Below are 72089 nucleotides of genomic sequence, written 5' to 3'. Positions count from 1 at the left end.
ACACCAGGCACAGAGGCATCTGATACAACTCTGGATACTTAAGGAGCAGGGATGGCAAGGAAGCTGGATTCATAGGGATCACTTGGGAAGCCAGAATTTGAATTCTGTGCCTGATAAGCCCCCAGAGTCAGATTTAGGAGAGTAAATAGGAATTCCTGGGGAAATCCAAGTAGCACAAATTTAACTGGGATAAACTGATACTCTTGACAGGTTAAAGGAGACAATCAAAGTTGGTCAACAGCTGGACTAAAATAGGTCTTGCATTTATCTGCTGATTAATTACTGCACCTTGATTGATGTCATGGGACCCCACTGCATTTAAGCTTCTGGAATATTTTAAGAGCTGGATATTCCCAACTATTTAAAAAAATCTATTGGGTATTGTTACGGACTGAATATCTGTCTCTCCTCCAAATTCATAAGTTGAAGCTCTAACCCCCAATGTGACTATATTTGGAGATAGGACCTTTACAGAAGTAATTAAGGTTAAATGAGGCCATGAAAGTAGGGCCTTGACCTGGTAGAATTAGTGTCCTTAGAAAAAGAGGTAGAGAGACCAGAGTACTCTCTCTCTGCATGCCCACAACGAGCAAAGGTCACATGAGGACACAGTGAGAAGGTAGCTGTCTACAAGCCAGGAAAACAGCCTTCACCAGGAACCAACCATACCGGTACCCTGATCTTGAACTTCCGGTCTCCAAAACAATGAGAAAATAAGTTTCTATTGTTAAGTCACCCAGTCTGTGATATTTTATTATGGCAACCCAAGCAAACTAAGACAAGTGGGGACAGAAAAATGTTCATTGGGAGGGTTGCAGTCCCCACAGCAAAGGTTAAAAAAAAAAAAAGTACTTGTGCCTAATAAAGAAAAGGTAAGGACATCACATTCAAGGTCATCCTTCTCACACACAGGTCAGATTATAATGCCCCTCTGCTTTAAAAACCTCCCCAGATTCCCTGGGTCCTACAGGACAAAATTGGAATTCTTTGCCTGGCTAACCTAGCCCTTCTCAGACGGACAGAGTCCACATTTGAGCCTCTTCTCTAGCCACAGGCACTGTTTCCTGGTTGGGGCATGTCACGGAGGAGGAGCTGGCCTCAGAGGACCCAAGAAATGAGTCTAAGTAAAAAGCAACCAGGCAGCATTTCAAAGGAAGGTTTACTCTAGGATGAGCTCTCCCCTGCCCCAGAATTTGGTCACAGCCAATCATAGAAGTCTACTCAGGTGCTCTGGATTTTCAGTGTCTTCTTACTTTGCTCATGTTATTCTCTCTGAATTTCAAGAGATAATGGCTGGTTACAGGTGGAATAAGATAAAAGCTGAGATATGGTTGCAAGAGAATGTTAAAATGAGACTCCCATTTTTCACAGTAAGGTACTATATACCTATCCTGGACTTGCAAAGGAGGTGTCTGGAAATTTTTCTAGACCATTAGCTGATCACTTTATACAGGATGTTTAAAGAAGCTGAGAGAGGGAGTAGATTTTTGAAGAGTCATCTGTGTCCTGCAAGTCTTAGGGAGGTGGAGAGAGAAAAGAAAGTACTTTCCCCTTGTATTACGCAAATCAAGTGGGAAGAACTTCCATGGAACCAATTGGAAAGCTCGGTATGTGTTTTCTGCAACTTTTAGGGCACAGAGGACTCTGTCACATGCCTGAGGCATCTAAATGTGGAAAGCTGTGGTTGGGAGAATCCTGGTCTGTGGACAGAGCCAGGAGAAGTGGCTGTGTTTGACAGTTTACACTCCTAGGATTTGTCAGGGCCAAGGATTAAAGAGTGCTTCCTGGAACCACATGTGGGCCATAGGAGAGAGCCTGCTGTGTTTCTTAAACCCCACCTGGGACAGCCTCTTGGAGGGGAGAGGAAGTGGGAATCCTAAGTGACCAGCTAAAGGATGCATTTGTCCATTCAAGGGAATAACAGGAGAGAGATTCCTCCAAAGAATCTACAAAGTGCCCTGATAGAAAGTCAGATTGAAATACATACCTGCTGCATCCAGAGAACAATTGCAATCCATCATTGCCAGCCAAGTGAGATCTTTCCTGAGCCCTATCTCTTCTCTCTCCTCACTCCAATCTTTGAGGGATCAGAGCCTATAGATTTCAAGTCTGGGAGTGGGGAATAGGGAGAATGGAACTGTCAGCAGAGTCAAGAGAAAGGCAGCCAACCACAGTCTACTTTCTCAAACCTGGAGCTGCCCTGAGCTCAGGAAGGAGAGAAGATGTATCCTTAAATAAAAGTTGGCCAGACATTTTAATATTGGAAATGAAGTTGTTTGTGAAACTCAGAGTGACCAGAGGGTCTCTTACCATTTAAGAGCAGTCAGAAAAGTCATGGACCTATTCTAGATTCATCCAAGGGTATTAAAAAAAAAACAGAAAAACCAACAACTAGCCCCAGAGAGTAGGATTGAAGGACAGCCGGGTGTCAGCGGAAGGGGAGATTAGTTGCATCCCTGCGTGATTAACACAGACCATCCCCAAAACACTTTCACTGGAGTACTGGGAACAGAAGCCAAACTACAACAGGTTAGACTGTGCTAGCCGGAGCTGAGGGTGTAAATGCATGAACAGGAGGAGAGAGAGAAGGCAGCTGCTGGAGGATTATGTTGGATACGCAGAGTTTTTTGTTGTTGTTGTTTTGTTTTTTTTAATGGGAGAAATTAGAGTATGTGTAAAAACTAGTGGAAAGAAGCCAGCAGAGAGGATGCTGACCAAGGTGTGGTCCCTGAGCAGACCAGAGAGGGTGGGACGGGGGCACAGCTTCAGTCTCAGACAGAAGGCATGGGCACCTCTTCCATCAGAATAGGAAGGAAAGGGAAAGGGTAGGCACAAGACAGGCAGGAAGCTGAAGGAAGTTTCATCTGACTACTTCTCCGTGTCTTCTCTTAAGTAGGAAGTGAAGGGAAAGCTGAGGGTTCAACCCCGTGAGGAAGATGGAGAAGGTTTGAAAGTGTGATCTCCAGAGAAAGGAGAGACACTCCGCTTGTGGAACAAGTTGGATGACCTGGCTCCACTGAGGGTACGGTTGAAGCTGGCAGACATGTTTAACTGAATATTCATCTGGACTCTCTGCTATAACCTTGGGAAAGACCCAACTGTGGCAACTATGGCCGCAAAGTCCCTGGAGTTTGGGAGTGTCTGAGTGAAAATGGAACAATGTGATTCTCTGATTCAGAGAAACTGCTGGTCTGAGATGATTTGAGAGCTTCTGTCCCACGTGAATCCACATCACTATCTCTATTGTTTGGGGATTTTTTTTTTTCAAAATTTTAAAATAAATGGATGGTGTCTTCCAAAGAAACTTACAACCTGAGCCTATAAAAAAGACATGAGAGACTTATCATCTGGTTACATGCGATAAGACATCATGACTGATGTTTCTGCAGTTTTCGCATTGGGGATATGGCTCCCCTCAGTCTTGTCTTTCCAAAAGTCAATGACAAATAATTTTAAGGAAATAGACAATGACGCACAGGCCACTGCTCTCTAATCTACTGACAGACTAATCTACTGAAGCCAGATAAGGACTGAAATAGGGTGGAGATGAGGGCATGTGAAATGTGAAAAATAGAGAGGAATAAATATGCCATGCTATTTTCCAAACTCACACTTTCAGATAAAGGTCTCATAGACACAAATTAACTTTCACAGAGAATATGAGTGTTTTTAAACGGCATTGTCCAGAGAAGATATAAGTCACCTATTTTATTTTACATGGTTTCCACATCACATAGCACAGTGCCTGGTACACAGGTAGGTGCTTGATAAATAATTATGTAATGAATGTAATGAGCTCCGGGGTGGGGGCTGACCTGCCCATCTCAGGGCACCTGCCTCTCTTCTGCCCTATGTGTGCGCACGCATGTGCACATACATGTTCATGGAAAGCTGCTTTACTCCTCTAAATATCCATGGGAATTTGCATGTTAGGCAAAATTAACATTGTTGCTGGAGAGAATTTCTTAGCCTGATGACAATGAAACCAATAAGAGATAGATGTTGAGCTGAGGCAGGAAAGAATGGATTCTGTGCAAGGAGTGTGGATACAGTGAGCCAGGCAGGAAAGCCCTGAACTTTGGGGTTCCTGGTCCTTCTGGATGTCTGTAAATCAGCTGAAAATAATTTTGCCCTGTGGTTAGTCTCATTTGTCCATACTGATTTTGATGGTGAGCAGCTAATATGAACCTACTGGTGTGGTGACTGCTACCAGTAAGCTGCAAACAGGAATTCTCCCTGCACGAAAGTACAGCCCTTACTAGCTGGATAAGCCTTGGCAAACAAATTTGATGACTCATCCTGAGCTTTCAGGATGTTTTGTCTTTGCCGGAATCCTTGGCATACAACAACTGAAGGATTTTTTTTTTTTTTAACTTTACTTCCTTTTGTTTTAAATGTAATCCAGGCCCAGCACTAACTGTCCTCTATGCTCCAATGCTTGAAAAATTTATCACCTTGCCTGTCTGTAAAGAGTTTTTTTTTTAAATTAACTTGTTTGTTCATTTTTATACTTTAAACCAATGGTCAAAACTGAAATGATAAGCCCTCCTCTAATCTTCTGACAGAAGAAGAAGAAAGTAAGTGAACATTTGTCATATACTAAGTCTCTGAATTACGCCTGAAGGTAATGCAAGATTGCATTGCACAAGCAATTTTAGTGCCCGAAGACTCCTGGGTAATGTCTGGACTCTCCCATGGATGGTGCACCCTGTTGCCTTTGAGGGCAATACATGGGAAGAGGTTTGCAGGGTTTGCCACACAGGGTGGTTTGTACAAATCAACTTGGTTAACCTGGAATTATGTTTCCCAAAACTCCCTTCTCAGCTCCTTTTGTCACCCTCTCCCCAGTTCCCCAATGTCATCCAGCAAACCCCACAATTATCCCTCTGTTGAGAGGGGTCCTGATAGTGTCTTGCACTGAGAAGGCTGAGCAGCAGAGTGAATGTACATATAAACTAGGCAAATCTGGTTTAAAGGCTCAGCTCAACCACTGATGAGTAGGACAAACCATGTGTTTAAGACAAAGCAATCAAAGATATTAGCTCTCCCTCCGAAACTGCCTGTTCATGCTTCTACCTGTCTTCCATCTTTTAAAGATTCTTATGATTACATTGGCCCACCTAGACAGTCCAGGATAAGCTTCCCAGCTCAAGATCCTTAACTTACTCAGAGCTACAGAGTCCCTTTTGCCATGGAAGGTGACATATTCACAGGTTTGGGGGATTAGGACATGGCCATCTTTTGGAGGCTATTATTATTCTACCTCTCGCAAGTCCCAGTGTTGGTGAGGATGTGGAGCAGCTGGAACTCTCATACACCTGCCGGTGAGAATGTAACATGATGCAGCCATTTTGGAAAACATACGCACAAAGACTTGTACACAAATGCAACTTTATCATGATCACACCTGGGAACGACCCAAATGTTCATCTACATGTGAATAGATAGGTGAAAGAAGCTGTGCTATATCCGTATAATAGAATATTACTGTTAAAAAAAAATGAAGAAACGACAGGCATATACAACAACATGGATGAACAAAAGTCACCACACACAGAAGAGTACATGCCGTGTGACTCCATTCATATAAAATTCCAGAATAGGCAAAATAATGATAGAAAGCACATCAGTGATTGCCTGGGACCCAAGATGCAGGGAGGTTGGCCCTAAAAACGGAATGAGGGAACTTTCTGAGTCAATGGAAATGCGTTAAACCCTGATTGTGGTAGTAATTACATGAATGTATTCATTTGTTAAAACTCATTGAACTCCACCCAATAAATGAATGCATTTGCTGTATATAAATTGTACCTCAATAAAGTTCATGAATTTTTTTCCTGGAAGGATATTACCTGCCCTCCTGAGGAGACTAAATTGCTACACAGGAATTTCTTCCTGTGTAGCAGGAAGTGTGCCATCTGCCATTGGGTTCCATTTCCTCTTACCTGCCCTCAATGGAGATGAATAATAGCTCTTCAACACCCTTCAAGTTCTTTAAAGCACTTAGCCAAGAATGAGCCAAGTCCTGAAAACTATCCCTTCAGAGAGCTTCCCTAAACTGTAAATTATCCCTGCAAATATACCCATTTCCCTCATTGCAAAGAGCCCGGAAGTGCTCACATTTGGAGAAATGACCAAGGCAAGAGAAAAGCTTGAACTACAGATCTAGAAGGAATCCTGATGAACTATCTGACTCTAATTTGTTCTGCTTCCTCCAAGCTAGATCCCATTTCAGTCAGGCAATCAAAAAATGTCTGCGATGTTCAGTGTGCTATGTTTTGAGCTAATTACAATAATAGCTCTCATTTATTCAGAGCGTACTATGTCCCTGGGTTGCGCTGAGTACTTTATGTGAATAATACACAAATTAATCTTCATAGCAATCTTATGAAATAGGTACCATTATCATCCCCATATTATGGATGAGCAATTGAAGGCAGGGTGCTTAAGTGACTTCCTTGTTGTCAGTGGAGAACCAGGATTAGAAACCAGAGCAGAGCATTTAACCGTTGTCATATACTGCTGATCTTGGTTCTCATAGAGCTTTCAACATGTTGGAAGGATGGCTTAGAAGCCTGAAACTAACCATACAGGGAAGTGGGGCTCTAGCCTATTTGAAAAGTCTCTAGAAAGCTTCTATCCTACTCTCTCTCCCTAACCTGTGCTTTTTTCCTTGCCCAAGCCCCTGGGGCCTTTGTCATTAAGCAAAATGATTCCAAAGCAATCAACTGTATGCCTCACCAAATTCCTGATTTATAGAGGAGACATGAATGAGATGCCATAATTTTATAAAGAGTGTTTGGAGAAGGAAGCAAGAATATGGCATTCATGCATTCAATCATTCATTGGACATCATTTAAACATTATGGGGCAGTTACTCAGCCAAGTTGTTGTGTTGGTACCGAGGATACATAAGACAAACATAGATCCTATTCTCAATGTCTAAATGTTCTAATGATTATTGTCTCCTATCACACTTTCCCTGTTGTTGGCCAAATTCCACCTCCCATTCATCACAGCCCGACACAGCCAGCCCTGCCCCTGGGATGACCCTCTGAACGCTACTTCCCTGAAGGGTGTAGGAAGGTAGGGATCCCTGTGGATCTGGCCAAACAATCAGTCAGGAAAGAACAGTTTCCCCTTCCCTGTTCTCCCCCACCCCTCTCAGTGAGTTGTAAAGAAATGGAGAAATAATGGACTGGGATTAGCTCCAGGGCCCCTTAATAAACTGCTCCTACACAGCCCTCTTGCATTTTAAATGGAAAGAAAATGGGCGGGGTAGATCTCTTGCACAATTTCAAAATGGAACTGAGTTTAATTCTGTACAATAGATTCTTAGTTACATTATAAATAATGGTATGGGAACACAGAAATTTGAGCCAGAGAGACAAACTGTTCCTGAAAGTGAAAAATCCTGATATGCAAACAAACATTAACAAATGAGCAGTTCAATCCCCAGATGCTACGAGGCTAGATTTCCCTGAAGAGGAAGAAGTCCTGGAAAGAGAAGGATTGGCCAGAGGCTCAGGCTGACGTGAGTCATCTGCACAAAGTCTGGCACATAGTAGGTACACTCTATATGTGGTTTGCAGCTGTCCTAGTTGATGACATATGATAGTTACACAGGGTACACAGTACTCCAGCATTCAGCACAGTGCCTGGCTTAGAGTAAGCATTCAGATTTTTATTTTTTTGGTAGATAAACAAGGTACATTGTGGGGACCCTCGCTCCATATAAATGGAGCAGTCCTATGCGATCATTTAAAAGGCACCACATGACCCTGCCTGGTAAACAAACAAACAAACAAAGCAAAACTCTCCCACCAGACACAGATGGTTTTGCTAAAATTTACAAATGCATTGAACATTTACTGCATTTAGAGCACTATGTTATGGTGAGGACAACAGTGAGTATGGGATGGTACCTGCCTTCTAGAAGCTACATTTTAGTATGTGTATGTGTGTGTACTGGGGGAGAGAGGACAGATACAAATGCAATAACTATGATGAAAGAATACAGGGAATCATAGAGGAAGAAAATTCATATTCCTTGGAGAGTCTAGAAAGGCTTCTTGAAAGAAAAGGGATTGAGCTGAGCTTGAAGGAGGGGGTGGGGTACATATTCCAAGAAAAAGGACTCTCTGAACAAAAGTAGAAATTTAGGGGAGTAGAGAGCATATTTAGGAAAGGGCCAGAAAATCCTGTAAGAGACCAGTGAGCTGTCTGAACTGTGAGGCTGTGGGTACCTCCGTGGCCTGGAAAGCAGAACAGGTTTTAAGAACTTCACAAGCCCTAAGTATGGAAATTTTATTACAATGCTCTCCAGGTGCTATGTGAAATTTTAAAAATACCAAATTACAAAATAAGGCTAAGGAAGCCCAACAAAGTTCTGACTGCCCATTTAGAATAGTTTAATCTTTAAAAAAAAAAAAAACTCGTGTCAAATTCTTAAAATAAAATTCCATTATTGTAATAAATGCATAGCATCAGTCACTTGTAAATAAACAGCAATGTTCTTGAATAGTTAAAAAAAAAAAATTCCAGACTCTCTGATTTGGAGATTCTGGTGTTAGACTAGGAGAAGCTCTGCTGCAGGAAACATGAACTCTGGAGACTCAGGGGATTAGCCCTCCTGCGTTTGGTTGAGGCAGCCCCCTTAGGTAACACTTCCAAATGGTGACTTCAGATTGAAGGCTCCTTGCAAACAGTGGCTCTGCCATCCACTAGTACTCCTTGGAATACTCTATTGACCTTCTGCATTTGGCTGCCCAACCGGGCAGAGAGAGAGATTATGGCGCATTGCTTAGTTAGGGTGCAAATCACATCCACCTCCGTTCCAAGAGCCAGAGCTAGTCTCACAGCCCCACCTATGCTCTCTCTGTAGAGAGACTGGAAAATGTAGAGAAGCACATGTGCATTCATTTCCTATGGCTGCTGTAAAAAATTACCACAAACCTAGTGGCTTAAAACAACACAAATTTATTATCTTACAGTTCCACAGGTTAGAAATCTGATATGGGTCTCACTGGGCTAAGATCAAGTTGTCATCAGGCCTGCGTTCCTTCCAGAGGCTCTAAGGGAGAATCTGTCTCCTTGTCTTTTCTAGCTTCTAAATGCTGCCCACATTCCTTGGCTTGTGGCTGCCTTCTTCCATCTTGAAAGCCAACAATAGTGCATCTCTTATAAATGTTGACACCTAACTTAATGAATATTATTTTAATTGTCAAAGGTTATGTTTTTGTAGTTGTATTATATCTTCATATTTTTACTTTTTTCTTTTTTTTCGCAATTCCAAAGTTAGACTACATGTGGTGCTTGGTTGAATTTTACTTAATGTAATTCTCTAAGTTTACTTAAAATTTCACCAAAATATTACCCCACCTTTCAGCCTTGAAATGAAAAACTTCCTAGTGTATAAGTCCAGGCAGACACACCTAGGAAAAGTGAATCAAAGTTTGTCAAAAGAGGAGTGAACACCCTTCACATTTTTTGGTAAAGCAACAACCAGGTGTCCTTTAGACCCGAGCAGGGTTTTATTTTGTTGTTGAGACACACACAATGAAATTAGAGGCAGCAAACATCCAGGTGGAATAACTTGGTGTAACTGACTAATCCATCACAAAGGACTCAGACTCAAAACATGGATCTGGCAAAATCTCCTGGCTGATTTTCAAGAGGAACTAACTGTTTAACAATCCTCAATGCATAATTTAAGAAGAAAACAAAATATCTGCTTAAGCCAATAAGAAATGTAGACCAAACCCAGGTATTCTTTAATATGTCTCAATTTCAAGGTCAATATTAAGTCTGCAAAAGCAGTAAAGCTCCCCAGAATAGCAGCTTCTCACTACAATGCTCTGCATAGCTGCCCATGGCCAAAAGTAAATAAGAAGAACCTTTAAGTACTGAATGTGCTCTAGTCGGTAAATAAAATAAATTCTGTGTAGGTTTAATGTTTCTTTTTTTCCCCAAAAGCTTTTTTTTATCAATAAACTGATTTAAGGAAATACAGTATTTGTAGCAATTCACTTGTGACACCTCTGTCAGAAATGATTGCAATACACCATGAACAAGAAACTTTTGTCCATGGACTTTGAGGTCCCTTCCACGTGGGATGTTTCATTATCCTATGAGCCCTCAATCAGTGGTGTGCTGGAGCCAGGTTGCACTGGCTCTTAAGAGTCATTGTATATCTTTTTTCTCCAACTCTGTGTTCAGTAATATCTCAGTGTTAATTTTAAATGGCCACAGTGAGAGTACTTATACCACAAAAAGTGGCAGATACTACAAATGAGGGCTTTATTTTTTGTTATGCATTTCTGAGAGACAATTGTTAAGCATTTACCAGCACACAGCTGGCTCACATTAATTCTAAAACTGTCTTCAGGATCTATCTGGGGCAATCATCATTCTAACATACTGCTGGATTCTCTCATTTTAGTGAGACTTCAGGATCAAGAGCTAGGATGTCCTATGGATTTTAGTAGTTGATGGCAACAAAAAACCAATTAGATTTCGTGTTACTTAAGAGGAAGTGCTTTTGCACTATTCACAATAGCCAAGACATGGAAACAGCCTAAATATCCATCGACAGATGAATGGATAAAGAAGATGTGGTACATATATAAAATGGAATACTACTCAGAAATAAAAAGGAATGAAATAATGCCATTTGCAGCAACATGATGCAACTAGAGATTATCATACTAAGTGAAGTAAGTCAGAAAGAGAAAGACAAATATCGTATGATATCACTTATATGTGGAATCTAAAATATGATACAAATGAACCTATCTATGAAACAGAAACAGACTCAGGGACATAGATAACAGACTTGTGGTTGCCAAGGGGGAGGTGGTTGGGGGAGGGACGGAGTGGGAGGTTGGGATTAGCAGATGCAAACTATTATATATAGGACGGATAAACAACAAGATCCTACTGTATAGCACAGGGAACTATATTCAATATCCTGTGATACACCATAATGGAAAAGAATATGAAAAAGAATGTATATATGTATAACTGAATCACTTTGCTGTACAGCAGAAATTAACACAACATTGTAAATCAACTGTACTTCAATTAAAAAATTAGAAATAGGGCTTCCCTGGTGGCGCAGTGGTTGAGAGTCCGCCTGCCGATGCAGGGGACGCGGGTCCCGGTCCGGGAAGATCCCGCATGCCGCGGAGCTGCTGGGTCCGTGAGCCATGGCCGCTGAGCCTGCGCGTCCGGAGCCTGTGCTCTGCAGTGGCAGAGGTCACAACAGTGAGAGGCCAGCGTACCACACACACACACACACACACACACAAAATAGAAATAAAACAATTAAAAATTAAAAAGAGGGCTTCCTTGGTGGCGCAGTGGTTGAGAGTCCGCCTGCCGATGCAGGGTAGACGAGTTCGTGCCCCGGTCTGGGAGGATCCCACGTGCCGCGGAGTGGCTGGGCCCGTGAGCCATGGCCGCTGAGCCTGCGCGTCTGGAGCCTGTGCTCCGCAACGGGAGAGGCCGCAGCGGTGGGAGGCCCGCGTACCGCAAAAAAAAAAAAAAAAAAAAAAAAAAAAATTAAAAAGAGGAAGTGCTTTTATTGGTCATTGCCTGTTTTCTTTGCTAGAATATAAGGACAGGAATCTTCTTTCCTTTTGTTAATTGATGTATCCCAAGAACCTAACAACACATGATAAGTGCTCCATAAATATTTGCTGAGTGAATGAATAAGATTTGTCTGAATCAAGGCCACTGCCTTCCTGGTAGGTGATTCCACCAGGCTTTCTCTGTCATTAGTATTGCAAATTCTCAGTGGGAAGAGAGTTAAACTGCTATCAATAACTCCTTCTGCATTCTCATAGCAATTTAGAAAATACTTATATGGGTGGCAATTCTGTACATTATAATCATCTCTTTTATTATATACATGTGTGACTCTTCCATTATAATAGCAGCTCCAAAAATCCAAGTCAATGTTTCTGTTTTGCTTTAATGTTTATTTCCTTTTTAAAAGTAGTATTTCATTTATTTTTTATTATTTATTCTCATGAATGTGTCACATGGAAAGGATTTGTCTTTGGCTATGTCCCTTAGCCCAGTGCAAGCCCATCTGCAACAGGTGTGATGGCCAAATCTACATTCCAGGTCTCATTTTCCCTCGTGTCCTAGGCCCTGGCAAGAGTTCAGACTCAATACATGTTTATGAAAGGAACAGTGCTGACTTTGCCTTTGAAAACTCTGGAGAGATTTCAGCAAAGCTCAAAGGAAGAAAAGCTGAATTTCTTCCTAAAACTTTGCATGGTCTCTGCTCCCCACACACATATAGTAGCTTATAATCTTGGTCTTTGCACTAGTCACCTGTCAAAGTAAATCTTTCTTAAAGGGGCTTAAGCAGGAGGCCAGCCCAAGACTTGACTTTGACAGAAGCTGCGTGTCTGAGTGAGGCTGACCATGTTCTTGGCCTTGGCTCTACCGTCTTGTGACTCAGAAATAACCTGAAACCCTCTGATGTCACAAGCTTTGAGAAGTTCTGCTAAACTGATTGACAAATCTTTTCCAGGACAGCCTGAGACACCCCGACACCGTTTAACTGGCACATTGACAATGATGATCGAATTAAATAGCTTTCCTTAAGTTTCACTGTCACCAAGGCAGAAGTAATCCTGAAACACGGACCTTGAGAAAAATATGCTTGGAACATACTTTGGCTTCTTAAGAGGGCATTATATTTCTAGTTTGCTAAAAGGCTTCAGGCTGCTGGCGTAAGCACAAGTGCCACTATATTGCAACCACTAAGAAATAAAGCTACAACAAACGAGGCCAGCACATCCTGAACTGATTTTCTGTGGAAACTTCCTAGGGGTCCAAGGTTGCATAAAACTCAACAGGAGAGGACCGCCAACCCCATCTCAACCCTCTTTACCCAATATAGGATTCTGTAATGTTTGAGTTTGCCAGCTGTTGCTTGCAGAATAAATGTACCATTCAGATGCTTCATAGAAAGTAGTTTTCATTGGGGCAGCTCCTTCAGGGATAGTTGGAGGTCAGAGTGTTGCTCCAGAACCCTCTGTCTTGAGCGTTGGGGCCAACTGGCCAAAACACCAGGCAACATTTTTCCAGTCAATCAAGGTCAAAGCTTCAGGTGGAACATAAATTTTTGTGTGCATTATGTATGTATGTATGTTTGTACTATGTATTATGGGATAGAGAATCCTTGTCCCAAAGGGCAAAGGGAAATTATGCTGCCTCCTAGTGGCGGAGAGGGTGGAAAATTGAGAGAAACAGCCATTTAGAATAGGCTGGAGTAATTGGAGAGGATCTCAGACTCTAAATAAACATACAAACTCTACCCCTCCCTGCCTTTGCAAATCTGACTCTATGCAATGCAAGTATCCCTTTCTAAGAATCTATGCAGCCTCACTTGGTAGCCCATTCGAATCCACTGACCAACATATTTTGTACTCCTTCCTATGTGCTTGAACATGTATGTAGAATCATAGAGGAAATATTAGGCAGGACTTCTGCCCTCAGGAAATGTATGTATAATTCAGTAAGAGGGACCAGCTTGTACCTTAGAGCAATTAGAACAAGCAAGTTTTCATCTGTGTGGCTCAGTTTATAGGTCAACAGTCTAATTTTCCTTTGGCCCCTCTGTCTACTTTCAGAGATTTTCATAATCTGGTTTCCCACTCATATTCCCCCTAACCACATTTCTTGCCACTTCTCTCTTATATTTTATGTTCCAGCTACTCTTGGAGCTGTCTTAAGGGTGGCTAGTCCCCTCAGGGAGCCAATCTGTAAGGCTTTCTAACACATCACTAGAAATCTAGCAAGGTGTAGAGGATAGAATTGTCAGAAGGACTCAAGGAGCAGACATTTTGTGAGGTCCTGTGATAAACTGCTAAGGAGAGGGAGTGATATCCCCCAGGGACCTGTGTAAGTAACAGTAGAAGATTTCTATATTTCTGCACAATCTTGTTGAACTGAGTCAGGGGCCAAGGAATAGACTTGCTTGGGACAATTGAGATGAGGAATTGCATGTTGCCATCAAAGAGCCCTCCTAGTTTCCTTTGAAAAAATTTAAAGGAAACCGGTTAAAAGTGAGCTGAAACCTAAATGTCCATTGACAGATGAATGGATAAAGAAGATACGGTACATATTGTACAATGGAATGTTACTCAGCCATTAAAAAGAATGAAATAATGCCACTTGCAGCAACACGGATGGACCTGGAGGTTATCAGGCTAAGTGAAGTAAGTCAGAAAGAGAAAGACAAATATCATATGATATCACTTATATGCAGAATCTAAAAAAAAATGATACAAATGAGCTTATTTACAAAACAGAAACAGACTCACAAACTTAGAGAATGAACTTATGGTTACCAGTGGGGAAGGGTTGAGGGGAGGGATAAATTGGGAGCTTGGGATTGACATGTACACACTGTTATATTTAAAATAGAGGGCTTCCCTGGTGGCGCAGTGGTTGAGAATCTGCCTGCTAATGCAGGGGACACGGGTTCGAGCCCTGGGCTGGGAAGATCCCACATGCCGCGGAGCAACTGGGCCCGTGAGCCACAATTACTGAGCCTGCGCGTCTGGAGCCTGTGCTCTGCAACAAGAGAGGCCGTGATAGTGAGAGGCCCGCGCACCACGATGAAGAGTGGCCCCCGCTTGCCACAACTAGAGAAAGCCCTCGCACAGAAACGAAGACCCAACACAGCCAAAAAAAGTAAAATAAATAAATTAAAAAAAAAAAGATAACCAAAAAGGACCTACTGTAAAAAATAAAAAATAAAAATAAAATAAAAGTGAGCTAAGAGGGTCTGGTTATGGGTTACTGAACTGCCTGTAGTTCTCTGGATTTCCCATGCCATCTCATGCCTCTGTGCTTTTGACAGATTTGCCTGGAACCACCCCATTGATAGTCTATACCAACTTAATCTCAAAACTCAACAAAACCTATTGCCTCCTCCAGAAAATCATCCCTGACTCCATACTGTACTCTGTATTAGATGCCCAAACTTTGTCTTCCATAGCTGTCTATGCACATCTCTTATCACAGCACTGTGTTATAATAAGCTATTGCTGCATCTGACCCCTTCACTAGGCTGCAAGTTTCCTTATAGGTATGTATTGTGTCTCATTTTTCTATATACACCCAGCATCTCTCCTAGCTCCTGGCTATTTCTGGTATTGGTGCCCTTTTATAAGACTAGGAAATAGAGCAATCACTAAGAATGCCTGAGTAGTTGGATTCATAGAAAAACACTTGGGTTAGATTTTGCTCAATAGGTAAGTAGGATTTGAAAGCTCAGGGGATGTCCTTCCTGCCAGTAGGGTGATCCAGAGCATGAGTATGTGAAACAAACAGTAAAGGACACAAGCTCAACTGTGAGAAGCAAACGTTTTTTCCATATATCTAATGAAGATCTAACAAAGTCCATTTCCTTTTTCTCAGTCTTTCCCAGAAGGTCAGAGAAATAAAAATATGGTATAAATGTGCAATTAGAATTGTAAGCAGACAGAACCTTGGTTGCCATTCCAGCTATGAAATCAAGTCTTCTCAGGAGCTGTATGAATTCAGAGGACAAGATCCTTCTTAAGACATCCCCTTCCCCTGATTCCCCATGAAAGTCCCTAAACAGAGAGGTCTTGTTCATGTGGTATCATAGCTCAAAGTTGAAATAGCTAGAGGTTGACCAGAATAGCAGGTCCTTGACCTCTCACCCTTTCCCACCCATAGGCCTCAGCTTACTATTGGTGGTCTGTCTGCTCCTCAAGCCCTGGATTATTTTGCAGACAATGTAGGATTTACTTTATTTTGTTTTTATTTTTACTTTTTATGCTATACACAATATCATCAATTTTATTCCAGATTACATCATCTTAATGATAATAAAAAGCTTTTGTATGCACATACTGCCAATACATTTAAAAAGGCCCAAATTTTAACAACTAGAATAGACAAATCCATCAGTCGAGAGATCAAAAATTACTTTGGCCAAAAACAAAATTAAAAAAAAATCTGGCTCAACATTCTGCTTGCAGGTTTCTACATATACTGTATATGCAGTGGGTGGGTGGGTGGGTGTGCGTGTGTGTGTAGCTTTTTTTAAGGGAATGGAGTAATGTCTAGTCCACTTTTCCATAGTTATGTAGGAACTACAATGTTCTTTGCTAGCAAAACAATAAGTGCAAGGTCTGCATTTCCACCAACTCGATGCAAAGCCCCAAGAGTTTCCTGCAAAGTAAAGCCAGCACAGAGAATCTGGTCAATGTCTGCAGCAGGAAAAGTTAATTGTGTAAGGAAAGAGGGACTTGATGATGGATGGCTGGTAGGTGGTTCAAATTCTAGAAGTGGCCCTGCAGCTTCAGAACATTTTCTCTGGTCTCAGGCCTGTCTGTCACTGGATTCTGTGTGCCCTGACTTGAATCTTGAACCAATGTGATACTGGATGACAAGGACTCGGTTTGCTCAGAAGTCTGATTGAGTGCATCCTCCTCACTTGCTAAAAGTCTGGGTGAAATTTCTACACCCAAGGTGCAGTGTAGTTAATTAGACATTTTAGCTGAGGCTAGAGTGACAGAACTGCTCTCATTTATTGATTCCCTAGATTTGGGGACACCTTCCTTATCAGTTAACAGGCTACCACATGGACCCCTGAAGTTAATATTTTCTACATCTTCTACTCCAGCATCGGTTGAAGTGTCTGTTAATTCTTCTGTCTTCACTGATACAGATATGGCCTGATGAAAGGAGACTTGTGAACACTGTTCACTCTGGGTAGCTGTAAGATGCTCATTTGGGGACCATCTTTCAGAAGGGTCCTTAATACCTGTTTGGCCCTTAGTTACTATCTCTGATTGACAGATAACTTCTTCAGATGTGTTTTCTCAAGCTGGTTTACTGTTAATGACCAAAAGTTCAGGAAGTTCCTTCAAGGCTGCTGTTATAGATGAGCAAGATTCCTCTGTTGACTCTGCAGAGGGCTGACCACTGCCACAGAGACTTAAAGATGAGGGCAATTCCCATATTCTTTATTTGTTCCAGACATTTCAACATCACTTTCTAGAAGCTGTAAATCCTGAGTGGAAATGGAATTACTCAAAATTTCAGGGGAAAGTTTACATTCTGATGTTTCTACTTCCATCAAGGGATTATCTAAGGTGAGATCAGATGCACCGATGTTCTTGACATTGGTATTTTGACTGCCTGCTGAAATAAGCACAGCAACTAAGGACTGTTCTACTCTATCTACTTCCACAAGTGTTTCTGAATTTGAGCAGCCAAAGCATCCTGAAGGTAGAATATTTTTCTCTGTACCTGGAAGGTCCCCATTCTGCTGTAAACTGTCTCCTTTCATTATAGCTTCCAAATCAACACTTCTTTGTTGATTCTGTTGTTTTTCTCCAAGAAGTTCAAGGTCCCCTCTGTTATAAAGATGTTCATGGTCATGTGGAACATTTTGTTTTATAACCTCATGCTGTTCATTCCTCGGTTCTTCATGCTGCTGAGGGCCATTTACCTGACTCAGGTACTGATATTCTGGATGCCAACAATTTTCACTGATAAGCCTCTGTGGTTCTTGCATCCTAGTAGCTGTGACAAATAACCTAGCTTCCTGTCTATGTGGAGATGAGATTTGAGGCCCTGGGTTCTTCTTTCAGCAGATGTCTCTAGATTTCTGCAACAATGACTTCTTCAAGTGAATTCTGCAAAGGCGTAGCTGGATTCTGGTTTGCTGGAGCATTGTCTGTTGAGGAAGCAATCAGAAAGATCCTGTAGAGAAAGATGTTCTTTCTTTTCAGAGGTTATCTGGAATTCAGCTGAAGCCTTCAAAGCCTTCACAGCTTTAGGTTCAATGCTGTCTGGGTCACTGGGCTTGTTGGGGTAGACTGAAGCAGAGACAGAGTGAGCAAGACTTGTAGGATTACCAATCTCAGGACTCTGTCCTGAAGGATGGGCTTGATGGTTAAATCCACCTGACGTTGGTAATGATGACATTCCCAGTGAGGCAGTTTCTTTACCTCTTGTCTCTGTTCTGGGGCCCACTCTAGCTTCAGTACACACACACGACATGCGTCATGACTTCTGATGCTCTGCATCCTCTACAGATTTCTGAAGGGCTTCTGCTAGTTCTTGGTCTGCAACCTCCTTTGGCCATATTTCCACTTGCCTGGCCACATATGCCAACTGGGCACACTCTGGTAACTCCCCCTCCAGAAGAAAGGTGGTCTGTGAGCCTGTGGTGCTGATCACGAGTACATTTTTCTTGAGGTCAGTGGAACACTGATGCCATTTCAGCATGTCCAGAGCCAGAACCATGTCCATGGGTTCTTCCTCAAGTATAGAGAAGGAACACGCCAGGAAATCGCCTTCAATTTTTACCTGAACTAGATGTACCCTTCCAGTAATCTTCTGGGTGTCCACCAACAGTCCACCAGCCTCATTATTTTGGGTTGGCCAAAAGGTTCGTTCGGTTTTTTCTGTAAGATGGCTCTGGTAGTACTTAGTTGTCTTTAATGTCATTCTAAACAATTTTGTTAGATTGTATGTGACAGCTGTTATATCAGCACGCATTTTTAAAAAGACTTATCAAAATTGGTGAATTTTTGTGTACCCAGTTCAATATTGAAGATTAATTTTTGGCATATTATGCTTGATTACTTCAAGAAGGGCAAAAACGCAACTGAAACGCAAAAAAAAAAATGATTTGTGCTGTGTATGGAGAAGGTGCTGTGACTGATAAATATGTCAAAAGTGGTTTATGAAGTTTTGTGCTGGAAATTTCTCGCTGGAGTATGCTCCACAGTTGGGTAGACCAGTTGAAGTTGATAGCGATCAAATCAAGACATTAATTGAGAACAGTCAACATTATACCATGCAGGAGATAGCCGACATACTCAAAATATCCAAATCAAGCATTGAAAATCATTGCACCAACTTGGTTATGTTAATCACTTTGATGTTTGGGTTCCACATAAGTTAAGTGAAAAAAATCTTCTTGACTGTATTTCCGCATGCAATTCTCTATTGAAACGTAATGAAAATGTTCTGTTTTTAAAACAAATTGTGACAGGCGATGAAAAGTGGATACTGTACAATAAGGTGGAACAGAAGAAATCGTGGAGCAAGTGAAATGAACCACCACCAACCACATCAAAGGCCGGTCATCTTCCAAAGAAGGTGATGTTGTGCATATGGTGGGACTGGAAGGGAGTCATCTATTATGAGCTCCTTCTGGAAAACTAAACAATTAATTCCGAAAAGTACTGCTCTCAATTAGACCAACTGAAAGCAGCACTCGACGAAAAGCATCCAGAATTAGTCAACAGAAATGCATAATCTTCCATCAGGATAACGCAAGACCACATGTTTCTTTGATGACCAGACAAAAACTGTTACAGCCTGGCTGGGAAGTTCCGATTCATCCGCCATATTCACCAGACATTGCACCTTCAGATTTCCATTTATTTAGGTCTTTACAAAATTCTCTTAATGGAAAAAAATTCAATGCTCTGGAAGACTGTAAAAGGCACCTGGAACAATTCTTTGCTCAAAAAGATAAAAAGTTTTGGGAAGATGGAATTATGAAGTTGCCTGAAAAATGGCAAAAGGTAGTGGAACAAAAGGGTGTACATTGTTCAATAAAGTCCTTGGTGAAAATGAAAAAATGTGTCTTTTAGTTTTACTTAAAAACCGAAGGCACTTTTTGTCCAACCCAATATTACACCTTTCTGCACAAGCTTGGCTCATAATGGTCATCTGGGCACCTGAGTCATCGAAGGCTTTCAAAGGATGTCCATTCACTTTGCAGTTAATATAAAGCATCACTACTCAGCAAAAACTTTCCAGACCCTCTTCCATAGCTATTGTCATGTTTTCCTCAATGTTCTGTTGCCTTATATCTTCTTCTATCTTTGCCTGAGCTTCAAGATCAAAAGGATCCACAGAAAAGAGATGAATCCTTTCTTGCTCTCTCCAGGCTCGGTCCTGTTGCTGCTCCACCAGGATCCTAGAAGATTTCTCAAGATCTCTGAGCAGAGCATCTGCCAGGGTGGATTGCGTTCCTCCAGCAAGGACAGCTCATGGGGGAGTTGGCCAGCAATAGGTATCAGAACAAGGCTGGATTGTCCAAGCCCTGATGAAGCTATTTTTCCAGGAGATTAGTGGGACTGCTGGGCTCCTGGTGGCTGGCACTTCCCAGAGTTGGTTTTCTTGTTTGTTTGTCTCTTGTTTCTTTTTTTCTTATGAATGTTGATTTTTATTAGGAGGTGGGTTTTTTATACACATGAGTAAAATAGACTATAAAAAGAAGTACCTCAAAATAAAATGGCTCTTAGCATATCTCCCCTCTCCTTTCACACTTCTCACTTTGGGAAGTACAGCTGACTGAAAATATCCAATTATATTCCTTTGAAGAAAACCTTTTTTTTTTTTTTTTGCGGTATGCGGGCCTCTCACTGTTGTGGCTTCTGCCGTTGCGGAGCACAGGCTCCGGACGCGCAGGCTCAGCGGCCATGGCTCACAGGCCCAGCCGCTCTGCGGCATGTGGGATCTTCCCAGCGTCCATGGCTCACAGGCCCAGCCGCTCTGCGGCATGTGGGATCTTCCCAGACCGGGGCACGAACCCATGTCCCCTGCATCGGCAGGCGGACTCTCAACCACTGCGCCACCAGGGAAGCCCTGAAGAAAGGCTTCTGATAAACTACACAAGTCTATTCATTCGGGGTAAGTTTGGAAACTGCACGGAAAGTCAAAGGGTCTGCATTCTCCTTCTTTCGTTAAAATCCCAACGTGGCCATCTTTTAAGACTTAAGCAGCCAGTAATCCCTGGTGGTCTATGGGGGGCCTCTCAGTGGAGACGATCTGGCCCTCGGCAGCTGGGATGCCGGACTCGAGCTCGCACAGCGCGGAAGTTGTGCAGCTCCAAGTCGGCGTCGACCTGAAGGGAAAAGGTCACCTGAGGGAAAAGGTCACCTCGAGGAGGTCCCTCCGCACACAGTGCACGGTGAGCGGCACGGCCCGGACCCGACCCAGCTCGGCTCAGCGTGGCCTCGGCGCAGGGCGGCAGGGCGGCGGGGGGGCGCTGACTGGTGCTGCAGGCGGAGGGCGCGGGCCGCTGGCTCGCCCGCTCGCCCCTATCCTCCCTCGAACACGCTCAGGTACGCCCTCCGTCCCGCCCTCAGCGGCAAGCGCGGTAGCCACCACCCGCCTGCGACGGCCTCTCAGGGTTTACTTGAAAGAGTGCTGCTCGGGGCTGTTATCTATCTGGTTAAGAAAGAGTGCTGCTCGGGGCTGTTATCTATCTGGTTAAGTAGATGAAGCGTGGAAAGACTCTATGCTAACATATATATGGAGTCTAAAAAAAAAATGGTTCTGTTGAACCTAGGGGCAGGACAGGAATAAAGATGCAGACGCAGAGAATGGACGTGAGGACATGGGGAGGGGGAAGGGTAAGCTGGGACGAAGTGAGAGTGGCATGGACATATATACACTACCAAATGTAAAATAGACAGCTAGTGGGAAGCAGCTGCATATAGCACAGGGAGATCAGCTCGGTGCTTTGTGACCACCTTGAGGGGTGGGATAAGGAGGGTGGGAGGGAGGGAGACGAAAGAGGGAAGAGATATGGGGATATATGTATATGTATAGCGGATTCACTTTGTTATACAGCAGAAACTAGCACACCACTGTAAAGCAATTATACTCCAATTAAGATGTTAAAAAAAATAAGTATTGATTAATACTTCCTTTTCTGCTTGTGACATTGTTATTCTGAAACAGAAAGAGAAACTAGAGTTTTCTGTTTCTGGAGACTGTAGAAGAGAGGGGAAGAAAAGGAGGGACGCACCCCTTCTTATGAGAAAGAGTGAAACGATAAATTTGACATTGCCATGAGACACTTTTCTGGAAAAACAACTTTTAGACCATGTTCTAAGACAGGAAGCATTATATCCATACTCTTAAACTGCTTCACCTGCCTTTTCAGTGCCGAGCAGGTGAAGATGTGTTTAGAGAGCTGACCCTAAGCTCTACACAAATCTTAATAATCAAAAATGGATTAAATGGATCATAGGCCTAGATGTAAAAGCTAATACTATAAGACTTCTAGAAGAAAACATAGGTGAAAATTTTTGTGACCTTAGGTAAGGCCAAAACTTCTTAGATTTAACACACAAAAAATAAACCATAAAAGGGGAATTCTCTGGCGGTCCAGTGGTTAGGGCTCCACACTCTCACTGCTGAGGGCGAGAGCCTAGGGTTCGATCCCTAGTCAGGGAACTAAGACCCCACAAGCTGCGTGGCCAAAAACATAAATAAGTAAAACTTTAAAAAATATATTTAAAAAAACTCAACTGTTTAAAATAAATAAATCATAAAAGGAAAAATTGATGAATTGGATTTCATCAAAATTAAACATTTTAATTTCATAAAAATTAATCATTTGCTCTTGGACAAAAATGTCAATTGCATTGATCAATTCATTTTAAATAGTTATTAGGTGTCTATTATGTGCCAACACCCTTCTAGGTGCTGAATTATGGCAATGAGTTGGATTCCCTTTATTATACTGGACTGTCACAGGAAAATGAACATTTTAAAAATGTTTTCAACAAAGGAAAAACACAAAGCAGAGAAAGTTTATTAACACAAACATCCCTGCCATATGTTTTAAGTTTTTTGCTTAAGTACATGGACAGGATGCAGTACCAGGAAATAATGGGAAAATACTGAGAAATAAGTATGTGTATTATCATTTGGTATTTTTTGAATCTTGTATCATTTGAGCAAGAATCCTGGGGATGTGGATGCAGGATAAAGAACATTAGAGCTTTGGAGGATGGTCTGAGGCCACATTTCACTCCATATTATTTATTGTACTGTGGGAGTTGAGCATCAAGCAACCACAGATTAGATGATTAGTTCCTTCCATGAGCTGTGGGATTGCAGACTGTGATGAAAATGCCTATCTTGTAGAGTTGTAAGGATTAATGAGGTAATAAATGTGCAGTGCATAGCTATAACTCAATAAATGGAAACTCACTGGATGATGATGATGATGGTAATAAAATCCAATCAGGTTCCAAAAGCTGACCAGAACTGAGAAGCTCACCTGTTATTTTTGAGAAATGTGCCTCTTCCACTAGGGTCTACAGGAAGAATGGGGCACTTCCTTTCCTCTCCCCATCCTGTGCCCATGACAGGTATCACTAACCAACCCACCACAGCACTGTTCAGTTAGCCTGGATCAGACTTCAAAGTCCTCTCCAGGCAGACAAATCTGATCTGTTTACAGTTAGCACTGGAGATAAATGTATCTACCATTCCTGATTTAGGGTTTAGTAGACAACTGAAGAAAGACTATAAATTTATTTTTCCTACAAAGTTAAAGGCCCAAGTTAGGCCTAAGGAGGGATGACTAGAGGTTCTAGAAGGTGTTTGGTCACAATGTAGTACAAGTTTATTTCCTAAATAATCAGTCACTGGTTGATTTGTTTTTTAATTTAGTTAAACTATGTTTTTCTGTTTGTTCTAAATTTGGAAATAAACGATTAATCATTTACCCCACTCTTGGGATTTCTTGAAAGTAGGTCTTTGACTTTTCAGAGCCTAGAGCCACATACCTGCTCTCCCATTTTATAATTAGAGAGGTTGTTCTTTAGGTTAGGAGGCCCTTGGGCTCTATCTGACAGGAAATAGCTCTGTGAGGCAGAAAGAAAGCCTGTCAAGTCGATGTTCTGGTGATCTGACTCAGCTAAGGCAACGATGCTCAAAAGAGCAGAACCTCCTTTACGGCATGGTTCTCAGCCTTGGCTACTACACAGAATCAACTGAGCAGTTTTTAAAAACCCTTATGACCAGGCATTGGCCCTGACCAACTGTATCAGAGGCTCTGCAGATGCTGCCCTAGTGTTAGTATCTGAGTTAAAGCCAAGGTTGAGGACTATTTTCCTAAGGTGTTTGGAAATTTACAAGGAGTCTCTGGTGGCCCAATAATTGGGGCAGAGATATTACTGGCATTTTTCTTGGCAGAGATATGGGTTAGATGTCATAATGTCTTATAATGCCTAGAACAATTCCCTCCCAATAAAAACATTGCCCCGGGCCTCCCTGGTGGCGCAAGTGGTTGAGAGTCCGCCTGCCGATGCAGGGGATACGGGTTCGTGCCCCGGTCTGGGAGGATCCCATATGCCGCGGAGCGGCTGGGCCCGTGAGCCATGGCCGCTGGGCCTGCGCGTCCGGAGCCTGTGCTCCGCAACGGGGGAGGCCACAACAGTGAGAGGCCCGCATACCGCAAAAAAAAAGAAAAAAAAAAAAAAAAAAAACATTGCCCCACCCTTTGAATGTCCTACCAGATATTGATACAGTTGAAAAATTTATATGATCTGGAACTTAACTCCACCTTACATATAAACACAAAGTTTTATTTGCATGTTTTTAATTAATACAAACTGAATTTTCCCAGAATATAATCAACATATAAATCAAGGTAAAATTGTACTTTATTTATTTAGAAATTTACTAGGAGTTGCTTATCTTGCCAGATAATCATATGACCAATATCAGTACTACTTGTGGTATTTGAATTGTCAGCATTTGTAGCTGTGGTTTCCATGGTGATTCTATACATAGGTGCCACCATCTGATGATTTCATCATGCTTGAATGTTTAGATATTGTAATGTATACTACTTTATTATAATATACACTCATTTAATGTCTCTTTATGACTAAATATTGATTTTCAAATATAGTGTGTTAGGTGGGTTATATAATCTGAATTTCATTTCAGGATAGTAAATGTGGTGTTATAAAAGATTTCTTATAAAAAGGGGCCCTAGGGTTGAGATAGGGTTCAGAACTTCTGATCTAGGGATTCCCTTTGTGATCTATAATAAGGCACTTTCAGTTTGCCTCTCTGTGTATTGAGCATGGAAGTCCCAGCAAGCCCAGGACAGGGGTGTGTGTAACCTTGAGCAAGTTACTTAATGTCTCTAAGCTTCTGTTTCCTCATTCATGAAGATGGCATAATAATAGTACTTATCTCATAGAGCTTTCAGGAGAATTAAATGAGATCAATCAGGGAAAGCAAAGTTTCTGGCATGTAGGAAGCACTGTGTTGACGATGACAATGATGGTGATGATGATAAATTAAGTAGTACAATTCAGAAAGAGACCAAAGACTCTTTAATCCCTTTCTCAGCCAAGCACATCACTTTGCTTCTTTTCTCAAGATTGAACACTGCCTAGAGCAGATATCCAGAACACTCAGTCTTGCATGGAAACACCTTGCGTGGTCTCTGCTTCTTCATTCTTGTAGTTGTTTTGAGTAGTAGCCATGGCTGGAAACTCAGGATCTTTTTTTTTAATGCCTAAGGAACAGTTAGAGGTTTTATCATGGTGTCAGTGTTCTGGGATCTCAGAGACTTTGCACCTGGAGATATGCTACTTTGACTGTACACTTTTAGGGTCTTTCAAAGTGGAGCCAGGCAGCACCTTTTTCTGTTTGTTTGTTGTTTGTTTTTTCCACTGTCTTTTCATCTTACTATTACCCTTTTATCTCATCCTTGCCTCCATGTAAACTTGTGAGATCTATGCCTCGTCTTTGGGAAAATCTAAACTAGATGTTCTGTGCTCTCATGAACAGAAGGACTAAAACTCTTCTTTCAGGGCTCATCCATAAATCTTAAAAGCCAGAACCATAACATTCCCTTCCCATTACCACCCAACCCTGACTTTACTCACCTGGAGTACTATATTTGGTAGTGAGGAGACTCTATTTCCCTCATTCAGGAAGGACACTGTCTTCTGTTGCTGTCAGAGTCCATCCAGTCTATGCCATATAAACTGTCAAGTTTTGTAACCATAACAAACCAGGGTCTCTGTCCAGGAGCAATCCTCTATGTTATCCGGTTTTTCACTGTGAGGACCTTAAGTACCACAGTAGGAAGTGGTGGGGAGGGGTCCATAGCCAGCTGTGGATTTCCATCTGAGGAAGCACTGAAAAGGTAACATATTCACCCCATATTTTGAATAGGATGATACACAAACCATTCCAGATAGAGGAGAATCCATCTAAAATGTTAAGGACCCTCTAAAATGGAGCTTCCACAATGAGTATCTAATACCATCTAGTAATACAATTTCTTCTTACTTAAGGAGAGTTAGTATTTATTGAGTACTTATTAACAGCTGGGAATAGTATTCAGGCTTTTACAGTCATTGTCTTAACTAATTCTTGCAAAAGCACTTTGAGTTAGGAACCAAGACAATTCATTTTACAGATGAGAAAACTGGAATTCAGAGAGGTTAAGTTACTTGGCTGAGTAAGTGGCAGAATCTAGACAACCCTAGTATGTCTAGCTCCAAGGTTCAGGAGATCAGTTGCCATGCTTTAGGCTACATTGCTTTACCTAACATGCTGTACATGTTATAGTTTATACATGCTCCCTTGTATTTGCTCCTGGCATATCCACTAGTCTTACTTAAAATCCTGGGTTTGGACTTCCCTGGTGGCTCAGTGGTTAAGAATCTGCCTGCCAATGCAGGAGACATGGGTTTGATCCCTGGTCCAGGAAGATCCCACATGCCATGGAGCAACTAAGCCCATGTACCACAACTACCGATCCTGCGCCCTAGAGCCCATGTGCCGCAACTACTGAGCCCATGTTCCACAACTACTGAGCCCACGCGCTGCATCTACTGAAGCCCGTGCGGCTCTAGGGCCCATGCTCCGCAATAAGAGAAGCCACCACAATGAGAAGCCTGCGCACCACAACGAAGAGCAGCCCCCGCTCACTGCAACTAGAGAAAGCCTGCACGGAGCAGCCAAACAGCCGAAAAAACAATGCAGCCAAAAAAAAAAAAAAAATCCTGGGTTTGACCAGAGCCCCCAGCTAACTAGACCAGCACTGCCCCATGCAAATAAAATGTGAGTCACAAATATGAGCCACATTTATAATTTTAATTTTTCCAATAGCCACATTTTAAAAGGTAAAAATAAATAGATGAAATTAATGTTAATATATTTTATGTAACCCAATACATCCAATTTACGATTTCAACATGTAATCGATATAAAAAAATTTATGAAATAATTTACACTTTTTTTTTACTATACCTTTGCAATATGGTGTGTATTTACGCTTTCAGCATGTCTCAATTCAGACTACCCCCAATTCAATTGCTCAGTGGCCACATGTAGCTAGAAGCTACTGAACTGGATGTCACCAGTCTAGACTCATAGATCCCAATCCTCTTAATAATCTTAGGGGCTCTTCTGGAGAATAGAAAGGAAAGAATTGGCAAGATGAAGAGCATGTTTCTAGTTAGTGCTTGATTTAGTACAAGAAAAAAATAAAAGTAATAAACTCTACACTTTCCATCTATAACTAGCGGTTGGCTTAGTTGCCTGAGAGCAGATGAGAAGCTGAGTGATGGTTTACATGACATGATCTTAGAGGGCTGCTGGACACAAGAAGATCAGGAAGCTCCAGACCCTGTCCAAAGGGTTGGCCCATGAAGCCAGCTCACTGAGGGCGTCCACTAGTGTTACTACCACCTCTCAGTGCTTCTCACATTCACTCTCACACCTGCCCCTGCCTGAGAAGCAAGGTGCATGAGCCAGCCCTCAGGAGCATGGCACAGGCTCTATTCTCACACTGATTCTGACATCTGGAAAGCAGACGGAAACCTCAAACCTCCCCTGCCCCCAACCCCATGGAGAATCCTCTACCCTGGCAGTTCACAAACTTTTGCACATATCAGTGTCACCTGGAGGGCTTGTGAAAACTCAGATTACTGGGTTTTAGCTCAAGAGTTTCTGATTCAGCAGGTCTGGTCTAGGGCCTGTGAATGTGCATTTCCAACAAGTTCCCAGGTGAGGCTGCTGCTACAGGTCAGGGGACCACACGTGGGGAACCAGCGCTCAATCCTGAAGAATCAAGGGACTTCCCTGGTGGCGCAGTGGTTAAGAATCCGCCTGCCAATGCAGCAGGACACGGGTTCGATCCCTGGTCTGGGAAGATCCCACATGCTGCGGAGCAACTAAGCTCGTGAGCCACAGCTACTGAGCCTGAGCTCTAGAGCCCACGTGCCACAAGTACTGAGCCCACTTGCTGCAACTACTGAAGCCTGCGCGCCTAGAGCCCGTGCTGTGCAACAAGAGAAGCCACCACAATGAGAAGCCTGTGCACTGCAATGAAGAGTAGTCCCTGCTCACCGCAACTAGAGAAAGCCCGCGCACAGCAACCAAGACCCAACACAGCCAAAAATAAATTAAATTTTTAAAAAATCCTAAAAATCAATATATAATTCAAGAGCAAGAACAAATCTAAAAGGTATAGGTACCATTTTCACCCTTAATGAGACAAATATGATTTTTACATAATTGATGTGTTTGGCTATTTCTCCCACCCCCCATTATTTCCTCTAGTCCAGGAAGGGATAAAGCGATCATGATGAGGAGAGAAAACACTGAAGGGAAGAAATTAAGGAGGCAGGAAGTTTGGAGGGAAATAAGGAGGAGGTCTGGGATAGATCACTGGGAGTTCAAGGTGGTAAAGAATCACATGAAACCTGTACTCAGGAGGAAAAAAGGCAGCAAAGCTGCCCCCAATTCCCCTCAGCTAGGACAGATGCACAGACTAGAGGCAAGTTTGCCGGGTCACAAAGCCATCTCAACAGAGATGATTTTCCTCTTTTCTTTTTAGGGGGGACACTGTCTGAAGTCTGTGTGACAGGAGGCAGTAGCTAACACATCAGGAGTCTGGGACACCCGTTGGTGCAGGTTTCTTCTAACCTTTTAGGGCACCTGGATTTTAAAAGAAGGGACAGTGAGACTTGCTGAGTTGCAAGCAGCTGGGAATTTGGAATGCATCTCTGGAGATACATACTGAGCCTGGCTCAGAACTTCCAAGAAAACTCAGTGGGAGGGGAGGAAAAACAGTGCAATGACATGACGCCTGGTAGGGCCCGCCTTGGCCTTGCTGAATTGCCCAGAAATTGCATTCCAACTGCACTGCAGTGACCCAATGTTCCAGTAAACAAGGAGGGGATGGAATGGACAGACCTCAGATCAGGCTATGCTGGGGCTTTTAAAATAGAACACAGGGGGCCAGCTGGGTGTGGCCGGAGTGGGGGGGTTGCCTTTGTGCACTTCCTGGATCAGGGCGGTACACCCACACCACCCACCAGACACACACATACACATCCTCACTTCCAGTGGAACTTGGACAAATACCAAATCCTCAGACGGTCGAGTCTGCAATGGTCAGAAACTGGTGAGCTCCTTTAGGACACTTCCCAGGAACGCTAGAACAAGAGAGTGTTCAAAGGGACCACTGAGTCAGGCCAAGCCAAGCTGCTGACTAATGCTCTCCACTCCCTAAGCAATACTTCTGCCTTCCAGAAAGACAAACAGAGCTGCCACAGACAAGCACAGTCATTCAATCCATTTCCCCATTTGATTTCATAGTATGAAACAACTGACGATCCTATGATTTCTTGGGCTTTTTCTCCCCTCTCTGCCTCATCCCACACTCTATTTTCTCCACTTCATTTCACCAGCGAGCAAATGGGCTTAAGTAAAAAATCAGAGGTACTTAGTAAAAATATGAGGAAGAGTGCTTGGGCTTAGAGAGCAAGGCTCTGGAAGTTCCTTCTCTAAGTGTCCACCTGCCTGGGGCTTTGTAGCCCAAATAGCACGTATAGTTTCCCCCTCCCATCACATAAATGTGTGAGTGATATTCTAGATTCCACATGACTACTAGGTGACCAAAGAATTTATCGTTCACACTGGGACATCTCTGAGAATTAAAGGGGTCACTATTGAAAATTCTGGGACAAAGCCCTTACCTGCATGACTGGTGGGTCCATTTCTTATCCTACATGGTCACCATTCTGCCCCACTTCACAGGTGACTTTCTTTTTTACTATGACTGATTTGTCCTTTCCCTTTTCTGGTTTTGACCTATTATTCCTTTATTCTCTTGGATAATAGTGATCTTCAGGCAATAATTAGATCTCTAGTTTGAAGTGGGGAAAGGGCAGGTTTTAAAAATTCCCCATGTAAAAAGCTGTATGACTCCTCCACTGAAGCTCTGAGTGGTGTCTTCCAGCAGTCTCAAGAAGCTGGTTTTTTATTCCAGAAACTTACTTCATTCTGAATTTTAGTGCCCAGTAAGTATTGTCAGCTTTTATTCACCAAATGGTCACACCCCAATTTTTGGACAAGCAAAACAGCAGGAAAAATGGTGATGACTGCTTGAGTACTCATGGCAGGAAAAAAGCCTTTCTCATACTGTTTCCTTCAGAGTAAGGATAACAGGCACTGCCTCCTTTCTGTTTCTCCAGTGTGCTTAAAGTACTGTGGGGATTATTTCTAATGTTTATAGCCACACTGTGAAGTTCTAGTCATCCTCATTTTATTGACTGGGGCTGTACATTGAAGCCAGAAAAGGGAAGTAGCCAAGTAGTATCCAAATCCAGGTTTACCTGGTCCCAAAGTCCATGCCTGTGCTCCACCAGGCCATCCATGCACCGGCCTTTGTAAATCTGAATTGACCTCCTTCCCCAGGGGCTGTGGGACCTTTATACCCACAGATGGCAGCCTTCATACCACGCCCAGGCCCTCCCTCATAATTGGCCAGTCCTTCTCAGTCAGTGACCAGCTTAGAATAACCCTTGATGGACCCTTGCTTATTCTTCAGAGACCCATTTTTCTTTCTTTTCCGTTATAGCTGTAATGATTTCATACTCCCGGAAGCCCTACTTATTGCACACTGAGACTCAGGCAGCCCCAAAAAAGTACTGGCCATGGTAAGGCTTGGGCTGGGGGTCTGACATTTTTGGCTGAAGTTTAGAGAGTTCAGAAAATCTTGGACCCAGTAATAAGATAAGATTAAAAACAACAACAGTGAGATGAAAGTTTTAGTGACTTTGGTCTAAGTGTCCTCTGGGAGCAAGACTCAGCACCAAGCAAAGCTCTCCCAGGCCAAGTGCCTGCCAGGGCAACATTCTGTGCATGGAAGCAAGGAACACATCTGCCTAGAGCTGGGAGCAAGGTGGCAGAGACTAGGACAGGGATTTAATTACCTGGATATCTGAACACCCTTCCTCATCCCAGCTGAGTTACGTCTGATCATTCTGCCAGGTGTACACATTTCTGTATCACTAAATGACCATTTCTCACAATGCCTGCCCTCCTTATGTCCCCTGCCTCTCCCAAAACATAGCATAGTGGGCCCATGAGCATGGGCTTGGAAATCAGATACCCCTGGGTTTGCTTCTATTGGCCGTGTGATTTTGGGCATGTTTCTAACTTCTGTCATCCTCATCTATAAAATAGGGATGATATGTAGAATATACTAGAAGGATTAAAATAAGTAAAGTTATAATTATGGTAGGCACTCAATAAATGGTTAGTGTTGATATTACTGCTGTGGCTGTGGCTTAAGTTTGGTATAAGTTCTTCCTCCAGAATCAGCTAGCCCGAGTGCAGTAGGAATGCAGAGCATGTAAGAGTTAAAAGGACCCTAGCATCCATTTAGTTCAACTTCTTCATTTGGGAAGGAACCTGATGTTCAGAGGAGGTTAATTGGCTTGTCCAAGGTTATTTGCCTGAATAGTTCCAACCTTCAAATAAGGAAGTTAATTAGCTGAAGCAGTAGAAAAAGCTTTGGCTTTGGAGTCAGACATATGTGAATTTGTTTTCTACTTGCCAGCTTGGAGGTCTTAGACTGGTAACTCGACCTGATTGTGCCTCATTTCCTTATCTTTGGCATTGAGATAGTAGAGCCAGTCTCCCAGAATTGTGTAGAGGACTTAACGGGCTAGTATAGATCAGGTACCCAGTGGGCACGAATTGCTTGGTTCCCCTCACATCACTAGAACATCCCAGGGCAGGTTAGAACAGGACAGACCAGTAGAAGGAACTGAGTGCTAAATGGAGCTTAAAAACACAATGGGTTTTGCCTAAAAGTTGAAATTGGGACATTGAGAAATAACTTTTGCTTATTAATCTGCAAATGCCCACTTTACAGCGAAGTTTGACACATTAATCAGACAGGAGTTCTTTCTGGTGAAGCTGAGAGTAAAGATTAAGCTGATCTGTGGTCTGACCTAGGACTCTAAATGAGGGAGAATGAAGACAGCTGGGGGCTGGAGTGGAGGAGAGTAGTCAGGGAAGATAATCCTGACAGTTTTAAACTGACCTTCTAGAATATCTTCCAAAACAATTTTGAAAGCACCCTGGTTTCTAGACACAAATTATGTTTTGAATTGGTAACACAAAGTGGAGGGTGGCTTTGAGATGGGTGGCCATTTTTCAGATGCAATGGTTTTGGAATAAGAAGCACAGGCAAATTTTGCAATGAAAAGTGAGCTCTGGTGTTCCAAGATGAATATGGAGAAGGACACAGACACTCCACAGCAGCTCAGCCCCTGAGTGATCTAATTACAGGTTTTGAAATGGACCTAGAGGCAGAATTTGGAAACCTAAAATGGAAAGGCAGAGGAGAAGCAATTTGTCAACTAGAAAAATGACTGACTGTAAAAGTCCTCTGGGGAGAAGAGGGTTTGGAAAAATGCTGTGTAAGCCATTTCTAAATGCCCCAGGGGAATTACAATGCACTTTTCTAGGAATAATTAGGGTGATGTTGATTGAGTCTGAGAGAGGACTATAGCACTGTGCCTGTAATTCACCCAGATGCTGGGTGACCTGTGGAATGGAGTGTAGTGATTAGTACCATTAGCAGAAGCAAAGTATATGGCCCTGTTTAACAAACAAACAAACGAACAAACACAGAAGAGAAGTTTGTTCTGAATTATAAACTTCTTAAGTACTGGGCCTAAGTTTTTGTCACCTTGTAGTCCTAGTCCCTGCCTAGGGAATGCATTCAATAAATATTAAATTAATGAACTAATGACCTGGATGCCTTATAAGATAATGAGTTTCCCAGCATACAGGTATTCAAACAGTAATCCCTCAGCAGGAACTGTATAGATGGTTTCAGGATCTTTTGGAAGTAACTGATAATCATTAGGATTCTTAACAACCCTAAGGTTCTGGGCCTCTAGCAGAGTACAGTAATTCTCTGTGACAGTCAGATCTGATTCGAACATTGGGGTCCCAAGTAATGATCATAAAGATTTTCAGGGAACTCCGGAAAAGAATGGATGAACATAGGAAAATACAACAATCCAAAAATCTATGGGATGCAGTGAAAGCAGTTCTAAGAGGAAAGTTTTTAGCAATACAAGCCTACCTCAAGAAACAAGAAAAATCTCAAATAAACAATCTAACCTTACATCTAAAGGAACTAGAGAAAGAAGAACAAACAAAACCCAAAGTTAGTAGAAGGAAAGAAATCATAAAGATCACAGCAGAAATAAATGAAATAGAAACAAAGAAAACAATAGCAAAGATCAATAAAACTAAAAGCTGGTTCTTTGAGAAGAGAAACAAAATTGATAAACCATTAGCCAGACTCATCAAGAAACAGAGGGAGAGGACTCAAATCAATAAAATTAGAAATGAAAACGGAGAAGTTACAACAGACACCGCAGAAATACAGAGCATCCTAAGAGACTACTACAAGCAACTCTATGCCAATAAAATGGACAACCTGGAAGAAATGGACAAATTCTTTGAAAGGTACACCTTCCAAGACTGAACCAGGAAGAAATAGAAAATATGAACAGACCAATCACAAGTAATGAAATTGAAACTGTGATTAAAAATCTTCCAACAAACAGAAGTCCAGGACCAGGTGGCTTCACAGGTGAATTCTATCAAACATTTAGAGAAGAGCAAACACCCATCCTTCTCAAACTCTTCCAAAAAATTGCAGAGGAAGAAACACCTGAAAACTCATTCTATGAGGCCACCATCACCCTGATACCAAAACCATACAAAGATACTACAAAAAAAGAAAATTACAGACCAATATCAGTGATGAATATAGATGCAAAAATCCTCAACAAAATACTAGCAAACAGAATCCAACAATACATTAAAAGGATCATACACCACAGTCAAGTGGGATTTATCCCAGGGATGCAAAGATTCTTCAATATATGAAAATCAATCAATGTGATACACCATATTAACAAATTGAAGAATAAAAACCATATGATCATCTCAATAGATGCAGAAAAATCTTTTGACAAAATTCAGCACCCACTTATGATAAAAACTCTCCAAAAAGAGGGCATAGAGGGAACCTACCTCAACATAATAAAGGCCATATACGACAAACCTACAGCAAACATTGCTCTCAATGGTGAAAAACTGAAAGCATTTCCTCTAAGATCAGGAACAAGACAAGGATATCCACTCTCACCACTATTTTTCAACATAGTTTTGGAAGTCCTAGCCATGGCAATCAGAGAAGAAAAAGAAATGAAAGGAATACAAATTGGAAAAGAAGAAGTAAAACTGTCACTGTTTGCACATGACATGATACTATCCATAGAGAATGCTAAAGATGCCACCCGAAAACTACTAGAGCTAATCAATGAATTTGGTAAAGTTGCAGGATACAAAATTAATGTATAGAAATCTCTTGCATTCTTATACACTAACAATGAAAGATCAGAAAGAGAAATTAAGGAAACACTCCCATTTACCATTGCAACAAAAAGAATAAAATACCTAGGAATAAACCTACCTAGGGAGACAAAAGACCTGTATGCAGAAAACTATAAGACACTGATGAAAGAAACTAAAGATGATACCAACAGATGGAGAGATATACCATGTTCTTGGATTGGAAGAATCAGTATTGTGAAAATGACTATACTACCCAAAGCAATCTACAGATTCAATGCAATCCCTATCAAATTACCAATGACATTTTTTACAGAACTAGAACAAAAAATCTTAACATTTGTATGGAGACACAAAAGACCCCGAATAGCCAAAGCAGTATTGAGGGAAAAAAATGGAACTGGAGGAATCAGACTCCCTGACTTCAGGCTATACTACAAAGCTACAGTAATCAAGACAATATGGTACTGGCACAAGAACAGAAACATAGATCAATGGAACAAAATAGAAAGCCCAGAGATAAACACACACACCTATGGTCAACTAATCTATGACAAAGGAGGCAAGGGTATACAATGGAGAAAAGACAGTCTCTTCCATAGGTGATGCTGGGGAAACTGGACAGCTACATATAAAAGAATGAAATTAGAGCACTCCCTAACACGATACACAAAAATAAACTCAAAATGAATTAGAGACCTAAATGTAAAACTGGAAACTATAAAACTCTTAGAGGAAAACCTAGGAAGAACAGTCTTTGACATAAATCACAGCAAGATCTTTTTGATCCACCTCCTAGAGTAATGGAAATAAAAACAAAAATAAACAAATGGGGCCTAATGAAACTTCAAAGCTTTTGCACAGCAAAGGAAACCATAAACAAGACAAAAAGACAACCCTCAGAATGGGAGGAAATATTTGCAAATGAATCAACAAAGGATTAAGGACAAAGGACAAAGGATTAATCTCCAAAATATATAAACAGATCACGCAGCTCAGTATTAAAAAAACAAACAACCCAATCCAAAAATGGGCAGAAGACCTAAATAGACATTTCTCCAAAGAAGACATACAGATGCCCAAGAAGCACATTAAAAGCTGCTCAACATCACTAATTATTAGAGAAATGAAAATGAAAACTACAATGAGGTATCACCTCACACCAGTTAGAATGGGCATCATCAGAAAATCTACAAACAACAAATGCCGGAGAGGGTGTGGAGAAAAGGGAACCCTCTTGTACTGTTGGTGGGAATGTAAATTTTTTTTTTTTTTTTTTTTTTTTTTTTTGCGGTACACGGGCCTCTCACCACTGGGGCCCCTCCCGCCACGGAGCACAGGCTCCAGACGCGCAGGCTCAGTGGCCACGACCCACGGGCCCAGCCACTCCGCAGCATGTGGGATTCTCCCGGACCGGGGCATGAACCCGCGTCCCCTGCATTGGCAGGCAGACCCCCAACCACTGCGCCACCAGGGAAGCCCCGGGAATGTAAATTGATACAGTCACTATGGAGAACAGTATGGAGGTTCCTTAAAATCTAAAAATAGAATTACCATATGATCCAGCAATCCCACTACTGGGCACATGCCCAGAGAAAACCATAATTCAAAAAGACACACGCACCCCAGTGTTCATTGCAGCACCATTTACAACAGCCAGGTTTCACATTCTAAGTTAGCAAGAGTATAGGTTTGCAGAAATTCACAACTACCAGAGATAAATCGACTCCTTTATGGGCCCAGTCATTCCACCTGTTTGAAAATGAGCAGATATCTAACTACAGAAAGCTACAAAACAAGATAGAATGAGCCTACAAAGGAAGACACATTCTCCCTGCTGCAGAGGAAATGTTAGAGATGGGGTTGGTTACTTTCCAGGTGGTCTTGATACCACATTCCTGGGCGTGGCTTAAGTTCAATTTTGTTTATTTTACTTGCCTATCTTCCACTCTGCAATTATTGACTGTTTCTGACCATTGTACTTGGCAATACATGAGCTGCCACACATCATGATGAGTTCTCCTCCCTGTCAGTGCTCAAGCCACAGTTGGACCACTGCCTCTCAGGGCTATTGTAGACAACATGGCGCAGAGGGTGGCAATTAGAACACTGGGGGTACATGAGATGATTTTAGGTGGCACAGGGAATAACCTTTTATTGGCTAAGTTCTTATTTTAGCATGAATTTAAAAGATATTAGTTTTCCACTTATGGTAGTAATATAACATTTTATCTTAAAATACATTTAAGAAAAGTCATGTAGGTGGAACTTGAATGCATAAACTTTGGGGATGTCTTGTGGTAACAGAAATTCCTGTAGGGCTTCCCTGGTGGCGCAGTGGTTGGGAGTCCGCCTGCCGATGCAGGGGACACGGGTTCGTGCCCCTATCCCGGAAGATCCCACATGCCGCGCAGCGGCTGGGCCCGCGAGCCATGGCCGCGGAGCCTGTGTGTCCGGAGCCTGTGCTCCGCAACGGGAGAGGCCACAGCAGTGAGAGGCCCGCGTACAGCAAAAAAAAAAAAAAAAAAAAAAAAAAATTCCTGTAGTGGGAGAACTTCATATACAAGATCTCTAAAGTTCTTTCAGCTTTAAGATGCTCTGATTCCATGAGCATCAATGGTATTGACTCCCTTTCTTCCAGAAATTAACCACTTATTTGAGGTGACAGGAAATGCATCTGAAAAGCTACCCAGTGAGCTAAGGCTGCATGTATTAATATGTCCCATTTGTTCACTCCACAACAGTCACACCAGCTCCCTTGCTATTCCTGCTCCACCAAAGATCTTTCTGCCTCATAAACTCATATTACATTATTGGCCCTTTGAAAAGGAAGGTTCTTCCCCAAGACATTTGAACGGCACCTCCTCAGCAAGGTCTTCCCTGTCTCTCAATATTGGCCCCTCTACCAGTCCTCACTCTTACCCTACTTTATTGTTCATTTCTCATCTGTTTCTTTCCTCATGGACTGCAGCTCCACTGATCATAAAAATTCTTATTCATCACTGTACCCCCAACATCTAAAACAACTCCTAGCTCATAGTAGGTATTCAGCGTCTACTATGCTAATACTAACCTTATTCATTTGTAGAATTAAAGTTTGCAATTGAATAATAGAAAAATGTGTACCTTAGAATTTCAGAAAAGAGAGAAAAAATTGGTGCAGCATGTCATGGAAAGCTTCATGGAGAAGATGCCAAGCTAATTGAACAGTGAAGAGAGGACAGTATTTGCATAGACAAAGGGGATTGGGAACATGATGGAGAGAGGAAGGCTGGGAAGCTAAGAGGACTGGCCAGGCCTGGGCACAGGGTGTTGAGGGGGACAGGGGTGGCCAGGGTGAGGTTTTAATTGAGGGGAAACAGTGTGATGTAACTGCCTTGATTCAGGTCCAGGTGTTTGAGTTTTATTCCGGAGACAGCAAAGAGCTATGGAAAGTTTTTGATCAAGGAATGAAGTGAAACGGGGCTTCAAATTCAAACTAAGTTTCATTGGATTTTGAATATTTAGATGGCAAAAACCTGGCCAAGTGAAGCCAGAGGAGTCAGAGAGAAAGGGCCCAGGAGCCAAACTGGTAAAGACGACAAAAGAGGAAGCAGCTCCTTAGAAGACCCCTAAAAACTTCCCAAGAACTTGGAGTGTGAGGGTTGTTTTTTTGCTTCAGCAAATTAAGCTTCCTAAGACCTTGTATGCTGTGTTGCTAGATGCTATTAGGACTTTCAACCTCTGCCTCAACCACAAACTAAATAGTGCAATTCCAACCTTCATGGTAGCTCTGCGCCGTGTAGAGACTGCTTTTGTTTCCTGGAGGTAGAGCCCCCAGTGCCGATGGAATATTGACTTGTGCCTGCAGCACCTCCCTTTTGTCCTTTCTGGGCACCATGCACTCTCTTGCCAGTTCAGCCAGGAGTGTGGGGCTTGATTATTTCTAGCATAAGGTCAGGCTTCTGCATTTGTGGAAACCAAGGAAGTCCAACTGAGCTGCAAGAAATGGAGTTAACCCAATTTCCCTGGCATCTGGATCGCAGCTGAATTACAAAACATTCTCCAATCGCAGCAGCATCTTATCCAGGAGGAGGTAGATAAGTTGAAGAAGGTCCCTTTGATCAGACTCAGAATGCCACTCATAATCTGCCTTTTGGGATACAAAGCTTTACTTTTTTGTACTTTGAATATATCCCACTAAAGATATATAGCTAGAGTAATTGTGTTCCAAAGTTACATGAAATAATTCTTTGTGTGGTTTTATTATCAGTTTCATTGGTAGTTAATGGTTTCTGATGGTATTCAATTTTTGGGTTTGTTTTTCTACACTCTTTTTGATTTAATTTTATTCTTTTATTATATAAAACATTTGCAAGTTTCAAAGGCCAAAGCTTAAAAAGGTATGCTTCTAGTTGTCTTCTCGCCATCCCAACCCCTTCCACCTTGTAGCCACACACACCCTAAAGGAAATCACTTTCATTAGTTTCTGGTTTACCCATTCTGAATTTCTTTTTTGCAAAAATAAATGTTTTTAAAAATTCATACATATATGCATAAATGTTACTAGATTTCCCAGGGCTTCCTTAACAAACTACCACAAAACTGGGAAGCTTAAAACAACAGATATTTATTGTCTCATTTCTAGAGGTTAGAAGTCCAAAGTCAAGGTGTTGGCAGAGCTGTGCTCCTTCTGAAACCTGTAGGAGAGGATCCTTGCCTTGTCTAGCTTCTGGAGTTTGCCTGCAATCCTTGGTGTTCCTTAGCTTGTAGATGCATCACTCCAATCTTTGCCTCTGATGTCACATGGTTATCTTTTCCATATGTGTCTCTGCTTCCTCTTGTATAAGGACACAGCCATATTGGATTAAGCGTCCACCCTACTCCAGTATGACATCATTTAACCTAATTACATCTACAAGGACCCTATTGCCAAATAAGGTCACATTCAGAGGTATTGGGGATTAGGACAGATCTTTTTGAGAGACATAATTCAATTTATAACACTAGATATATTCTCTTTTTTAAAATTTTCTGAACCTAATTTCTTTTTTTATTGAAGTGTAGTTCATGTACAATATTATATATGTTACAGGTGTACAATATAGTGATTCACAATTTTTAAAGTTTATACTCCATTTATAGTTATTACAAAATATTGGCTGTATTCCCTGAGTTGTAAAATATATCCTTGTAGTTTATTTTATACATAATAGTTTGTGCTTCCTAAACACCTACCCCTGTATTGCCCCTTCTCCCTTCCCTCCCCCCACTGGTAACCACTAGTTTTTTCTCTATATCTGTGAGTCTGTTTCTTTTTTGCTATATTCACTAGTTTGTTGTATTTTTTAGATTCTACCTATAAGTGATACCATACAGTATTTGTCTTTCTATGTCTGACATTTCACTTAGCATAATACCCTCCAAGTCCATCCATGTTGCTGCAAATGGCAAAATTTCAGTCTTTTTATTGCTGAGTAGTATTCCATTGTGTGTGTGTGTGTGTGTGTACATGTATACTTTTTTTAATCTATTCATCTGTTGTTGGACATTTAGGTTTCTTCCATATCTTGGCAATTGTATATAATGCTGCTATGAACATTAGGGTGCATATATCTTTTCAAATTAGTGTTTTCATTTTCTTCAGATATACACCCAGGAGTAGAATTGCTGGTATTTCTAATTTTAGTTATTTGAGGAAACTCCATATTGTTTTCCTCAATGGAAATTAACAATATTAAGACTTCCAATTCATGGTCACAGAATAGCTTAACTTTAGGTGTGGGTTTTATGTTTTATTATGTTGAAGTTCTATCAATTTCTATGTTATTTGGAGTTTTCATCAGGAATGGGTGTTGAATTTTGTCAAAAGTCTTTTTAATAATCTACAGAGATGCTAAAATAATATTTAGCTTATAACAAATAGTATAATGAATTATATTAATGGATTTCATAATATTGAACCATCCTTGCATTTATCCTATCATTTTTATATTCCTGAAAGAAGCTCCACCTGATAAATATGTATTGTTTTCTTAATGTGCTAAAAGATTCTGTTCACTAATACTTTATTTCAGGATTTTTGCATTAGTTCAGGTATAGGTATATAGAATTTGGACTTTTTTCTCTATGCTGGCATTTAAGTAGCACTGAGAATTCCTGGTCTTTGTTTTTTGTTTTTCCTCCCTTGTTTTCTTTGGGTTTCACTAAGAACTCCTTCTTAAATTAAGGCTTCGTCTTACAGCTCTCTCAGCTGTACTCCACTATTATATTGGAGCCCTGTTGATGTGGTGGTGAGGTGTTGGAGAGGATAAGTGTTCTATAATCTTATGATTAACAGGCCTGAGTCCCTGGGCTCTGCCCTTCGGAAATGTGTCTCATCATTTTTTTTCTTTTCCTCAGACAGAAAGGGTAGAGAGTGCTGGAGCTTACCCTCTCTCCCAGTAAGATAAGTTTCTGGGAAAGAAGTTTCCCCTGGAGGGCAGAACTTTGGTCTGGAGAATGCTCTCTGGGCATATTTCAAAATGTTTTCTTTCACTCTGGGCACATTTTTATTTTTTTAATAAATTTATTTTATTTATTTATTTTTGGCTGTGTTGGGTCTTCGTTGTGGTGGTGGGGCTTCTCACTGCAGTGGCCTCTCTTGTTGCAGAGCATGGGCTGTAAGCGCGCGGGCTTCAGTCATTGTGGCTCGTGGGCTGTAGAATGCAGGCTCAGTAGTTGTGGTGCACGGGCTTGGTTGTTCCGCGGCATGTGGGATCTTCCCAGACCAGGGCTCGAACCCTGCATTGGTAGTTGGATTTTTTTTTTTTTTTTTTTGCGGTATGCGAGCCTCTCACTGTTGTGGCCTCTCCCAATGCGGAGCGCAGGCTCAGCGGCCGTGGCTCACAGGCCCAGCTGCTCTGCGGCATGTGGGATCCTCCCGGACCGGGGCACGAACCTGTGTCCCCTGCATCGGCAGGCGGACTCTGAACCATTGCGCCACCAGGGAAGCCCGGCAGTTGGATTCTTAACCATTGCGCCAACAGGGAAGCCCTGGGCACATCTTTAAATGGTTATTTTTCCCTTCCCCCTGCTAGAAACCCAAGGATATTTTTCGTCAGTCTTCAATGTGAGAACCTGGAGGTATAAATCTCTCAAAAGTGTGGAATCCTCCCTAAGCCTGGGCCCCTAGGAATGTTTAACTCTCCAGCTAGTCTATGCTCAGCCCCCAGCAATTAGTCAAAATTACCATTAAATGTTTCTACCAGTTAATGGCTTGAATGACTTTGATCTTGGGTGTGATATCTGTACTTGCATGTCTCTCCAAATTACAGGTTGGACGTTTGCCCTATGACTTCAATTCTTTGATGGATCTAAGAAAATTCATTGATTTTTAGTTTGTGCATTCAGCATTTTTCCTTGTTGTAAGGAGGGGCGTAACAGCTCTTTACATGTTGGAGCTAAACTAGAAATAAAGTGTTGGTAAAAATTCTCCTGTGAAATAATCCGGGTCTTGTGCTTTTTTTGTAGGGTAATGTCTTGATAACTTTATTTCTTTCTCCTATGGAAATGTGTCTGCTTAAGGTTTCTCTCTTTATGCAGGTCAATTTGGGAAAGAGTATTTTCCTAAGAAATTATCTGTGTTATTGGGATTTCCAAATTTATTTGCACAGACTTTTTCAAGTTAATGTCATTTTTTTAAAGTTTCCCGTTTAATTTTTTATAGTATGCTTTCTCATTTTTTATTGGATCAGCTAATGGTTTACCTATTTCATTTACTTTTTTAAGAACCAGCATTATTAATTTATTAGTTTTACTTATTTTCTATTTTTGACTCATTAATTTTTGCTCTTATCTTTACTATTTTATTCCATCTGCTTTCTTTCAGCTAATGTTGTTGATTTTTTCTTGAGGTAAGCTTTATTTATATATGTTAGAATTAAATCTTATATGAATGTCCATGTCCAAACCCACAGAATGTACAACATCAAGAATGAATCCTAATGTAACCTGTGGACTTTGGGTGATAATGATGTGTTCGTGTAGGTTCATCAGTTGTACGAAATGTAGTACTCTGGGATGTTGATAATGCAAAAGGCTATGCGTGAGCGGGGACAGAGGTATATGGAAAATCTCTGTACCTTCCCCTTATTTTTGCTGTGAACCTAAAACTTCTCTAAAAAAATTGTCTTTAAATATGAAAAAAAAAGTGTGGGGAGGGACGTACGTGTGTCAACGTCTGGCATCTGCTTTCTCTTAAACATCAAGTTTCTAAAATTAATTCATATTATTGTGTGGAGTGGAAATTTTTATTTTTCATGCAGTATAGTAGTCCAAGGTATGACTACACTACAATATATTTATTCATTTTCCTGCCATAAGACATTTTGGCTATTACAGACAATACTGATATGAATGTTCTTGTAACATGGCCCCTGGTACACAAGTGCATAAGGGTTTCTGGGGCATATAGTTAGGAATGGATTGCTGAGTCATAAGGTGTGGGAAACTGTTCCCAAAGTGGTTGTATCAATTTAAACTGTCACCAGCAGTGTCTAAACTTTTCCTTTGTTCTACATTCCCATCAACACTTGGCATTAACATACATCTTAATTTTTGCCAACCTAGTAGGTGTATATGGTATTTCATTGTTTTCTTAATTAGCATTTATTTATTTGCTAGTGTTGTTGAACATGTTGTCAGATGTTTATATGATATTGCATTTTTTTAATGGAAATGCCTGTTCATGTCTGATGCCCATTTTTCTGTTGGGTTATATTTTTTATATTGCTTTATCTTATGTTTTCTGGATTCTAATATTTTGTCAATTAGATGAGTTACAAATATCTTCACTCAGATTATAACTTGTCTTTTCCTTTATGATGTAATTTGATAACAAATTTTTTAAATTTTAAGGTAATTGAATTTAGAAATCCTTTCTTTTCTGGTTAGCAAGTTTTGTGTTTTAGTTAGGAAATGTTTCCTTCCACTGAGTTCACAAAGATTCTTCTATATTTCTTCTAAAAATTTTGCGATTCTCTCTTTCACATTTAAATTTTTATGTGTATCCATATTGAAGTATTTAATCTACTAAGAATTGATTTTTTTGGTGTGTAGAGTGTGAGATAATGCTCCAACTTTGTCATTTTTCCATATGAATAGCTAATCATCCCAATTTGTTTACTGAATAATCCATCATCTCCCCTATGATAAGCCATGCCTATTCTCTCATAAATCAGGATTCTATATATTCGTGGCTGTTTTTTTTTATTTTTATTTTATTACTTTGATCAATTTGTCTATTTTCATAAAGAAAAAAACTGTTTTAGCTATATAATTTATAGTAAGTGTTGATATCTCATAGTCCATCTACATTATAGTACTTTTCACAAATGTTTTGGCTATTCTCCCTCTACTTTTCCATATAGATTTTCAAATAGCCTACCAAGTGTCAAATAGATAAAAATCCTCTTAGTATTTTGACTTGAATTTCACTAATGCCCCAAATAATACTTACTGAAACAAGATAGATATTTGTTTCTTGGACAGTGTGAAAGGAATCTAAAGTAGGTAGCCTAGGGATAACTTTCTGTTCTAACTTCCAAGCAAGTGACTTCCATCCTCAAGGTCAATTTAAAGTTCATGATGGCTATGACAACCCCAACCACCATGCCTATGGCTGCCCTCCCATAAGGCCCACAACACACTTATGCTTACATGTCATTGGCCAGGACTCAGTAACATGGACTACTAGCTGCAAGGAAGACATAGAAATATAGTCCTTTGGCTCAGTAAACTGCTGCCTAGAACAAAATTAGTTTTTTCACTAAAGAAAAAGGGGGAGAATGGCAAGTGTCAGGTCTAAATGATGAACTAGAATAGAGCCATTTAAAAGGTTGATCTCAAAGAAGTTTCTTAGTGGGTAAAACAAAATAAAGCTTTAAGACCATCTCATATTCTCCCAAGACCCAATAGGAAGAAGTCCTAGTCTAGGAGAGCCGTTAAGGATTAGGGTTAGGGCTAAGTTAGGGTTAGGTTAGGTTCTTCTTTACTGAAGGCAGAGAAATGGGGTGACTTTGTTCTGAGAGCCTGCAGGGCACCAAGAAAACAGGAAAAAAACACTTTCCCTCTAATATTAATCAGAATACCAAACTCTATGTACAGTATTATTTACATAGTAATGTATGTATAAATACATTGCATACAAATACTGTGTGTATAAATACTATGTAGAGTATTGCTTATATAACATGTACAGTAGCGTGTTTCAGTTATGTATAAACACACATCCAGTTTTAAAAAACTGGAAAAAATATTCAGTGTTAACAACGGTTATCAACATTTACCTTCTGGGTGGTAAGATTATGTTTAACTTTATTTTTACCATTTATGATTTTCCTTTTTTTCCCGATTTTTACTTCAAAACTTTAGTATTATTTTTATATTTTAAAGAATCTTATTGTAGAAGGAAAAAAAACAAGTAAAGGAATGAAAACAGGAAAGAAGGCAGGTGGTGGATTTGAACAGTAATTTACCATTGAATCCTGAGTGTCATTCAGCAGATATTGACTGAACATCTGTATGTATCAAGGGCTGTTGTAAGTTTCCAGGATGTATAAATCTCTGTTCCATGGAGCTTATATTCCAGTAGGAAGGGGAGGCAGAGGGGGTATCAGACAATCACAGTAACTATAATAAATTTGTCAATTATCTCATATATTAGGAGGTGATACGTACTGTGGAAAAAAATGGAGCTGTGTAAGGAAGATAGGGAATGTAACATAGAGGTAGCAGAGCAGCGCAGTTTGTGATTTTAAATAAGGTGGTCAAGGTAGGCCTTATTGAAACATAGGGCAGACAGACATAGACAAAGGAGGTGAGGCAGTGAGTCTTGCAGATGTCTGGGAGATATCTGGTGCAAAGACCCCAGGGCAGAACCACACCCAGTGTATTTAAGGACCAGCAAGGAGGCCAGTGTGGCTGAAATGGAGTTGAACAAGGAGATCCCAATAGGAAACTGGAGGTTTGTTGTTTTTTGACACAGGCACCTGAAACGTAAGAGAGCCTGCCAAGGGTTGCCAAGCCTGTTGACCACTGTCTGCTCCCACCAATCTTCATGGAAAGAGAAAATACAGCACAAAGACATTTGTGGGTGCATCTCAGCTGGCTGCAAAATCATGAACAGGAAATGGGCATTTGAGGGGCAATGAAGATCATTTAAGCTCATATTTCAGTTGAAAGTAATAACCTTGGAAGAGAAAAGGAGATATTGGAAGGGAACTGCTAGCTTCATAAACGAGTTGAAAAACAGGTTTGATTTTCCTGGACCATGGCTTATAATAATAGAGCGATGGACTCTTGGCAAGAGACAGAACAGGAAGGGAGAGTTTGACAGGTAGTTCATAAACTGACCAAGAGTGTTTTCCATTAACATTTGATGAGGAGGGAGAAAAAGATTCAGATAAAACTGAAGACTCAGGTGTTAAATGCAAAGAACAGTGGTGAAGATTCCCAGCTGATCTCAGGAGAAAACAAGAAGATAAAGATGTGGCAGCAAAACATATGATCTCAGATATGAGCTAAGCATAGATAATAAAAGCGAATGTGATAATTCATATCAAAAGGAAATCATGCTTTTAAAAAGAAGTACTTGGCTTTTTAAAAAGTGACTCTAGGCTAGAGCATATTCTCTGCCATGTTAAGGCGTGCATCATGTGATAGCATCCACCACCCAAAAGAAGGACAACTAATTGAAGGGTGGAAAAATTACAACATATAATAGAATTATTTACATTTAGGGACATTTGTAAAGCAGAATAGACACTTTTGGATGAGGATTAAAGAATAGAGAAATGGAATGATCAAACTGTGGGAGCATGTAAGGATGTGGAGGACATTTTGCAAATCAGATTAGAAAACTAACGTAATAAGAGACCATAGCAATAGAGAAGGAAATCTATCTGAACACCGGGAAGACTTATACTCCAAAAGCAAGGATCTGGTAAATTCTTTCCTTCTTGAAGAAAGCAGAAGAACATTTTGAGGAAATGACACTCCAGATGCAATCCTAATGTACAAGGATAATGCAAATAACAATAGCTTACATTTGTTGAGCCCTTAACATCATTTATTGGGTGTTCACTATGTGTCAAGCATTACTTCCTTTAATGTTCTCACAGCCTATGAAACTATCCCCATTTCACACATGAGGAAACTGAGCACTAAAGAAGTTAATGAGTACAAGGTTACTTAGCTAGCAATAAAGTACCTGAGAATCCAACCCAGATCTACCTGACTCCGAAACCCATATTGTTAACCAGGCCTCTTAAGATTGGTGAAAAGTAACCATGCCATTTTAAAGACCATATAGTTAAGAAAGAGAAGTCTAGGAAGAATCAGCCTTGCACATTAAGCCTTAGGAAAGTGGGTATGATAAAATAAACAGAAAAGAGAGGATGATCCTGTGGCTAATGACTCTAGAAGATGGAACATGTCAAGGGACTTGGAAGATTATTTAAAAATAACATTTTTATTAATACAGTCATAAGTCATTCAAGCTGCTGTGCATCTGTGCATGAACATGCCAAAAATAATACATGTAAGTTAACAATTTGGCTGCTCAGGGCACTCAGATGTTATAAACATGACCACAAAAGATGGAACATAAGGCCTCCAAAGACCAATGTCAGAAGAAGCCGAGATTTCAAGAAGCTTAAGGACAGCAAAGATTTTTGTTTCAGTCGTGTTCAGAGCAGGAAGAACCAGAAAAAGTCTAGGCTAACTGCTTGAGGCAGATGGTATAATATTACAAACAGGACTGAAAAGCTGGAAACCAACATGGGATCATTAAGAACAAGTCTCATCAAACTCTCATTTGCTTTTTTGATGGGATTACCAAACAGATAATGTACCGTAGCTTGATCTGAGCAAAATATCTTACCAAAGCTCTCATGGGTAATACTTTCATGGGCAAGATGGGGAAGCTTAAGATGACTTCCTAACTCACTGAGCAACTAAGCCCATAGAGTATAAGTGGACTATGCCGGTCTGAAGGCCAAGCGTGCCTCGATGATCTGTACTCTTAACACCTGAAGATGAAACTTGATCTAAGAGTGCACGTTATCACATTCACAGATAACCTAATGCCTGGTAGACGCCTGATTTGTTCAAAACAGACTCAAGTGGCAGAAATATCTGGCAGGCTGAGGCTAACAAGTTTGATGTATATCTATGTAAATAGCTTGGAGCTAGTTAGTACAGGATGTGAGGGGTTTGACTTTACAGTATTTGCTTGGAAAGGACCTGGGAATATTAATTCACAGAACAAGAAATGGACAAGAACAGAACCTTCCAAAAACCTGCAGTCTTTGGCTGTATTCATAAAAATATGGTGTCGAAATTAAAGAAGAAAGTATTTTCACTGCATCTGTAGTGCCCATTCCCTATTTGGAGAAATGTTTTTTAATTCAAAAAACCAAATTATAAAATGATCTTTAACGGATATAAAAGGAATTGTTGATAGCAAAAGTCAACTCTGGGATCTTAGGATCAGAAAACATATTACAGAAAAAATATAAATAATTAGCTCTAAAAAAAGTAGGAATTCTAATACTGAAAAAGCTGAGTTCCTTGGAGACTCACTCTATCACGTTGCCCTGGGTGTAGGCTCTGTTGTATCTATCACCATCTGAAATCATCCTGCTTCTTTATTGTCTATTTCCCCTTCATATTTTCCTCTTTTTTTGGCCGCACCATGTGGCATACGGAATCTTAGTTCCCCGACCAGGGATCAAACCCACGTCCCCTGCATTGGAAGCATGGAGTCTTAACTGCTGGACCGCCAGGGAAGTCCCAATGGTTCACTGTTTTATCTACAGCACCTAGAACAGTGCCTGACACATAGTAGACACCAAGGGAAAGAATGGGATTGACTCTACCCAAGTCACAGACAGCCTCCCTTGGGTCCGGTGGATGGGAACAAACTGGTATCTGGGGCCCACATTTCTCCAGCAGGGGATGGGGGAGGGGCAGTTCTTTAGAAGAGGCTCTGGGGATAAAACCCTTAAACATCTCACTATATGCAGAGGGACATGTAGCTTGAGCTGACAGTTTTTGCTGACCCCTCTGAGGCTTCAGGCATGTCTGGACATGTCCAGGGAAACGGTGGGACATGCTGGGTAGAAGTCAAATTTGCACAGAGTCTAAAGAGCCCTCTGGGTGAAACAAACAAACAAATAAACAATCTGAGGCTGTGCCCCCTGGGTGACTTTCAATCTGTCTGGGAGGGTCTGGTGATTTGGTGGGGTAGTCAGTTAAAAGTTTACTTTCTGATGAAGATGTGGAGAAACTGGATTCCTCCCACATTGCTAGTGGTGACAGACAATGGTCCCACAACTCTAGAAAACTATGTGGCAACTTCTTATAACATGAAACGTGCAACTACCATACAACCTAGCAATTGCACTGCTGGGCATTTGTCCCAGAGAAATGATATTTTTATTCGCATAAAAACCTATAAAGAGCAGTTTTATTCATAATAATCAAAACCTGGAAACAACTCAGATGTCTTTCAGTAGGTGACTAGATAAACAAACTATGGCACATCTGCACCATGGAATACTGCTCAGCCATGAAAAGGAATGAACTATTGATAAAAGAACTTCAGTGAATCTCCAGATAAGGGACTTACACTGAGTGAAGAAAAGTCAATTCCAAAAAGGCACATGCTGTATTATTCCATTTATATAATATTCTCAAAATGACAAAATTATAGGAATGGAGAACAGATTGCCAGAGATCAGGGATGGGGGAAGGAGGTGGGGTTGGCTATGCCAGAGTGATATGAGGGATTCTTGTGGTGGATGTGGAAATTTTCTGTGTCTGGCTGTGTTGATGTCAATTCTGACTGTGATATTGTACCATTGTTTTACAAGATGGGGGAAACGAAGTAGATGGTACACAGGATCTCTCCATATTATTTATTACAACTGCAAATGAATCTACAGTCGTCTCAGAATAAAAATTTAATTAAAACAATGTTTACTTGCAAGTTGGGAAGGTGAGATGGTAGGGAGGTGTGTAGGAGGGGAGTGAATAATCCAGATATGTCTCCCAGGAAAGAACTCATCCTAGATAAACAAAGAACTTGGTGCTATGACCTTGACCTTCCAGAGGGTAAGATTCAACAGAGTAGGAATTGCATCCACCTTATGTCACTGGATCACTTTTGCCCACAACTACAAGCCTGACATATCAGAGGGCTTACGACTAGCGTTCCCATCTATCCAAATAAGAGCACTTAGGTATTGAAGAATGATGGGCTACCCAAATCTGCTTGAGTCTTTAGTTTTGAACAACAAAGGTTTAACTGAAAATGTACTTCACTCCATTTGTTTCCTAAGTTCAGACTGACTGATAGACAGCCCTGTTGTGGAGACACCCAGTGGAATCCAGCAGAGCTCTGTGGCTGTTAAATGCACCTGTCCCAAGGTCACCCCCAGATACATAAAAACTGACATAGCTGCTCAGTTAACCCCTGTATCACACTGCAGTCGTAACAACACTGCTTTGGGAGTCTCTGACACAGCATGATTCCACAAAGAGGGAGGTCCCCTACACTGCCACAGAGCACCAGATACCCTTGACAGCCTGAGGACTTGAAATGAGTACTAGCAGAAACTGGTGGGTCTGATGAAGCTGCAGGAAAGAACACAGCTCCAGAGAGGCGACGACAGTGCTGGGGTGGGTACTGATCCGTGGCCTAGGGTGTTGTGACCTTCCTGGGGTCCAGCCAGAACTGGAACAGTCACCAGCAGCAAAACTTCTGTGAGTGGTCTTCTTGCTGAACGCATGTGAGAAACCTCTTAGGGACTCCCAGAACTTAGGGACTCCCAGAACTAATCAAGGGGGAATTTGCAGGAGACGAAACTCCTGCATACACAGGTATGAGGCAGAAGCAGGTAACTTGGACTATAGACTATTTTTAAAAATTGAAATAACCTTATATCATATTGGTCCTGATTTTCATGAGGGAGCTGGATTTGGGGTCAGAAGACCTCAACCCCCAGCTTCAGATTTAATTTCTTAAACTGGTATCCTAGTGTCTGCTCTGCCGCTTGATAAGGCTGTTATTCTGAGAATTATATGAAATGATATATATGAGAAAGCTTGTAACATTGTCAAGCACTGTATGCATGCAATATTTAGTATCATTATTTTAAGAGTGCTTTGTCATCTCCACTGTAACTTTCTGTCATCTCATCTTCTAGAAGCTGCATAATTTCTTAGCCCCCTTTTTGTGCCCCCTATAAAATACCGTGGTATTTCAGGTCCTTGTGACCTAAGACTATTTGAAGTGTGAGTCTGTGGCGGTCTTTGTCTGACATCATTTAAAAGTTGTCCTGGGACCAGAATCTTCTGCAGTTCCCTGCACCCCTGCCCAGGGCTCTGCTGAAGGTGTGGTCGTGGGTGTTGGCTGAATGTGAAGGCAGAGGATCCAATTACCCAAAGGCTAGGAATTTGAAAATGTGTTCCAGGATTAGGCTTCTAATTGTCTAATTTATAACATTTTACAAGACCCAAAACCTGAAAATAAAGGGATGGTAGTGAATCCTGGAAACGAGGGAGGCGAGAGCCAGGAAGTCATACTCCCTGTGCCTGGCCCCCACCCACTCAGTGGAACCCACAGCTCTGGGAAAGATTTAGTTCCAAGGAAAAGTGGAAAATGCACTCACTGATTCAGAGTCATGGATTGACTCAGCCACTTAAAGCTGTGTGACTCTGGCTTCAAAAGCTACTCTTTTGAAACAGGGATAATACCTGCTCTGCATATCTTGATCAATGGGAACTTTTTTTTTTTCTAATAAAAAAACCTGTTGTGAATTGTAAAGCATGCAAATGCAAAGATTTGTATAGCCCTGGGTCCCCAGACCCCCAAAAAGGAAAGGTCAGCTATAACTGGCTACTGGGATGAAACTTCCACTTAGAGATAGAAACTCTCATCAGTCCTTCAGCTGAAAAAAGGTCTTGTTTGTTTCTGGATCAAGAGACCTTTCAGACACACATTGGAAGCCATAAGCTTTTGTTTTTGCACATAAGCTTCTAAATGGAGTGAAGGAAAATTATAACAACGCATGAAGATATAGATCATTTCATGGAATTAAAAGAAGCATCAATTAAAGGCAAACCCCAGTGTTTCAGATGCTGGGAAGAGGATGAGAGTAGTGCAGTCCATGCAAGGCCAGGCATGTGAGTGAACCATGGCAACCAGAAGCAGGGGCAGAAAAGAGCTGAGAATAGAATGCAAAGAATCCAGCTCTCCAGGTAGCCCAGCTTAGCTGCAGGCTGGGGTTTCTTCATTCATTTATTCACGTGTTCATTCCCCGAGCATCTGCAATATGCTCGATGCGAGAGGTACAGACCTGAATAAGGCAAGGTCTCTGAAACTGAGGCATTCCCAGCAAGAAGGTGTTGCTGCAGAGAAGTCTTGTGAGAAACAGGGAGAGAGCCGCCCGGAAGGTGAGTGTACACATCTGCCCCAGGCTGGCCGAACCCTCTGCTTATGTGCTCCTCCAGCTGCCAGCTGGAATGTGTCCCACAAAGGAATCTGAATGTCCCAGGGCCCGCAGTGACTCACCTGGATGCAAGAGCAGACAGTTACCTTTGCAAACAAGCAGATTTGGGGTTCTTAAGTCATTATTACTTGAGAAACAGGCCACTGGATCTTTGAGGCAGGGTCCCCCAACATATTAAGGAATCTAGAGGTCGTGACCCCTTGCCAAGGTGGAAAGCAGACACCATCGTGGACTTCTAAGGCCCAGGCAGAATTAGACATTTTCTCTTCTGGGCTCCCACAGCCCTGTGCCCACAGCTCTTTTCAGCATTTCTTACAGTGCATGGTAGCCATCCTCACTGCACCAAGAGCTCCACCAGAGAAGGAACAGTAGGGTGCAGTGGTTAGGCACCTGATCTAGGTGGCAGAAAGATCTAGGTTCACACCCTGATTGGGTCCCTTAAAGACTGTGTGATTTTGCTGGGAGAGTGCAATTAGATAACATCTGTAAACGTTTGGACCTATAGTATAACCAATATTTGGTAGCTGTTATTATTTTAATATTATTTAATATATACAAATACTATATTAATGTGCATAATATATAATAATATATTATATATTATTTATGACAAGATAATATTATAATAATATATTAATAACACATACAAATAATAATAGTTGTATCCATCATAATTCAGGGCAGGAAATAGAAATTGCTTTATCTATATTAAATAGGACTTAATTTAATGATTGGAAATGGAGTTTACAAAGGAATAATGTGCTTGTAAAGTTAGTAGAGGGGTTGAAGGAGCCGATTCTAGGCTGGGGCTCCAGAAACAGCTTCCAAAACAACACAGAAATGACCAGTCAGGGGAGTTACCACCTCTGGGGCACCTCGGGAGCTGTGCTAGAATCCTGAAGCTGGGGCTACCTCTGCTACAGTCCCTGCCTCTCAATGCCCAAGAAGCTGGAAAATGGACTCCAGAGCACCACTGGAGAAAACCCTCACATTTCCACAACTTTGGTTGCCAGCAAAAATGGCTAAAAGAGGGTCAACCTAAATAAACCTCAGAGACAATAATCAAGCAAAAAGCTTGATTATTTAGGATCAAAGAATTGCAATTCAGGCACAGAGATTTCGGTAACAACCCAGTGTCCCTAGTGGGGACACTGAGTAAAGTTCAGGGGCTTTTAAAGGCAAAGAAGGGCAGAAGATCTAAATAGACATTTCTCCAAAGAAGACATACAGGTGGCCAAAAGGCACATGAAAAGATGCTCAACATCGCTAATTATTAGAAATGCAAATCAAAACTACAGTGAGGTATCACCTCACTCCAGTCAGAATGGCCATCATCAAAAAGTCTACAAATAATACACCAAGACACATATTAATCAAACTGTCAAAAATTAAACACAAAGAAAGCATATTAAAAGCAGCAAGGCAAAAACAACAAATAACACACAAGGGAATCCCCATCAGGATAACAGCTGATCTCTCAGCAGAAACTCTACAAGCCAGAAGGGAGTGGCAGGACATAATTAAAGTGATGAAGGAGAGAAACCTGCAACCAAGATTACTCTACCCAGCAAGGATCTCATTCAGATTTGATGGAGAAATTAAAACGTTTACAGACAAGCAAAAGCTGAGAGAGTTCAGCACCACCAAACCAGCTCTACAACAAATGCTAAAGGAACTTCTCTAGGCAAGAAGCACAACAGAAGGAATATACCTACAATAACAACCCAAAGCAATTAAGGAAATGGGAATAGGAACATACATATCAATAATTACCTTAAATGTAAATGGACTAAATGCTCCCACCAAAAGACACAGATTGGCTGAATGGATACAAAAACAAGACCCATATATATGCTGTCTACAAGAGACCCACTTCAGACCTCGAGACACATACAGATTGAAAGTAAGGGGATGGAAAAAGATATTCCATGCAAATGGAAATCAAAAGAAAGCTGGAGTAGCAATTCTCATATCAGACAAAATAGACTTTAAAATAAAGACTATTAGAAGAGACAAAGAAGGACACTACATAACGATAAAGGGATCGATCCAAGAAGAAGATATAACAATTGTAAATATTTATGCACCCAACATAGGAGCACCTCAATACATACGGCAAATACTAACAGCCATAAAAGGGGAAATCGACAGTAACACACTCATAGTAGGGGACTTTAACACCCCACTTTCACCAATGGACAGATCATCCAAAATGAAAATAAATAAGGAAACACAAGCTTTAAATGATACATTAAACAAGATGGACTTAGTTGATATTTATAGGACATTCCATCCAAAAACAACAGAATACACATTTTTCTCAAGTGCTCATGGAACATTCTCCAGGATAGATCATATCTTGGGTCACAAATCAAGCCTTGGTAAATTTAGGAAAATTGAAATTGTATCAAGTATCTTTTCCGACCACAATGCTATGAGACTAGACATCAATTACAGGAAAAGATCTGTAAAAAATACAAACACATGGAGGCTAAACAATACACTACTCAATAACGAAGTGATCACTGAAGAAATCAAAGAGGAAATTAAAAAATACCTAGAAACAAATGACAATGGAGACACGACGACCCAAAACCTATGGGACGCAGCAAAAGCAGTTCTAAGGGGGAAGTTTATAGCAATACAATCCCACCTTAAGAAACAGGAAACATTTCGAGTAAACAACCTGACCCTGCACCTAAAGCAATTAGAGAAAGAAGAACAAAAAACCCCCAAAGCTAGCAGAAGGAAAGAAATCATAAAGATCAGATCAGAAATAAATGAAAAAGAAATGAAGGAAACGATAGCAAAGATCAACCAAACTAAAACTGGTTCTTTGAGAAGATAAACAAAATTGACAAACCATTAGCCAGACTCATCAAGAAAAAAAGAGAGAAGACTCAAATCAATAGAATTAGAAATGAAAAAGGAGAAGTAACAACTGACACTGCAGAAATACAAAAGATCATGAGAGATTACTATAAGCAACTCTATGCCAATAAAATGGACAACCTGGAAGAAATGGACAAATTCTTAGAAATGCACAACCTGCCAAGACTGACTCAGGAAGAAATAGAAAATATGAATAGACCAATCACAAGCACTGAAATTGAAACTGTGATTAAAAATCTTCCATCAAACAAAAGCCCAGGACCAGATGGCTTCACAGGCGAATTCTATCAAACATTTAGAGAAGAGCTAACACCTATCCTTCTCAAACTCTTCCAAACAATATCAGAGGAAGGAACACTCCCAAACTCATTCTACGAGGCCACCATCACCTTGATACCAAAACCAGGCAAGGATGTCACAAAGAAAGAAAACTACAGGCCAATATCACTGATGAACATAGATGCAAAAATCCTCAATAAAATACTAGCAAACAGAATCCAACAGCATATTAAAAGGATCATACACCATGATCAAGTGGGGTTTATTCCAGGAATGCAAGGATTCTTCAATATACGCAAATCAATCAATGTGATACACCATATTAACAAGTTGAAGGAGAAAAACCATATGATCATCTCAATAGATGCAGAGAAAGCTTTCGACAAAATTCAACACCCATTTATGATAAAAACCCTGCAGAAAGTAGGCATAGAGGGATCTTTCCTCAACATAATAAAGGCCATATATGACAAACCCACAGCCAACATTGTCCTCAATGGTGAAAAACTGAAACCATTTCCACTAAGATCAGGAACAAGACAAGGCTGCCCACTCTCACCACTCTTATTCAACATAGTTTTGGAAGTTTTAGCCACAGCAATCAGAGAAGAAAAGGAAATAAAAGGAATCCAAATCGGAAAAGAAGAAGTAAAGCTGTCACTGTTTGCAGATGACATGATACTGTACATAGAGAATCCTAAAGATGCTACCGAAAAACTACTAGAGCTAATCAATGAATTTGGTAAAGTAGCAGGATACAAAATTAATGTACAGAAATCTCTGGCATTCCTGTACACTAATGATGAAAAATCTGAAAATGAAATCAAGAAAACACTCCCATTTACCATTGCAACAAAAAGAATAAAATATCTAGGAATAAACCTACCTAAGGAGACAAAAGACCTGTATGCAGAAAATTATAAGACACTGATGAAAGAAATTAAAGAAGATACAAATAGATGGAGAGATATACCATGCTCCTGGATTGGAAGAATCAATATTGTGAAAATGACTGTACTACCCAAAGCAATCTACAGATTCAATGCAATCCCTATCAAACTACCACTGGCATTTTTCACAGAACTAGAACAAAAAATTTCAAAATTTGTTTGGAAAAACAAAAGACCCCGAATAGCCAAAGCAATCTTGAGAACGAAAAACGGAGCTGGAGGAATCAGGCTCCCTGACTTCAGACTATACTACAAAGCTACAGTAATTAAGACAGTGTGGTACTGGCATAAAAACAGAAAGATAGATCAGTGGATCAGGATAGAAAGCCCAGAGATAAACCCATGCACATATGGCCAACTTATCTTTGATAAAGGAGGCAGGAATGTACAGTGGAGAAAGGACAGCCTCTTCAATAAGTGGTGCTGGGAAAACTGGACAAGGACATGTAAAAGTCTGAGATTAGATCATTCCCTAACACCATACACAAAAATAAGCTCAAAATGGATTAAAGACTTAAATGTAAGGCCAGAAACTATCAAACTCTTAGAGGAAAACATAGGTAGAACACTCTATGACATAAATCACAGCAAGATCCTTTTGGACCCACCTCCTAGAGAAATGGCAATAAAAACAAAGATAAACAAATGGGATCTAATGAAACTTCAAAGCTCTTGCACAGCAAAGGAAACCATAAACAAGACCAAAAGACAACCCTCAGAATGGGAGAAAATATTTGCAAATGAAGCAACTGACAAAGGATTAATCTCCAAAATTTATAAACAGCTCATGCAGCTCAATAGCAAAAAAACAAACAACCCAATCCAAAAATGGGCAGAAGACTTAAATAGGCATTTCTCCAAAGAAGATATACAGACTGCCAACAAACACATGAAAGAATGCTCAACATCATTAATCATCAGAGAAATTCAAATCAAAACTACAATGAGATATCATCTCACACCAGTCAGAATGGCCATCATCAAGAAATCTAGAAACAATAAATGCTGGAGAGGGTGTGGAGAAAAGGGAACACTCTTGCACTGCTGGTGGGAATGTGAATTGGTACAGCCACTATGGAGAACAGTATGGAGGTTCCTTAAAAAACTAAAAATAGAACTACCATATGACCCAGCAATCCCACTACTAGGCATATACCCTGAGAAAACCATAATTCAAAAAGAGACATGTACCAAAATGTTCATTGCAGCTCTATTCACAATAGCCCGGAGCTGGAAACAACCTAAGTGTCCATCATCGGATGAATGGATAAAGAAGATGTGGCACATATATACAATGGAATATTACTCAGCCATAAAAAGAAACGAAACTGAGCTATTTGTAATGAGGTGGCTAGACCTAGAGTCTGTCATACAGAGTGAAGTAAGTCAGAAAGAGAAAGACAAATACCGTATGCTAACACACATATACGGAATTAAAAAAAAAAAAATGGCATGAAGAACCTAGGGGTAAAACGGGAATAAAGACACAGACCTACTTGAGAATGGACTTGAGGATATGGGGAGGGGGAAGGGTAAGCTGTGACAAAGCGAAAGAGAGGCATGGACATATATACACTACCAAACGTGGGGTAGATAGATGGTGGGAAGCGGCCGCATGGCACAGGGAGATCAGCTCGGTGCTTTGTGACCGCCTGGAGGGGTGGGATGGGGAGGGTGGGAGGGAGGGAGATGCATGAGGGAAGGGATGTGGGAACAGATGTATGTGTATGACTGATTCACTTTGTTATAAAGCAGAAACTAATAAAAAATTAAAAAAAAAAAAAAAAAAGTCTACAAATAATAAATGCTGGAGAGGGTGTGGATAAGAAAGAACCCTTCTACACTATTGGTGGGAATATAAATTGGTATAGGCACTATGGAGAACAGTATGGAGAACAGAATAGAATAGAATAGAACAGAACAGCCAAGACATGGAAGCAATCTAAATGTCCATCGACAGATGAAAGGATAAAGAAGATGTGGGGTGTGTGTGTGTGTGTGTGTGTGTATACATATATATGCAATGGATTATTATTCAGCCATAAAAAAAGAATGAAATAATGCCATTTGAAGCAATATGGAATGACCTAGAGATTATCATACTAAGTGAAGTAAGCCAGACAAAGACAAATATCATATGATATTGCTTATATGTGGAATCTAAAAAAAAAAAAGATACAAATGAACTTATATATGAAACAGAACTAGAACAACAGACATAGAAAACAAACTTATGGTTACCAAAGGGGAAAGGGAGAGGGGTGATAAATTAGGAGTTTGGGATTAACATATACACACTAAAATAGATAACCAACAAGGGCCTTCTGTATAGCACCAGGAACTATACTCAGTATTTTATAATAACCTATAAGGGAAAAGAATCTGAAAAAGATATATATATATATATATATATATATATATATATATATATATATATTTATATATGTATTTATATATATATATAACTGAATCACTGTGCTGTACACTTGAAACTAACACAATATTGTAAATCAACTATACTTCAATTAAAAAAATTTTTAAAGAAACAAGTATTAGAAGTTGGATATTCAAAGCAAAAAATAAATAAAAATAAATAAAAACAAAATAAAGGCAAAGATGGGAGGTCTGCATTACAAAGTCTTAATTGGAGTTGGAGGTGGAAGCTAGTCTTGGCTAATCATGATTTCATGCAAAGGCTATCACTAGAGGAAGGTAAGAGTTTGTTACTATGACAGTTTTCAGGTGTTCTTATAGAGTCCTTGGAATTTTTGTGGTTTCAGTTCAAACCTTCAAAGTTCTACCCAGTGAGGACATGCGTAAGGTTCACCTCCTTAATAACCTCCCAGCTCCATTTTAAGACCCCTTGGCATAAGTGACTCCATTTTATTTCACATTTCACAAAAGGGAGCAGATTATGCCTTGCACTTCTTATGCTGAGTGCATCTACATGATGGAAGACAGTTTGCATCTAGAACTCTGACTGCAAAGACATCCAGAAAACATGGTGCTCGGCTTCCCAACGTCTCCCTCTACCTGGGAGGCTAGAATGAAGGTCTGTGAGCCAGTCCACACAAGAGCTAATGTGTGGACTATCGCACTCCAGGCACTCTTCTATGTACTTCATGCCAGGTTAACCTCACAGCCATCCAGTGAGGTATGTACTTATTTCACAAATAAGGCAGCAGAGCCTTAAGGAAGTTGCTTTGTCAAAGGTCACAGATTAAGAGGTGAGGATGGGAGGTAAACAGGTTCTATATTATTCTAGAGCCCTCGCTGTTAACTACCATATTATTCTACCCATCACTGTATCTTGCATGCCTAACCCACCATGGGGCCACACCTACTCAATGAACATTAGAGGACTTAATTATCAGGGATTTAAACAGAGAATTAAACCTAGATACTGTGGCCTCAGTCTTCTTCACCTTCTGGGTCTGATCCAGGTCAGGAAGGCAGAAGGCCGACGATGATGAGAGAAACACAGAAGAGGCGCCCGTGTTCTGGAGGGAGTTGGAGCTGTGTGTGCAAGTCCCACAGAGAACTGAAGCCAGAATATAGGGGAAAGGCCATTTGGTGGATCTGAGTGCTTCTAGGATCAGAGGATGTCGAGATGGAAGGGCCTAATAACAATGACTGACTGATTCACCCAAGAGATGTTTCCTTTTGCCTCTTTTTTTCTTTTAATAGAGAATGAAAGTATGATCTTAGAGGAAAAACAGACCCCCAGGAATTCAAGCAGCCTGGTGCCTGTGGTAATTGCTTCCGGAGGGTCCCGTCTCTGCTGATAACTGCAAACACCTGTCCTCTGCAGAAGCAGTTGGCATATCACACACGCAGGCACATGACTGTGCAGGCTTGTAAACAGCTGCAATAGGACATGCTTTCTCCACTCTCTCCGGACACAAACCACAGTCCATGTGAATGCCTAGGAAGTCTCTGTATTCTGGCACAGATGCTGAGGTCTGAGAGAAGGGCCCAGGGCCAAGACCTGTGGGAATGAAGTCCCCATACAGGAGTGAACACACACACAGGCACAGAAACACAAACATACACACACAGAGGGACACAAATATACATACCACATATCACACACAGAAACATACGCACCACAAATATACACACATATATACGCACAGATGTATACAACACACACACAGACATACACATACGTACCACACACACCTCCACACACACAGATTCACCACATACACACACACATACACACTACAGACCACACATACAAACACAGAGACACACATATACACCACACCCATCACAAAACCCTCCACACACTTCACCACACACAGAGACATTCACATACACACACACACCACGTACACACACACAGACACAAATATATATGCCACAAACATATACACACAAACACACATACCATACCACACACATGAACATATACCACATATACATACCGAGGCACACACACACACAGCAGACACATACTATCACATATAATACATACATCCCAAACATACACACCCACAAACATACACAGTGAACACTTAATACCACATACATATACACAGGCATGAATTTTCTTCTCAATAAGTGCCTCACTATGGTTTAGCCATATTACAAAAGGTTTAAGGTAATGTTTATGTGGACTGTGAGTGTGGCAGGTATGTATACAAAACAGTACCAGCAATGAGAAAAGCAGCAAAAAAGGTATATACACAAAGATGAAATCCAGTGATATGCATGCATGATACTTATAGGAACAGGAAGGCAACGTAAGCAATGCAAATAATTGATGTTTCTTTAGTAACCTTTGGATCATTTTCTGCGAATGGATTTAGTTGAACAGTAAAATGTTTCCAGTAACTACTCTTTAGCCTGATACATTCACTATGTGGCCCCTGACTTCTTTCCACGGGGCAGGGTCTGCTCTACCTCTAGCTCACCTCCTTCCATTCTGAGTGTACCTGTTGTTAGGGGGACAGCCGCACAGAGCCCCTGCAATGTTTGGTTGATGACAGAGCTTGCCACCCACTCCCTCTTGTCCTTCCTAGCTCCCTCCCTGCCCCAGTGTTCTTGCCTCAGAGAACGTACAGGGAAGTGCATGGGTTTGGTGCTGTCCATAGTGAGACACCATCTTCCCCCAGAGCTACAATTTTTCTCTGTGTGCCTAGGGGGCGCTCAGGCCCAGGAATTGAAAATGTCAGAAGTTCCCTTTAGCATTTCTAAGACCCAGTAGGGAAGGGCTGGAAATCAAAAGAAGAACCTAGGGGTAAAACAAGAATAAAGACACAGACCCACTTGAGAATGGACTTGAGGATATGGGGAGGGGGAAGGGTAAGCTGTGACAAAGTGAAAGAGAGGCATGGACATATATACACTACCAAACGTAAGGTAGATAGATAGTGGGAAGCAGCCGCAGAGCACAGGGAGATCAGCTCGGTGCTTTGTGACCGCCTGGAGGGGTGGGATGGGGAGGGTGGGAGGGAAGGAGATGCATGAGGGAAGGGATGTGGGAACAGATGCATATGTATGACTGATTCACTTTGTTATAAAGCAGAAACTAATAAAAAAAAAAAGTTAAGGGAGAGCTGATGAGAATGATGGCTGAGGGTTGTGGAGGAGGAAAGGGTAGGCTAGTTGTAAATATACCTCCAAGACCCATTGTCTCATTGAAGTTCAAATCTAAAAGGAATCTTACAGATCATCAGGTCTAATCCCTACATTTCTCCAATGCAGAATCCAAGGCCAGAAGAGTGAGTGACATGTTCAAAGTTAAAACTAATTAGAAGCAACTCTATAATAACAAATGTAGAATTCCTCTCTGTTGGAGCAAATGGTTACCATTTTTTATCTTCCTGTTCCACAGTATTCTTTCATTATTCAGTGTATGGGCCAAGATATTATTCTGGATATGAGATTTTATTAGAGAAGCTAATTGATTAAATATACTTTATTTAAGACTTTCCATTTTATTAGATGAATGTCGAAGAATATTGTATAAAATGCACAAATCAGCTGCTTAATGCAAACACGTCCTGCTTTAATATAGTTCAAAATACAAAAATCCAAAAGTAAGGTGTGATTGCTTCATTACAAAATATATCATTTAGTGGGGTTTTTATTTTTTTTGATAGGAAGTTACCACTACATATTTCGACACTGAAGCTTTCCAGGGAAAAAGGGATGTAACTCAAGAAAAATGATGAATTTTTGTGTAGTTTTGGCATTCTATCCTGATAATTCTCAACTGTGTGTTTTTATTACATTTAACAAAACAAAAAGAAATGAGGAAGATGTATGGATTAGCAATGGGAACCCGAGATCTAATCCTACACTGGCCTCTAATCCCAAGGCCTTACATGAGTCTCTGAACCTTTGTGAGCTCCAGGTCCCCTTACAACAGAACAGGCTGGGACCAGACAAGCTCTATGGGTTCTAATTAGGTTGCAAAGAAGAGTGGGAGTATGGTCAGACGTAAGAGTTAGACCAACTGGAGCTGGTTTATCTCCATCCTTAACGCTTTGAGCAAGTGACTTACCTTCTCCAGACTGCAGTTCTCTTTAGAGTATAAAATGTGTGCTATCCACCATGGAGGACTATTTGAATGTTAAATGAGAAAATACACACGAAGGGCTTAAACATTACCTGCCACATCATGGGTGCCCAGTAATTTTAGTTTTATCCCCACCTCCAACTTTGCCATTCTGTCATTTGATAACCATATTAATTTTACAAAGAATTCATGGCATCTATCTGCCTTAGGGTAACATCTTAGGGATGCAGTAGTGGAGGACTTGACCTTGTGCTTCCACAAAATGCATTTTGCTATCAGTGTGGGAGAGACGGAAGCCAGATGGGTGGAGGAGGCCCTGCACCCACTCCCCTGCCGCCACTGCAGCTTTTTGGAGCAGATATTTGCCCCACTGTGGTTTGGCTTTATTTGTTTTGCCTTCTCTTCATTGAGTTTTGCTCATTTGCTTTTTACAGATGACTATTTTTTTGAGATTCATTTTTTCACCTGACTCTTCCTTCATTCGTGCTATTATTTCCTGATTAGGTCATTTCCCCAAACTCCCCTCTCTTTCATCTGGCTAATCCTCCAGGGCTCAGCTTTCCTCATGGAAATTTTTTTGAACCATCGCCACCCTGTTATTTGCTTTCATAGCACCGTGTGCCTCTCCTTCCTAACACCACAATTACAGTTACATAATTTGTGTCGTACTAGTCTGTCTCACTTACCAGGCAAAAGCTCCAAGAAAGCAGCAATCTTTCCTATTTCATTCACTGATCTGCCCCCAACAATATATTGCTTAGCACACAGTAAACGGTTCCGTGAATATGTGTTGAGTGACTGGGTGGATAAATGAAGGAAAAATGAACGAATGAATGAATCCCCAAAGCCATCTGTCATGACTAGCTTATTAGTACAGTTCTGTCCCTTTTCTCCTTCCATATTTCATCTTCACTCTTTGCAGGATTTCTTCACAGCTTCTCCTACACTCTTAAGAAAGGAATTGATTTACAGCTGCCACAAAAAAATTAACCAGAAGTGCTGACAGATCAAGACTTTAGAGAAGCTTTATCTTGCTCACACTGAGCCTCACACATCCACAATAATCCCCCGTGTCCTTTAGTTGGGCACTTAAATCTACTTTGGGGTATCCATGGGATTATCTAAAGAAGCAGAAGGGCTAAAGGATTTTATTGATGACAGATCCCATTTTAGATTCCACCTTGAGAATTTTTCCAGCCCAACAATTCGCTTCTAAAGATTCTATACGCTCCATCTTGGGCCCCGGTTTTGTCTCTGGGATTTTCTACTCTCATCAGGTCCCCAGGTAATCAAATGAGCAGGTGAGCAGGTAGGAGCTCCACAAAAGGAAGAAAGGCATGTAAGTCAAATCAATATTTTCTCCTAATGACAACAGCCCTTAGAGCTAAGAGAACACTTGAGTCTTGGAAAGTGATGTCGAAGAGGGAGCAGAAAGGGAAGACCAAACAGTGGGAATGGCTCACACCACTCTTCTTATTTATGTCTTTATGATTCCTCTCCTTAATGGAATAGCAACAAACAGGAGTAGTTTTCCTCTCCAGGTCCAGTCTGACTGAAGATCAGGCTGAACAACTACAGGCAGCTATGGAGGAAACATTTTCAACAATAATTTTCTGGAGCACTGCCATGTTTGTGTCAGCCCTCAAGCTTCCTGACAATATAGCTTTGTTCTCATTTCCTCCCTGATACCTGATCCAGCAGAGTGTCCCGCTCTCAACCTCCCAGAGGTAAATTGTCATTATGAGGGAAACAATAGGCCAAGCTGCGCTGTGGAGCGTATATATTCAAGGATGTCATGTTTAATTTCCCTGCTTCCATGAATAGTCTTCAAGATGAATAGCTTCAAGGTTCCTGGGATTTCTGTTTCTTTTGTTTGTTTGTTTCTTTAAATAGCATAAGGGTCCCCCACTGCAGCCTAAATGGTGCCCATTTCAGGGATTCAGACCTGCCTGGGTGTGTGTCACAGAAAGGTTGGCAAGAGTCACTTTGGAAGGGATTTATGTGGCAGGAGTGGGAATGGGTATCTCAGACACTAGCCAATCTCACCCTTGGCCCCAGGGAAAGAGAAGCTACAAGCTGAAGCTACAACAGCCAGTTTTCAACTTTGGAGGAGATATAAAAAGCAGGATTCTGATGCTAGGGTAAGTGAAAGTGGAAAGGAAGAGCATTCTGTTTGCTTCTGTGCTGAGGCTGCGGTGTTTTAGACATACGGAGCACTGAGGTCTTCTGAGACTGTAACAGCTCCTTGATCTACACAGCTTTGGGGACACGGGGTGAGGGCGGGGGGGGGTGCAGAGAGCAACACCTGCACAGACATCAGCACTGTCATGGAGGGCACTGGCAGCTGTGGTGCTGAAGGGTCCTCAAGTGGCTTCTCAGGCATTGAACGTCTGAAGAGTCCATGGGAGAAGAGGAAGCACACCGCAGATAGGATGTGGGAGCTTATGAGCATGTGCAAAAGATCCCTGGGGGGGCTTCCCTGGTGGTGCAGTGGTTGGGGATCTGCCTGCCAATGTAGGGGACGCGGGTTCGAGCTCTGGTCTGGGAGGATCCCACATGCCGCGGAGCAACTAGGCCCGTGAGCCACAACTACTGAGCCTGCGCGTCTGGAGCCTGTGCTCCGCAGCAAGAGAGGCCGCGACAGTGAGAGGCCCGCGCACCGCGATGAAGAGTGGCCCCCGCTCGCTGCAACTAGAGAAAGCCCTCGCACAGAAACGAAGACCCAATGCAGCCAAAAATAAAAATAAAAATAACTAATTCTTTGTTTAAAAAAAAAATCCCTGGGGAGCCCCAAAAATAAATCTGGGGGAAGAGGGCATGTAGGGAGGAGCCAGTGAAACAGAAATTACTATTATGGATATAACGCTATTTTTTTTATTAAAGTATAGTTGATTTACAATATTATATCAGTTTCAGGTGTACAACATAGTGATTCAATATTTTTACAGATTATACTCCATTTAAAGTTATTATAAAATATTGGCTATACTCCTTGTGTGTACATCTTTGTATCTTATTTATTTTATACATAGTAGTTTGTACCTCTTAATCCCCTACCCCTAAATTGCCCCTCTCCGCTTCCCTCTCCCCCCTGGTAACACTAGTGTGTACTCTATGAGTTTGTTTCTGTTTTGTTATATTTATTCGTTTCATTTTTTAGATTCCACATATAAGTGACAACAGAGTATTTGTTTTCATCTGTGTAACTTATTTAGCCAAGCAAAATACCTCTAGGAACATCCATGTTGTTGCAAATGGCAAAATTTCATTCCTTTTATGGCTGAGTAGTATTCCTTTTTACGTATATACCACATCTTCTTTATCCATTCATATGTTTTTTGGGTTTTTAAAAAAATATTTTAATTAATTAATTAATTTTTTTTTGGCTGTGTTGGGTCTTCACTGCTGTGCACGGGCTTTCTCTAGTTGTGGCGAGCGGGGGCTACTCTTTGTTGTGGTGCACAGGCTTCTCATTGCAGTGGCTTCTCTTGTCGCGGAGCACGGGTTCTAGGTGCGTGGGCTTCAGTAGTTGTGGTGCATGGGCTTAGCTGCTCTGTGGCATATGGGATCTTCCTGGACCAGGGTTCGAACCCATGTCTGCTGCATTGGCAGGCAGATTCTTAACCACTTCGCCACCAGGGAAGCTCCTATCCATTCATATTTTGATGGACACTTAGGTTGCTTCTATATCTTGGCTATTGTAAATAATGCTGCTTTGAACATTGGGGTGCATATATCTTTTCAAATTAGTGTTTTCATTTTCCTTGGATATATACCCAGGCATGGAATTGGTAGATAATATGGTAGTTCTATTTTTAATTTTTTAAGGAACCTGCATACTGTTTTCCACAGTGGCTGCACCAATTTACCTTCCTAGTGTACAAAGCTTTCCTTTTTTCCACATCCTCAACAACATTTGTTCTTTGTGATCTTTTTGACAACAGCCATTCTGACAAGTGTGAGGTGATATCTCATTGTGGTTTTGATTTGCATTTCCCTGATGATTAGTGATATTGAGCATCTTTTCATGTGCCTGTTGGCCATCTGTATATCTTCCTTGGAAAAACAGATATGACCCTATTTGGACCCAGAGTTGGGTGAACCATGGAGAAAACACAGGTTACAATAGAATTAGAAATGTCAGCGCTGGGAAGGATCTTAGAGATTTTCTAGTCAGATTTCCTCACGATGTCACAAATGGCAAGATTTCGTCTTTTTATGGCTGAGTAGTATTCGATTGTATATATACATAGAGGACCTTGAGAGTACTATGCTAAGTGAAATAAGTCAAATGAAGAAAGACAAATAAACCGTATGATTTCACTTATATGTGGAATATAGAAAACAAACAGAAAAACAAGGTAAATGAAGAAACCAAACAAAAATAAACACATAGTTACAGAGAACAGAGTAGTGGTTACCATAGGGGAAAGGGTGGAGGGGAGGGCAAAATGGGTAAAGGGGATCAACTGTATGGTAATGGATGGAAACTAAATTTTTGGTGGTAAACATACTATAGGTTATGTAGAAGTAGAAATATAATGTTTTACACATGAAACTTATATAATGTTATAAACCAATGTTACATCAATTAAATAAATAAATAAACCAGAAGAGGGGGCAACGTGAGGAATTTTTGTAGTGACAGAAATGTTCTGTGCCTTGATTGTATCTATGTCAATATCCCTGGTTGTGATATTTTACTACAGTTTTACAAGGCATTACCATCGGGGAAGCTGGGTGAAGGGTACAGGAGACCCCTCTGTATCATTTCTTATAACTGCATGTGAATCTACAATTATGCCCAAATAAAAAGTTCAATTTACACAAAAAGAAAAAGTCCTCATGACACAGGTGATGAAAATGAGGCCCAGAGAGGTTAAGATACTTGCCCTTGTTTCACAGCTAGTTAACAGCATAGCCAGGGTTGGACCTAGTTCTCCCAAGTCCCAGCCCATGACACTTGATGGACTCCTGACAATCCAGAAATATGTGTAGGGCATTGAGGGCTTCTGCTGTGTCTATGGGAAGGAAGTGTGTTCTTGGCGCCCATGACTTTGAGGAAAGTCCAGGGTGCCTTAAGTCAGATGGAAGTCGTGGTGAGGGATTCTGTGTAGGAGTACCCTGAAAGGTAGAGCCGTGCTAGCACTTACTACAAACAGGCACTGCCTCAACTGTGGCTCTGCAAGGTCAGAAAGGAAAAGGTGTAGCCTCATACAAACAGAACATTCGTTGGATCTCAGGGTGTTCAGTCTGTTTGCCTAACTATACCTGCATCCTCACAGACAGAAGCTTTTCCTATTCAACACTAGATCAACCCACAGGGTCTAGATTCACCCACTAGGACAATAAGACACAATTGTTTGCATGAGTGAGGGGTTTTATTCTTTTTTTTTTGACTGCACCTCATGGCATGTGGGATCCTAGTTCCCCAATCAGGGATCGAGCCCGCACCCCCTGCATTGGAAGTGTGGAGTCTCAACCACTGGGAAGTCCCAGTGAGGGTTTTTTTTTTTTTTTTTTAACATCTTTATTGGAGTATAATTGCTTTACAATGGTGTGTTAGTTTCTGCTTTATAACAAAGTGAATCAGCTATACATATACATATGTTAAAAAAAATCAAAATTCTCTCTTCTGCTCTTTCAGGTCATTTACTCTTGATTTGTCCTGAGCAAAGCTGAAGCAATGTTATTGTTGTTTTATATTTATTCGTGAAATCTGGTCACCTCTCAGTCTGCCTGAGGTGAAACATCCTGACTCCTTTATCTGCTAGCCCTTAGGAATCTGGGACCAAGTTAGTCTCTTGTTATGGAATGTTCCAGAAGCTGTGGAGAAGACCCAACTTTCCATACCTCATAGCATTCATTTTCAGTGATTCACCTTTATTACAGTATTAATAGACCCTGCTAAATTTAGTGCACCCCGGAGCACTCAGGATGAATATTCTGACTTAGCAAAGGTGCATGTTACTCTGTTGGGTAATTTAAAACTTAATTTTAAAAACGCGCACACACCTTTAACCTTAAAATGCACGTACAATATATTAAAATATATATACACAAGAAAAGTATAGCTCTTTCCTATGGATGGGGAAATTTAGATGTAGAATAAACCAATGGCCATCTGAGCCCATTTTAGGTCATGCAGACACCCCATCTCCCTGCACCTTGCAGCATTCTTGTGAATGGGCCCAAATAGTCCCAGATACAGTTTACTTCTTTCTTTCCCTCTTGCTCCCTGACCTCATTGATGTACCCTTTATCCCCTCACCTCCCTTCTTGGTTTGCCTTCACAAGTGCCTGTACCATAATAGAACGAGAGCTTGGTTTTGACTTATTTCTAGTGACTCCCTCTGTCATGGCCTCACACAAAGGCTGAATCTGCAAAGTCTGAGCAGTCTGCTGCAGGAGGCCGTATTGACCGTGGGTGGAGGAGACAGACTCTTTGAGCCATCGTTTCATTATGCAGTGAGCCAGCGGGGCTTCAGGGGAGAATGAACTTTCACCAGGTTTCTGATCAAGCTCCATCCCCCACCCAATGCAGCCCATGATGCCCTGGGATCCACTCATACACAAAGCGTTCTCTTGGGCCTGTCTATTTACATTCTTAGACTCCTGCCTAATCTCCCTAGAAGAAGAGTCAATCTGAAGAATGTCTACTTCTAGCCCCCAAAACTCTCGTGAGAAAGTTTGCTCTAAAAGAAGGACCAGACACTAATGGCTAGAACACACAGGGTGAGATGAAACCAACAACATGAAATTCAGTAGAGTTTGGGAAAGTCTCCAGAGATTAAAAAAAAAAAAAAATCTCTGATAAAAGTATCATCGAAGGATTAAGGGTCAAGTATTGTGATGAAGGCAGATGGGGTGTTATCTACCCCATGGTCCCACAGCAAGTTGTAAGAGTTCTCACAACCACCCCATGTCTTTCTAAAGAGAGGGATTGTCAGCAGCAGGGCATAGTTATGTCACTGATCAAGTTCCACAAGGCTGGGATGACCCAATGGTCATGCCCCCATGGCCACTCACTGCTCTGAGCTAATCCAAGGAGACAGCTCATGGTTTGGGAGAGGTACAGACTTAATGGATCTTTTACCTCTGACCTCCAGCCCTGATCCTGAAGAACTGAGATCTTGTCCTCTATGCAGTTCTTTTGGTCAAAGATACCTTGAGCAGTAGCAGGCAGACAGAATGGCTCTCTGGAGGAAAAAGTCCCCAACTGTTAGAGAAAGAAATTTTCAGCTGCCAGACTAAGGGATCCAAAAGATGTGGAAGAAGCCCCGGGACAAGAATAATGATACTTTTCTTCTCCTGTTTGGGGAAAAAAAAAGTGAACCTCTGGATGGTTAACAAATCCCTCACATTTATTTAGTTTTCAATCCAGTTTTTAAAATTGGTCCCCACTCCTATTCCTCTATGAAATCTTTTTTTATCTTCCAATTTTTAAAATTAATTAATTTATTTTTTTGCCTGCGCGGCATGTGGGATCTTAGTTCCCCAACCAGGGGTGGAACCCGCGCCCCCTGCAGTGGAAGCCCGGAGTCTTAACCACTGGACCGCCAGGGAAGTCCCTTCATCTTCCAATTAAAATGGAATTGTAGCAGCCTGCTCTGAGTACCGGGGGTACTTATGTGTACTTTTATAATGCTTTACTATGTCTATCTTCTCCACCAAAGTGGAAGCTTCTGTGTTACAGTCTCAAAGAGGTTCGCCATTAGAAAGAGAGCAGTCAGTGGGTTGTAAGGACAAGTAATTCATGAAACTTCCCGGGGAATGAGTAGACAAGCCTTCCTCACTGTCCTGCCCCTTCCTTTCTACACTCTGCCCTTTGGCCAATGTTGACAACCATCCTATGGTCCAGAGAGTGGTACTCACTGAGATTGTGTAGGAGGAGGGACTTTGCTGAACAAGAGATATGCATGACAAAGCCTCAAGTGAACTATCTAGAAAGAAGCATGCAGGGGAAGAAAACCCAATGAAGACTACCAGGAAGTTGTTCGGCATTTCTCAGATTTGAAAGGGATGGGATAGAGTTTTAGAACTATAAGACTTTATAACCAGCCAGCTCTCTGTTTCACTCTACATGACTTATCCTTTTTTCCAGAGGGTGTCCTGTCTCCTTTAGTACATCTACTACTCGAGTGGGGACCAGCAGTTCATGTCCTTACCTATTTATTCAAGATTAACAAATTGGTCTGTATCACTGTCATTAACACCATCATCTCTATAACTACCACTGTCATCACCATCACACACACATGTCTAGTGCCTCATAGTTTACAAAGTGTCTTCATATTCACTCTCATTCCATGCTAACAACAACCCTCTAAGGACATTCTACAGTTGGGATCATGAGTACTGAAATCACTGGCTTTTCCTTAGGCCTTGAAGCAGGTATTTTCATGGTATGAGAGTATAGACAGTGTAATAAAACGTACTATTGTATAACGTGGGAGAGAAGGATCCTTTAGATAACTGTATCTTTGAGGCTATTTCGCGGGGGTCACCTATTTGGCACTTCTCCTGGTTTTTTGCTACAGAAATAACGATGCCAACCAAAATAAAAATAAGGACATTGGTCATGAAGATTATAATAAAAAGAGTACTTTCCCAAACTGTCCTTTTGCAAGACAAGACTAAGACCCACTGGGTCAAGTTACATGTGGAATGATAATAATGTAATAATAAAATAACAACTACCTTTCAAGTTATTAAAATAATCATTATTATCTCCATTTTACAGATGAAAAAGGATCTCAGGTAAATAGCTCACTAAGTTGGTATCAAAAACAAACAAGATCCAAGTCATCTAGCTCCTGGACTAAGGCTCATCCCTCTACTGGGCTGCCAACATGTAGTTCTGCGCTGGCAGCCTGGGCTTTCTCAGAAGCCCTCTGGGAGGGAATAAATCAACAAAACAGTAGACTTCTTTTTCTGATTGGCACATCCAGTAGGAATTTGCTTGCCCATTTACAGAACCCAAATCGAAGACATTGTAAAACAATAACCTTACTTTTTATTGTCTAATTATTAGCAAACAAATTGGTATTAATACATGAAATGTGGATTTGATATAATGGTGTGTTTTAAAAGGTTCACAGGATCTTTGTGGAATATAGAGGCTCACGAATTGTCATTTTAAAATGGGCTTCGGTTTACTGGTTTCTGTAGATCTCTTTTCAATGGTTCTTTTAGGCCTCCCTCTCTCCACCCCACCCCCTGCCAAACGTATATTCTTCTGTGGAGATAGAAATCACCTGGTGCTAGGTTAGGTCAAGGTCTTCTTTGGTGTTTACCCACCAGACTGCCCCTCCTCAGAGCAATTGCATCTCTGAGCCTCAGGGAATAGAGCCCACATGTCTTTTA

General features: G+C 41.2%; 2 pseudogenes across 2 annotated transcripts; both read right to left on the bottom strand.

The window, feature by feature from the left end:
- Window positions 1-16137: 16137 nt before the first annotated feature.
- On the bottom strand, window positions 16138-17991 carry LOC309800476 (regulatory solute carrier protein family 1 member 1-like; annotated as a pseudogene). Its single transcript has one exon. The product of its transcript is annotated as a regulatory solute carrier protein family 1 member 1-like (transcript).
- Window positions 17992-18069: 78 nt separating this feature from the next.
- LOC309799305 (protein DDI1 homolog 2-like) lies at window positions 18070-69185 on the bottom strand (annotated as a pseudogene). The gene is made up of 5 exons: window positions 68995-69185; window positions 59599-59710; window positions 20854-20932; window positions 19680-20057; window positions 18070-18473 (listed from the first exon to the last, which is right to left on the bottom strand). The product of its transcript is annotated as a protein DDI1 homolog 2-like (transcript).
- Between the last annotated feature and the right edge of the window lie 2904 nt (window positions 69186-72089).

The sequence above is a fragment of the Mesoplodon mirus genome (assembly GCF_964341445.2).
Source record: "Mesoplodon mirus genome assembly, chromosome: 3".
NCBI classification, from domain to species: Eukaryota; Metazoa; Chordata; class Mammalia; order Artiodactyla; family Ziphiidae; genus Mesoplodon; species Mesoplodon mirus.
Note: the sequence above shows the minus strand (reverse complement) of the source record. Positions and strands in the feature narration are given on the sequence as shown.